Source organism: Panthera tigris, chromosome B2, assembly GCF_018350195.1.
Source record: "Panthera tigris isolate Pti1 chromosome B2, P.tigris_Pti1_mat1.1, whole genome shotgun sequence".
NCBI lineage: Eukaryota > Metazoa > Chordata > Mammalia > Carnivora > Felidae > Panthera > Panthera tigris.
The window spans coordinates 18,504,567-18,576,655 of record NC_056664.1 but is presented as its reverse complement, the minus strand read 5'-3'; positions in this window follow the sequence as shown (position 1 = coordinate 18,576,655).

Sequence of the window (72,089 nt, the reverse complement as noted above, 5' to 3'; positions counted from 1 at the left end):
ATCTTAAACTAATGTATATACCATATTAATATACATGTTAAAAATTGCATAGACTCAAGGCCAAGGAGTAAAGAATCGATTTCCTTACTTCTGTCTGTGCCTGCAGAAAGGGGTAAGGAAGCCAGATTTAGGAGACTGTTCTGAGCATCTTGAAGCTGCTATTCTAGAGCAGCTGTGTCCTTTACACAAGGGAAGCTTTCCCCTTGTATCCTAATTGGGCATGAAATCTGACTCACCAGCACAAGTTATATTGGAGCCGGCCAACAGAGCAGCTGCCTGTGAACCCCTTGAATAACCCACATCCAGTGACTGAAATTGACGTGGGATGAAACATGGGCCCACGTTAACCTAGCAGATGCTCCACAGAACTCGAGTCACCTCGGCTCTCGCCACACACTGCAATGAATTGTCCTAATTTGTGTGTCCTCGTAGTTTCTCAAAGTGAAACGAGAGCCCAGGTATTTTTCTCCCGATAGTAGATTTCGTGACATCCTGTTGGCACAGTGAGTTATTCTTTTTATACACTAACTCATTGTGTTAGCGATGAGAGAGAATGTTCCTTAGTGAAGTTTGGTGACCCACTGAAAATCTGAAGATTGCCACCTTCCTAAACTACCTGTGGTTAGTGCCTACTTCTGTAGGAGTCCTTTCCAGGTCTGGGCAACCATTATATACTGAAGACAGAATACCACAGTGCTTAAAATCACAGGCCTTGGAATCAGTCTAGGATAGACGCGGGTCTAACAATTATCTCTGGGTGACCCTGGGTAAGTTACTTAACCTCTCTGATCTACGGTTGCATATTTTTTTATTCTCATTTTTTAGAGAGATAGAGAGATAGCAGGGGAGAGTGAGGGGCGCAGAGGAAGAATTTCTTTCTTAAAAATTAATTTATTTTGAGAGAGAGTGAGTGTGTGTGTGTGTGTGTGTGTGTTGGGCGTGCGCTTGCGCGCAAGTGGGGGAGGGGCAGGGAAAGAGGGAGACAGAAAATCCCAAGCAACCATTGCACTGTCAGCACTGAGCTCAATGCGAGAACTCATGAACCACGAGATCATGACCTGAGCCGAAGTCGGACGCTCAACCTACTGAGCCACCCAAGTGGATATTATTTTTAACACATGGCATTGCTGTGTGAGTTGATTAACCTAGTGGATAAAAAGTGCCTGCTATATTCAAAGAGCTCAATAATGTAAGGTATTAGATAGATAGCATTTTCACATTTAAACAGTCACACAGTCAAGACTGGTTTTAGGAATACAGTGGGACAAAATCAAGGGTGTCTCCCGCGTAAAACGATCTCAACGATGTCAACCTGCTGACACTAAGTTCTAAACTTAGCCGCTCCCTTTTTTCATTTTTTGAAAATATGTAAGTCCTTAAGAATTCATTCACACAAGATAAACCTCTCTTCTGTGGACCTCAAATTAAAAAATCAGCTCATTTGCATTGCAGAGACCTAACAAAAAGAAATTTCATTCCCAAACACATTACTTTGTTCCAGAGGAAAAGCTTGGACTTTAAGGAATGGGCTTCGACATATCTCATGATGTCTAATGAAAATTATTGATTTATATTCCCTTCTGATCACTAATTAGAGTTAATGCAACTTAATGACCCAGCTTCTCTCAAAACTACTTATCATGGTAGGGACACCCTAAGGAGCCACATATGCTCATTCTGGACACCATGGTAAGAAAGGGCACACTATTCAAGAGACTAAATATCCATGCCCCGAACACTAGAATCACTGAGGAAATAGGGAACTCTGGTGAGTTGATTACAGGAGGGCTATTTTATTTTTTTCAATTGTTGTTATACTGAAAATAACTTCTACCTTATTAAACACAGAGGATATGCACATATATCTTAGTGATGCTCCCTAAATCGTAGTGCTCCAAGGAACTTCAAAGAATACCCAGTCCAGGGGCTCCTGGGTGGCTCAGTCAGTTAAGCATCCGACTTCGACTCAGGTCATGATCCCATCGTTTGTGAGTTCGAGCCCCATGTGGGCCTCTGTGCTGACAGCTTGGAGCCTGGAGCCTGCTTTGGATTCTGTGTCTCCCCCTCTCCTTCTGCCCCTTGGCTGCCTGTGCGCTCTCTGTCTCTCTCTCTCTCTCTCTCTCTCTCTCTCTCTCAAAAATAAATAAACATTAATTTAAAAAAAAAGAATACCTACTCCAATCGCTCATTTATGGCCAAGAAGGCTGAAGCCCAACAATTGTAGGAGCTCACACAGCTGTGTCATAGCCGAGGAAACAGTCCGAATTCAAGTTTCCTCATGCTACCTATATCGTGTTCCTGCTTTGGTTTTTCTTTAAAGATCCCTAATTGTTGAAAAGCCTTTGGTTTCCGGTTAGGCATCTGGATTATGAACATGTGTTCAGGAGTTCAGGACAGATGTGACCAGGGACTGCGTTCAGTCTGAAATGCCCAGGTTATATACTAATTCTCTGACAGCCATTTGTTTACATTCTTGTTTGTCTCTTCCTCCTAAAAGTGAAGAGAACGGGAGACGGAGGGGGGAATCGGGTCCCATGGAGAGTCCAGGTAATAAACTTCTCCTTCTTTCTGGCTTTACTCTATGGTAATGCCCTGACGACCCGCACCAGTTAATACACTCCCAATGCCTTTCTTCCTTGCGCTTTCTGGGGACTATGTGTTGAGAAAACATTTTCTGCAAGCAGGTGTCTCCTACTCTTAACCACTTCCTCCTCAGAGGGGTTCCTTCCTACGCCAGGGCTCCGGGGGGGGGGGGGGGGTGCCATGAGAGTCTCAGGGGCAGAAGCCATGGTCTCCACGGCGTGCAGGGGTGCGGGCACCCCCTCGTTAGCAGAGCCCTTCTCTTCTCACCCACCGGCAGGGTTCTTTGCTTTCCTCAACATGCATTGCGTGCTCACCTTTGCCATTAGCACTTGGATCCCCACCTCCTCAACCCTATCGCCACTTCTTGGTCACGGGCTAGAATGAAAACTAAATTGTAACTGCTCTAGTCTTCACAACAGCGTGAAGGTCCTGCCTGGTTTGAAAACTACCCGCCTCGAAAGAGAGCCCAGAAAAAAGCAAGTGTCCACAGGTAAGAAAAGGAGAACACTATCAGCCTGCGTTACAGATGGGGACCATCAACGATGATCCCAAGGGGCAGAGAAAGTAATTCCTGGCCAACGGTTTGCACAGGAAGCACTCACACAGGCACAGACACCACATCACATACACTGACATGAGATCAGGTTGCTTGAAACCGGTTGCTTTTTACTCCATTACATAATCTTCCATGGCAGAGAACCCAGGGATTCCTTGTTATGAACGACATGATTTCCCAGGGATAAACAGTAAAGGCTTACTTCCAAAATTTAAGACAAGCATCTTGCCATTAAAACGCTATACTCGCAGACAAGGGCAACGACAAAACTTTCTTCCTGCAAAGCAGCTAACAAAAGCATTCAAGCCCGGGGCCATCGGTACGCATATTCCACTTTTCAAATGCCTGCCCTTGGGAAATTCTCCTGGTCCTGTTGAGTAACTTATCCATAAAATTCTTTTCCCTTTTCTAGTCATTCGTTAACACCGCTTCAGAAACGGACTGACAGCCCTCCTAAATTAAGTACTGTATACTTCAGGCTAATTTTCTGTGTTTTTTTTTATCACGATAGCAGGGGCCGTATCAGCCCCTATTATTTTGTCAGCTTTCTCATTTAGCCAAGCAGCTTCAATTTATTAGCAGTGAGGAGTGTGCATGAATCAATATGTTTCATTGGGCAATGTGTCATTTGTTAATCGGATATTGATGAGATTATTGACGCACAGCTAATTAATCTCAAACCCAGTGCTAGCCTTCATATGTTTCCTTAATTATGTCCTTCCTCCTGGCTTTAGTGCCCAGACGCGGGACTGGAGACAGTGAGTGAGGTAAGCTGTCAGGGGCTCTTTTCACACATTTACAATCCCGTGGCAGTGAAATTATTTTCTTAGTTGTAAATAGGTATCAGAGAGATATTTAATAACATTTGTCAGCAGATTGATATTGATTGGTGTGGACTCGCTTCAAATCCAGCAGCCACAGAATTTTGCCTCAGAAGGAGGCTATTAAAACGAGAAAATGCTTAATTAGTATACAACAATTTCATGAGTCAGTTGTCATCTGCCCTCTGGAATTTCAAAATTGCTCTTCTCTGGACATTGTTTCTATACCCTTGGTTCAATATTTCAGGGAATTTTGTTTTCTTTTTGTTTCCACGTTAACTCTTTGTGGCCACCTTTCTTAGCCACGGACAACATTCGCGTGAATAGAAAACTTGAGGGGGACTTGGGGCGCCTGGGTGGCTCCGTGGGTTAACCGTCCGACTCTTCGTTTCCGCTCAGGTCATCACCTCACGGTTTGTGAGTTCAAGCCCCGATTCGGGCTCTGTGCTGAGAGTGCAAAGCGTCCTTGGGATTCTCTCTCCCTCTCCCTCTCTCACTGCCCCTCCCTGCCTCTCTCCTTCCCTCTCTCTCTCTCTCAAAATAAATAGGTAAACTTAAAAAGAATTTTTTTAAAAAAAGAAAATTCAGAGGGACTCAAAACCCTAGTAGTTTTTTAAAATTAATTCAGCCATAATTAAGTAACACAGTTACAATTCTATCACCTGCACGTGCCTGCACTTGTCTATGAATCCCACTTTCTTCTCTGATTTAAGTCTTCCCACACTTCTGAGTCACAGTGGAAAGTACAAGCTCTAATCCTGTTCATTGGCTCTCTCACTCTTTTACATGTGACAACCAGTCTCCACCTTAATTTACCCATCTGCAAAATGGGGACCATAAACCTGACGAGTAATTCACAAGATTGTTGTCACGACACATAAAGTAAATACTTGTGAGAACACTTAAGATTTCGATGCTGTCATCCAATTACTCGGCATTACTTGTTTTGGTACAGGTATGTGTTTGCAACTCTTGTAAGAGTTCCAAAGCTGAATTCAAACCTGTTTGAGACATGCAATAGATATGTGATAATAATAAGGTCCCTTCGTTGCAGCAAAGATAGCAAGTTGGTATCAGGTGTCAGGGGTGGGACACGGGCCCCCTCTCCACCCATGGCTTTCTCACGTCTAACACAAGAGAAGGAAAAGCTCACCGCGAAGCTCCTTTAACAAATCAAACACGAGACATCCTTTCCTAGAAATGTGAATCTTAATAAAGAACTCCTATTGAAAGCAATGTTTTTAAATAATTTCAGTATCCTTGTAAGTAAAAGGGTCTTTAAACAATCAGTTTTGAATCGAGAGCTGGTACTCAACACAACGCACAGATTGTCTACTTAGTGCTCCCTCCTTGTGAGCATTAGATCAACAGTTTCCTCTTAACTGAAAGAAGGTTGTTGAGTCTAACGGGGAGTAATTTCAATATTATGTGATTTGACAAAAAGCGTTCATTTTCTCCACAGTGTAAGTATGTATGAGAACCCTGAGAGGATTGTTTTAAAAAAGGGCAAAAGATGAAGATTAAGAAATAGAAAAAAGAAAACAAGGGAGATGTGACCCAATGAGAACTAATTAGGAAGTTCCCCTTCTTATAGAATTACATGAAGCAGATCTTCCAAAATGTTAATGGTCACACTGATGGCACCAAATTTCATGAATAGCACAATAGACTTTATAGTGTAACGTTGGTTCAGAGTGCAACTCTAGAGTCTGCATGTGGAACTAAATGGCTACCGAAACTTGACTTATGTGCTCTCTCCAACCCAGAGCTCAGCATATAGTAGGTGTTCAATTAAGGTTTTTAAAAATCGATCATGCCTATCTGAACATATAGGGAAATATTATTGTTGATAAGAATGTAATGGTCAGCATATTAAAAGCAATTCCAGGACCTTCTTGTACTGTTGGTGGGAATGCAAGCTGCTGCAGCCACTGTGGAAAACAGTGTGGAGGTTCCTCAAAGAACTGAAAATAGAACTACCCTACAACCCAGGAAAAGCACTACTAGGAATTTATCCAAAGGATACAGGAGTGCTGGTTCGTAGGGGCACATGTACCCCAATGTTTACAGCAGCACTTTCAACGATAGCCAAATTATGGAAGGAGCCCAAATGTCCATCAACTGATGAATGGACAAAGAAGATGTGCATATATATATATATATATATATGCACACACACAATGGAATATATATATATATATATATGCACATAATGGAATACACACACACGCACACACACACACACACACTGGACCACTATTCAGTGATGAAAAAGAATGAAATCTTGCCATTTGCAACTACGTGTATGGAATTTGGAGGGTATTATGCTAAATGAAATAAGTCAGCCAGAAAATACAGATATCATATGGTTTGAAGTCATAAATGTAATTTGAGAAACTTAACAGAAGACCATAGGGGAAAGGAAGTAAAAATAAGTTATAGAGAGGGAGGCAAACCAATACAGACTCTCTTAAATACAGAGAACAAACTGGGCATTGAGGAGGGCACTTGTTGGGACGAGCACCGGGTGTTGCATGTAAATGATGAATCATGGGAATCTACTCCTGAAGCCAAGACTACACTGCACACACTGTATGTTAGCTAAGTTGACAATAAATTTTTTAAAAAATAAGAATAAATTTTAAAATGTTTTTCAAACAATAAAAAAAAAACAAAAGCAACTCAGGGATGACTTCAGGCAATTATTGTACTTTATCTCATTCATACAGATCAGGGTGAAGAGAGAGAAATCAGCAATGAAGTGTTCTGAATAGATGTTTAATATCCTTATATTCACTTGGTCTTCCCTGGCACAACACCAATCAGATGGTCTGCCTTTAAATGCTAGTGTTTCCTAAGCTTTTCAAATTTCCTCCCATGGTCTGTTTTTTTCCCCACCACACACTCCCCAAGAAGGACTTTACCCATAATTCTGGCGTCAAACACCATTCCTGTGGACACTCAAACCTGTATGTCTACACATAACTTGTCTGTGGAACTCCTGACCCATGGTTTCATCTTCCCCTAGAAAAATGTCTGCACAGATATTCTATACAGAAGCACCCCGAAATCCTTCTCACTCATCTTTAACTCCAATCAGTTTCCAATACCTGTCACTTCCACATGTTATCTGTCTCTCAAATCTTTGTACTTTCCTCTCTCCTTGGTCAGTTTCCTGCGTTATCCCCCATTACCTCCTGCCTACGCTACTGGCCACCCCCCTACACTCTCCACTAATCATGCCTCAACCCCCTGCCCAGTGTGGTCTCCCCAGATGGGCCAAATGTTACTCCTGCACTTAAAACACCCACATGGCTGCCTATTACCCTTAGGATAAAATCCAAATGTCTTAGCTCCTACGCCCTACATGATACTGTGATCAAGCTCATTTCTCATCTTTGAGCTCCAAATGCTTGATCCCTTGAAATCTAATCCACAGTTATGCCAAATGTCTTTCATTTTCTTCAGTTCCCTTAGCCTCCAACCATGCTGTTCTGCCCAGAATGCTCATCACCTTGACTCAAATACACCTCCTTGTCTTTGCTCTTGAGATCATTTACTGTGTGTTCAGTGATACCGTGTCCATAGCTTCAAATAGACTACGGTGAGAACATTTGCACCATAGAAATTAACAAATGCTACAAGTCAGAGCTTTTTCTTTTCTTGTGGACAGAAGGTGTTGCCCATTTAGTGCAGTGTACCACTGCTTTCACGGATAGTGATACCCAGCCAGACCAAATGGCCCCTGTTTACAGTCTACCCACGTCCCTTGCCTGCCCCTCCAATTAACTCTCCATAGCTTCTCCAAGCTATGATCTCCTCTGCTTAAAATCTTACAGTGTTGCTCCCCACCTATATATACAAGACCCCACTCCTTGGCATGGTTCATAAGGCCCTTCAATGACCCAGGCCTGCCTTTCAAGCTTCCTCTCCCACCCTTCCCTGCCACATATCTCAGGTTCTGGCTACTCTCTATCTCTTGCAATTGTGATTTTTTAAACCTCTGCCCATGTTATTCCTTCATCCTAGATTGTGCTCACCTACCTTGTATGCTTGGCAGACTCCTGGCCATCATTTTAGACTCCTCAGACATCAAGTCCTTATTGATGTGGCACTTGTCTTCTTCAGGCAGAATGACCATTTCTTTTCACATGTGCCCACCATCATTTCGTGAACACAGTAATCATAACACCTGTAGTATTACTGTATTTGTGGGTTTTCATGTGTCTTCTCCATTTCACTAAGTCCCTCGAGGGCAAAGACAATGTAGCTATCACCAAGACTAGTGAGTCGTCAAAGCAGACATCATCCAAGAACATTCCCATAAATTTAGAGGTGTATAGGTCTTGCCTTCTCCCCACAGCACATCTTTGTGAGATTAAGTCAGGTTTAAATTACCCACAGGAATCTCAAGGAGAAAATGAAGTACTAAAATGCAACCTCCATCCTGAGACATGCACACAAAAAGAAAAGTGTACTCCTACTTGCATTGGTCATTCACAATCAAAAATTTATAGACAATTGTATAGGAGCTGCAGATCGTTTGCTACAATTGTTATCTTTTTCTCTTGTGACACTGTGGTCTTCAACCCCAGTCAACAGCAGGGTAACCTCTAAACAAATGCAGATCCTTTCACAAAGACCCAATTCACTGTACAGAGGTACTCTTATGGCATCGCGTTAAGTTTCATTTTCTCCCTCTGCTGATCCTGCCCACTTTATGATTGGCAGATTCTGGTACTCTGAGCTCACTGTCATTCCTAGTACTTCCATTTTAATCTTTTTTTTACATGTATTTATTTTGAGAGAGAGTGTGGGAGAGGGGCAGAGAGAGAGAGAGAGAGAGAGAGAATCCCAAGCAGGCTCCATGTTTACAGGACAGAGCCTGACACAGGGCTCAATCCCATGAACCACAAGATCACGACCGGAACCAAAATCAAGAGTTGGCCTCTTAACCAACTAAACCACCCAAGTACCCCATTAATCAAGATGTATAATCAGCCTACTAATTCCCTCCACTAAAAAGAAAAAGAAAAAAGACTATCCCAAGTTTTCCATCTGTAGTTTCATTGGTCAGTTGGCAGAGAACATAAAACATTAAGAAAACATGTGTTCAAGGAATGTCATCTATTCATCAGGGTTCATCCTAACTCTAGCAAGGACAACAAAGGTTGTCTACCCACAATCTAAACAGAGTGAGAGACTGAACTCAGAGACAAACCAAGCATAGATCTCTTATTTCCAAGACTTTCCCAAACCCCAGTGCAATAATCTCTACAAATGATCTACAAACTCCCCTTCAGACTATTGATCATAGACCTAGAAGCAAGCCCTGTCAACCATTCTCGGCTAACACTACGCAGAAGACACACGGAAAACTGAATAGTTGAGAATTTATGGTAAATCGAGAAATGATAGGTGGTCAAGGTGAATCTATTACAAATCACAAATGACCTTTCCATTTACCGTGATAGAGATGAAATTATGGTCGTTTTCATATACTTACATTCAATCACTCAACTAAGTAGAGAGGGATAGAGTTTAAATAACGCAGTCAAGCACTGAACCAGGTCTAGATATACTCATCAAAGACAAAACTCACCAGTGATGCTTACGCATCTACGTCATTTCAGTGTTCAAACACGACCACAATATTAAAAAAGTTTTACAGGTTTGGTAGTCTACCTAAAAGCACTAATATGGTATAAAATAAAAAAGAGCAAGAACAGATGTATGGGTATATTAGGAATCTCGTTGGCACCTGTAATACATGGGTTAAGCTGATTAAGAATGGATTAGGTAATTTTTGCAGCCTGAATACCGTGTGAAAGACCCCTGGGATGTCTTCTTCATTGAAAAAGGAGGGATGATTTTTTCATGAAACCAACCCTAGACATCAATGTAAGTAAAGACGAATGAAGAACGGTTAAGATGTACTTAGATCAGTACTGTCTACCAGAAGCGAGATGTAAATCACAAATATAACTTTAAATTTTCTAGTGGCCACATTAAATAAAAGTATAAAGAAATAGGCCAAGTAATTTTAGTAAGACATTTCATCTCCCCAATATTTCCAAAGTATTACCATTGCAGCACAGAATAAATACTTAAAAATAACAAGCTGTTTAACATCCTTGTTTCGTACAAAAATCTTCAAAATCAGATATGTGATTTACACTTCTATCGCATCTTACTTTTCATAGATAATACTTGAACTGTATTTAGATTTCATAAAATTTACAATTGGGGTAGAGTCACATAATCCCTTTGTTCCAAACATACTTAACAATTTCCCAATAACTGAATCGACTACCAAAAAAAAGATCATTTTCCTATAGCACTCGAGTCTACGTTAACAAACGTGGTCTGGCTCAGCTCTTTTGGAAGGGCTTATCTAACTGAAATCAAAAGCACATTAATTTAAAATTATATCTGTCAAGTGAAGTAAACCCACCAGTTCTTGTGTCAACTTAGTATTACTAACATTGAATTCAAAAAGATACAAACTGAAAAGCAACTTTAGTCAATATCAACAAAGCATTCCTCAATTTTTTGTAGTTGCTTCAGCCAATTCATACAATGCTGTTGATTACAGCTAAGGTATTCTGCATATTGATTCTTTTGGAAGAAATGTATAAAATCATTATAATTGATCATAAAATAATTATTACTGATTTTGACATAAATTCTTGTACTTGCCTACCAAAGTCACAAATAAGCTTTCTTTTCTTTGGAAAGGAATCAAATTTGGTTCATTTTTAAAAATTATTTATTTATTTTAAGAGAGAGAGACAGAGCACAAGTGCACACACATGAGCAAGGGAAGGACAGAGAGAGGGAGAGAGGGAGAATCCCAAGCAGGCTCTGTGCTGGCAGTACAGAGCCCAACGCAGGGCTCTGTCCCATGAATTGTGAGATCACGACCTGCGCTGAAACCAAGAGTCAGACACTCAGCCAATGAGCCACCCGGGCACCCCAAATTTGGCTCATTTTTATGCTGTGCATTTTTGGTGAGAAAACATATACTGCATTGCTATTTTTGCTATTTTTGCTGAGTATTGAATACACCGAGTGTTCTTGATGTTGGAGCTAACAATGCAGGAAACATTTGTAAAACTCTTCTATGACTCTACCAGTAAGCATTGGAAGAACATAAAAATCATTAAATTTACTGTCTTCCATTTCTTTGGGCATTTCTACATACTAGAGTTAATTCATGACATTTGCATATCTACAGGGAATGTTTTTAATAACGATGTCCATGCAATTTTTTCATAGAATCTGTTTTGGAAAATCCTACACAAATATTTTCTTTTTTTTAATTTTTTTTTACATTTATTTATTTTTGATAGACAGAGACAGAGCACAAGTGGGGCAGGGGCAGAGAGAGAAGGAGACACAGAATCCGAAGCAGGCACCGGGCTCCGAGCTGTCAGCACAGAGCCCGACGCGGGGCTCAAACTCACAAACAACAAGATCATGACCTGAGCCGAAGTGGGACGCTTAACCGATTGAGCCACCCAGGTGCCCTGCACAAATATTTTCTATGTGTTATACAATGAAACAAAGAAATAAGAGAAACATCAATCTCTTGTTTTAAAATTCCAACAACACTTGTTTTTTGGTCTAACATTGCTAGAACACTCTCCATCATTATAAAAACGAAACTTTTTATATCTAAGTGAAAGTCTTTGACAGATGTAGCATTCAAAACTATCTGTATCATCAGTTGGATTTTCTTTAAGCCATGAATTGACAACATTTCTTCAGAAATTTGGAAGTCTTTGAGACAAATTACTCCCAAAGTATTGAAAGGGCAGCATCTCCTTCCTCACACCTCAGTGAAAGCTTAAAAATAGTACTTACAGATTTTTATTTAAATTTTGAACAAATTGGGGCGCCTGGGTGGCTCAGTCGGTTGAGCATCCGACTTCAGCTCAGGTCACGATCTCGCGGTCCATGAGTTCGAGCCCCGCGTCAGGCTCTGGGCTGATGGCTCAGAGCCTGGAGCCTGCTTCCAATTCTGTGTCCCCCTCTCTCTCTGCCCCTCCCCCGTTCATGCTCTGTCTCTCTCTGTCTCAAAAATAAATAAATGTTAAAAAAAAAATTTAAATTTTGAACAAATTGATCTCTAATATCGTTAACAAGGTCTTATACTTTACAGGCATTTATTTGATAGCTTAACTAAAGATCTTTTACTTTGTATAAGATATTGTTTAGCCTTACCCTCATCATTTTCTAACAAAATTTTTGTAACTAAAATAACACATTCTTTTATCATCTCTCCAGCTAAAAATGGAGAGTTTTCTCTGTGTGTGTGAGAATCCAAGCTGTTTTATAGCTTGCCAATTTTCCAAGCTCAAAGGGTGTTAAAAAACTAAAAATAGTTTTCTGGACATTTAATTTTGCTTTCAGGCACCTAATTTCATCAATTCTTTTTGACCATTGAGCAATTCCTCGTGTATTTCACCATGTATTTCACCATGTATTTCATTAGCAATTCACCATGTATTTCAGAAAACGGCCCTTTTACGTTGCCAACTTCATCATCTTAAAAATTTGCGCAGCAAACAAACCAGCATCTCCAATTTGCTCTGCTGCGGTAAACCGTATTTGCTGTTCCTGGTGAAATCCATGACATCTTCTTCTGACCTCTTTTTTCATCTGCTATTTCCATCTTCTCACATCTCCACTCAATTCTGCATCAGTGGTAGGCCATTGCTTTGAATCTCAAAACGCGCCCATACTTCAATTTTTAATGGTAACATACTTGGTTATGAGATAATTAAATAATAAGTATATCCATGTGATTACCAGTTATGATTTACATCATTATCACTGTAATTGGTGCTGTCTTCATAAAATATTCAAATAAATACAATGCAACATTACTTAGGTGACTAAGGGGAAAAAAATCAAATTGAATCCACCCATTGACATTGACTAGATTGATCACGCGGCTCTGAGTGATACTGAAACAACCCCTGTGCCCCAAATACTCGTTACGGTGCAATACTGAGATCTCACGCAGTTCAGCAGTTGAAGAGAAACGGAGTCCTGCCAAACAATAGCGTTGTGTTTAGCAGAGAGTATTCTAATCTGCTTCATTTTTTCAAAAATTAAGATTGGGGTGCCTGGGTGGCTCAGTCGGTTAAGCGTCTGACTTCGGCTCAGGTCATGATCTCGAGGTTTGTGAGTTCGAGCCCAGTGTTGGGCTCCGTGCTGACAGCTCAGAGTCTGGAGCCTGCTTCGGATTCTTTGTCTCCCTCTCTCTCTGCCCCTCCTCTACTCGCACTCTGTCTCTATCTCTCAAAAATAAATAAACAAATAAATAAATAAATAAATATTAAGCTTGGATGAATTAAAACTAAATACAATTTAAAATTTAGTTCCTCAGTCTCACTAGTTACATTTTAGGTGCAGGATACTCAAAGGTGGCCAGTGGTTGCCATCTTAGTGAGGGCATAGATGATTCACCGTGAGAAGGGGGAGGTGGGGGGGGAAGAAAGGAGGGAAGGGAAGTTCTTGTTTTAAACACTAGAAGAATTAGGCTAACACAAATTCCTTCACTCATATAATCATTTAGTGCAGATCTGGTGAAAGTTTAGAATATATGTGAATATCCTATTTCAAGCAACCACAATTTTTCCTTTATCATCAAGTTAAACATAATTGTCAACTGTTTTTGAATTACCTACATAACAGCAGGAGTCAACTAACATTGTAAATTCACATACTGAACACTGTCAATTTTTTCCACAATTGCATAGAAAGTGTAAGTTCTAAACTCTTACGAAAGGCACTAGATCTTAACATATTATCAGTCAAGGATCATTCTGAACGCCACCAATTGACCCAACGCTTCTGGAAGTTCCCCAGAAAGCCAAAGTACTATGTCCACAGTGCAAGTCATTATCTCTCCCTCCTCCCAAATCACCCTGTTCCTCCTTGTGGTTCTTTATAAGTAGTGTCCCGCCCACCAACGGATACATATAGGATTCTCAATAAATATTGAATGATTAAATACATGGATTAAATGAATGTAATTGCATTTGTAAGCTGAAGTTCTTAAGCATTTCTACAAATTGGTAAACTCGAATTTTATACAAAAGTTTTAAGTATAAATTTTTTTTAATGTTTATTTTTGAGAGAGAGAGCACAAGTGGGGGAGGGGCAGAGAGGGAGACACAGAATCCAAAGCAGGCTCCAGGCTCTGAGCTGCCGGCACAGAGCCCAACACGGGGCTCGAACTCACAAACCGCGAGATCATGACCTGAGCCGAAGTCGGACACTTAACCGACTGAGTCACCCAGGCACCCCCAAAGTTTTAAGTATATACAAAAGCTAAGCTGTCATTTTAAATTAATAATGGAGGGGAAGGGAAAAGACTACAAAAATAAATTCCATAGTAAGCCAAGAAATCTGATATCAACAATTGCTTAGCACACTGTAACGGCCAGCCAATCAGATAGGGTTCTCAAACCCCATTATCTTCGAATATATTGCTATGAAAATCAGATCCTCGCTTAGTTTGTACACATAATATTTTACAGCTTTGTTAAAGAATAAGTGAGAAGGCATCCTGATCTCTGTTTTTCAGATAATTTGCAGTGCTTGTTTAAATTTAGCTTAAAGTTCATAAAAAAAGAACTTGATATTATTTTATGGAATTGGTCACTTGATTCATACTGAGAACCTCTTCAATGTGATGCATATAAGATACAAGAAAAAGAAGAAAAGAAGATAGTTTCTTTTGGAAGTAGTGAAATGTCGCCCCCCCTTCTTATCTCCTTTCAAGGTAATTAATCAATGCAATCAGTGAAATCAGTATGGGTCAACCTCCATGAAGTGAACCCCAAGTTGCATTTTTTTGGACACATTCAAGTTTCAGTGTGCCTTTATTACATGCTCTCAAAACTCTTGCGAGGATAGGACAGAGAGAGTTAACCCCATCTGTCTAGGGAAAAATGAAGGCACAAGATTTCAGCTGACTGGCTTAAGATAGACAAGGATTTATAGAACCCAGGTCTCTCCCCAAACCTAGTACTCTTTCCCCAGGGGTCTCCCTTTATGGCAGAGTCTGCTATTGGTAGACTTCACGGCGACAAAAGAAGAACTTCTTTCCCAAAGTAAAGAACCTTGATAACAAAATGTAGACCTAGGGTGGGGGCGGTGGGGGGGGGGGGGACTGGAGTTTTTGAGTTGTCTAGAAAGAGAGTGTTAGAAGAGGGTGAAGAGCAGTTCTCAGAGAGAGAAAATCCAAAATTCTATCGCTGGTAGCACCTTAGAACCTTTAAGCATTTAACAAAGTCGTGAGGGGAAGAAAAACACGACGTGACCCAAATGAAACCGGTCTCACTTAATGAATTTGGACAAGGCATATTTCCTCAAAGCATTCCATTAACCATGTTTCGTCCCTCCGCTTATGTAAAAATATCATATTATATAAGCGCCTGTGTTTGGACATGTAGATAATTAAAATAGAGGTTTAGTGTCCATTTGGCTTTACAAAGTTATGACATTTCCTATACAAAGTCAGGGGCTTATTTCCTCCCTAATTCATTTGATAACTTGCACTGATGGTAATGTGAGTTGTGTGTTTTAAGATATTATTTGTTTAGCCTAGGGGTAATGTAAATTCTGAAATTTAAAAGCTACAACTCTAACGATCTGAATAATGACACGCTATCTTTATACGTGGCCAAGTTAATGCCGTGCATACTTTGTTTTCTCTATACTTTTGACTGGAGCATTAGCAACAACAACAACAACAACAACAACAACAACAAATTCCAAGGAAGAGACCTCCAGTGAACAATTTTCTATATGCAGTGTCTGCAACGGGCACCCCGCGAGCTGTCTCCCCTGCGTCTCCCTGAATCCATCCTGTATACCCACCACTGGAAAGTAGTTTTCTATTTTACATTTTCTTAATTCTAATTAAACAAATCTTAATCTTGACTTTAATGGTTGCAATCATGATACTTCATTATGTTAAATGTTAGTTGCAACATAAGAATAAATTGTAGAAACAGTTTAGCCGCAATGGCATGGAGTCTCACTGTCCATTACTCATTAACAAGATGTGGGTAGCAGCAATTAGAACATTTCCTCCTAATGTCCCCATTTATTGAGTCACAGCGGCAAGCCCCCTTTTCACAACACACACTGATTGACGAGAGCAGCTTTTATACTCATGGAAAACAGGCACTACAACCCGCTGTGTGTCTCCAACTCACATCGATGAAAGTGCACATTAGCTCTTAGCCTCACAGGCCGGAGTTCTTGAAGGTCAAAATAGCCATCAGCATCACTGTAGGGTATAGAAATCATTTCACAAACTGTGAACAAAAACAACACAACTTGCTTTGCAGTTTGATTATTGTTTATAGATACAGCAAGCCAGAATTAAAGCATAGCCTTGGGGCAGCATAATTATTTACAGCTGAAGACTCATATCATTATTAGCGTTCTCCTAATTGCTTGAAGTTATATCAATGTTAGTTGATTTAACACATTTTTTATAACATGCATGGAAATTGTTTCCTCTGCATATGGAGTGTCAGTTTAACTGGTAGATGGTTTCTTAATTTATCAAGGTTTTTTTTTTTTCTTCTTCTTCTTCTTCTAATTGTTCATTTTTCTTTGAGGGAAGATTTCCCCTTACCCGTAAGAGGGAAATAAGTCGAAGCTGAGTTTCAATTTATCTACTGTATCTTCATGCTACCAACACTACAATGGTTTTATTTCATTTTCATTAAAAATCGAATCCATAAAGCCACAACAACATCTTCAATTACGAAGTGACTCAAACTTTCCTCCGGGTGGTTTGTACTCATCCTTTTTTCCCCTGGGTACCTAACCTGAAATTTGGTTCAACATGAAGAGTGAAGCCATGTGGTTAATAGAAGTCTTTAATAATACGGAAGTCACGAAATTTTTCATACATGGTAAAAATCTCAAAATCTAGATCCATCGGTCAAGCTTTTACAGCATACGGAAGGAAACTAAAGCTAACTGTGTAGTGATAACATAGATTGAAACCTGCAGTAATAGTAGAAGGAGAAAAAGAAAAGAGAAACATTTAGGAATATGGTGGTAGGTGGAGTTGGGCATTTGTAGGGATTACAATGAATTCCTATTCTTTTTTTAGGGTGTTCTTGACCAGGATATGGTCCTTCTCTTTCGCTATTGTAAGTATATTTTCCACCTATAGGTGGCGACACTTGTACTGTCTCCTATCGAAGTGTCCCCTGATTGTGTCTAGGAACAAATGGACTACTACAAGATACAGACCACGGTGTCAAAGGCTCTCAAGGCTAGAAAAGATCTTAGCAACCAAGTGGTCAATTACTCCAACATCAAGCCAAGATTTGGCTAAATACCCCAAATCACATGGCCTGTTAGTGGCAGAGCTGGGAAGATAAAGAAGAAACGAGGCCCAGAAATAATAAACTGGGACACAGTATAAATATAAAATGATAACTCCTTAAGAACGACATTTGCCCAGTATCATATAGAGCCTTATTTTCAGCAACCAGAATAGTCCCATTAAGTGATATATGTTAAAGCCCAAATTCCAACTTGCATTTCGTTTTTTGTTTTTTTCTGGCTTCACAATTAACGGCCCTCCACAATATTATGATAAAAGAGCTCAGGTCTTTTATTTGAGAAAATGTAAATGTTTATGAAAATGGTTCCCAAAGGGAAATATCAATTTAATGGCTAATGTATGTTTTTACAACATTGATCACCACTTGCAAATATGAAACTCCTTGAGACTATCCGAGAAGATTGCTAATGGAGCTGACTGTTTGAAAGTATGTGAAAGCAAATACCAAAGACTTTGATTCTGGGTCATGACAGTTACCCAGAGATCTTATGACACTGAAGCTGTGGTTGTTAACCTGCTAAAAGTTACATTACTTAACACTTGTGATCTTATCTAAGAGACATATGGTAGAAATAGTTCCAAAGATTTCTCAGGACGATTTGGTTTTAGCCAAGGGAATATTATTTAACAATTCGCTGTATTTTATGGGCCTTTAGCAAAACCGTTGCGGTTGCCTGGACGGAACAGAAAAGTCTCAAATGGTATTTTAGATTAATCCAACTTAGATTTTCTCTAGAGCGACCCTAGTGGATTGCTTCTGGAGTCTGAAGTTGCCTCAGTCCCAACTGCCCCATAAACACGATACAGTGGACGTGGGAAGAAGGTGAGACGTGGCCAATGGTTTATAAAACCCATCATTGCTGATATGTGATGGTGGAACCATCTGAGATGTAGCAGAGATTTTCCTCCTACAGACAAAATTGAGCTCGAACGGGGAAGATCAGGTCAGGCATGGACAGGCCATTTTATATGGATTTTTAAAAAGTATATCTTGATACCTAATTTTACTTTTTTACATTGTCTCTTGGTTTATTTTGTCTATATTTAGGAAAATGTAAAATAATCAAAATTAATTCGATGAAGCAATAAATACAAGCACGAAGGCAAATGAAACAGCCTTTCAATGAGTACTCTCACTAGAATGCCACATTATTCTCTTCTCAGAGATGTCTCATTTTATAAAACACGAGTGCACTTGACACAGGGGGGAGAAAAAGTGTCTTTCAGTCCACTGCCTGGAATCAAATTCCTTAAGACTCATAAGATAAATATTTACTTTTTCAACTGTGTCGCAACAGCTCTCATCAAATAGGGGTGGCAATAAAGCACAGTCTGTAGCTCACGCTACCGTAAGAGATCTACCTCTTTTTCCTTCCCTTTTGCCTGTCCGTCCGTCTCTCCTAGTCTCAAGGGCTCCCTTTGGAAGGACCAGGGCCCCAGCACAGAGGGGTGAGGGAGGGGGAGTGCAGCAGGGTGGGAACAAGTCCCAGAATCTCATAGGTTACAACATATGCTGGGCAGATAACATCTGCAGATAATGACAGGGCAGGGGTGAAGGGTAGAAAGGCCAAGCCATGCAAGAGTGATGAAGCACGGGGGAGAAAAGGGGAAGCTGTTGCAAGAGTTCTGCAGCATGCGCTATTTCCCATTGAATCATCAATTTGCAGCCCCCTCATTTAACCTGTTCAGCGCAGAGCGGCATTGTGTCTCCAACAAGTGGAGATTGTTGAACTTTTTTTTTTTTTAACTTGCCGGGTGGAGGGGGGAAGGGGGGGGGGGACACTGATCGCAACGACATCGGATGTTTGAGCAATTTGATATGTGATGACTAACACGTCTACTACTTTTAACAGTTTTTGCTTTCCTCTCCCTAACTGGAGCTGCGTGGCACTGAAGTGAGAGAGCTAATACAGTAAATGGAAACTGCTGTCAGTAGGAACCAGATTAGTCAATCCTTATAGCAAAAGTGAATTTCAGATCACAGCTCAAGCATGACGACTCTGATCACAGCCTAGTGTTTATGTATACAGAGGAACAATGAAGTGGCCTGGCAATTACTGGAAATACATTCCTCAAGCTTTCAGACGATGCCAAGCTTAAAATTGTGGTCAACTCATGTGGGAGAAGCAAGATCAACTCGGAATTCATCGCGGCAATTGTAATTAAATCGCATATTTTGTCTCTCTCTCTCTCTCTCCGTGCTAAGTGCACGGCTATTTAAACCACTGTGAACATGTCAGACCATATGACTGGAATTCTCTTAGCTAGAATCTTTTCATTTCGTGTCGTAGAATCAAGCCACGAAGCGAAAACAATGGCATACTGTCCTGACTTTGCGTAAACCCACGACAATCTGTCCAGAGAAGTTATTTGTTGCTTACAACGTTTGTAAACCTACAGTTTATACAAGTAAGAGAGCAGGAGTCATAAACAAAAAAGGAAAAAAGTTAACTTCGTTAGTAACAATTGCCAGATGCAATTGTAAGATGCAAACAGCTACCTTTTCACCTAATAACTTTAAAACACTTAATGATTATGCCCGGTGCCCACACTGTTGTGAAAAATCACCACATGGCATTTTAATAACAATAACAAGCCTTAGGATGATCTGATCTGCCTGATTTCACATCCTACCAGTTGAGTAACCTTGACCAGGTCACTTAACCTCACTGCACCAGTTCCCTCAATGGAAAATGAGAGCGATGATTCCGTCAGCTTCACTGGGCCTTTGTGAGGATGAAATTTTAAAATGCAGGCAAAGAATTTAGGGGTGCCTGGGTGGCTCAGTTAGTTAAGCATCTGACTTCAGCTCAGGTAATGATCTCACAGTTGGTTAGTTCGAGCCACAAATCGGCCTCTGTGCTGATAGTTCGAAGCCTGGAGCCTGCTTCGAATTCTGTGCCTCCCTCTCTCCCTGCTCTTCCCCAGCTCATGCTCTCTCTCTCCTTCAAAAATAAATAAAAACATTAAAAAAGATTAAAACAAAATACTGTGGCTGCATCTTACAAGCATCACCTCGCTGAATTCTCCAACACAGCTCATCCTATGTTAAGACTGCAGCCATGTCAAAATGCGTCTCTGGCTATAAACCAAGAATAGAAGACAAGTCACGTGATTAAAATTAGTCAAGGTTAAATCACGAGACAATGATATTTTTCTCTTTTAAAAAATTACATCATTGTTGACAAAGGGGAATAAAGTTGTATATGCAATTCTTATTGCTAAACAGTGTTTACTATATGACTTTTATTCCCTGACAGACTTTTTAAAGAAGGGAAATAAATAGGTTTAGAGGTAAGAGCATAAGACAACAAATGGCATGGGCAGCACCTTAAGCAACCTCCCTGACAATAAAAAACAAAAACAAAAACCTCAAAACATTCTACCCGTTAAGACTTGATCTGGTTAAAAATATGCACATTTTCAGGAGCAAATACCCATTGGTGGATATTTCCTATTAGTCATTCACAGCGAGCGGAATCTGCTAGATTTACAGCTAGATTTAATCTGCTAGATTAACAGCGAGCTGAAATCAAAGGTAATCTGTTGATAGCATTTTTGATCAAAGAATAAAAAAGGAATTTGTAAGAGATCCCCAGGACTTGAAAGATAGTAAGCGTGTTTTAAAAAATTAAAAGTTGGGGCGCCTGAGTGGCTAAAGTGTCCAACTTCAGCTCAGGTCACGATCTCACGGTTTGTGAGTTCAAGCCCCGGGACAGGCTCTGTGCTGACAGCTCGGAGCCTGGAGCCTGCTTTGGATTTAGTGTCTGCCCCTCCCCTCCACTCACACTCTCTCTCTCTCAAAAAAAAATAAATAAATAAACTTTTTTTTTTTTTTTTTAAGTGACAGGGGCGTCAGTTAAGCATCCAATTCTTGATTTCAGCTCAGGTCATGATCTTCCTCAGGACTTCGAGTCCCGCATCAGTCTCTGTGCTGACAGTGCAGAGCCTGCTTGAGATTCTGTGTCTCCTCTCTCTCTGCCCTTCCCTTGCTTGCACTCTCTCTCTCTCAAAATAAATAAATAAACGTTTTTTTATAAAGTAAGGAATTTTGGACAGCCAGCAGTTTCTGTGAGTGCCATGCTGTTTGAATGCATCATTACAGACACATGTACCTCTTACCACAAAAAAATAGAAATAATTAAATGCTTCTATTCTTATGTGACCCTGCAATAGTCATCCTCCAATTATTAACACTTCTTCATATCACACGCTTTTCGTGGATTTCCCTAAAAATATTTCCTCAAGAGTGCTGAGGATCTCCTTTATCAGGGAGTATTAAGGGGGATTAGAAAGACTATCAGTAACATGGTCCCTGACCCCAGGGTCAGACATACTTAGGTGTTCCAGAAGTTCTGCAGATGAATCATAGTAAAGTCTAACGTAACACGTTCTAATCTCTTATCCTGCCATATAACCTTGAATACGCAGTATTCCTGTTTTGTGTTATCATCAAACTCAGTCAAGGCTAATTAATCGTTTTCCACTTGTTACACTTTAAAGCTTCCTGAGTTATCGGTGGCTGATCTTTCTAAACTGCTGTCCACATTTAAAGAAAAGCAAAAGATTTTTACAAGAGCTACGGAGATTTCCGATTATGGGAAATCTCCGTAAGTAATGTTCCCGAAGTAATGAACTCTACCCCTGAGAAATATGAATAGATTCTTATTAACAAATACACACCAGTGGAAATTAACACTGGAGAGGGACACTCACAAACCCGGCCCAAAGGAGGCTGCTTATGTGTTTAATCGTGAGAGTGAAAGATAAAGGTCGCCTCTCTGAACCGATGTGGTTTTTTTTTACTTGGGCATTTCCTGTCAGTGCATTTGATTTCCAAAAGTTTCCTCCCCCTCCCCTCTGATATACATAGAGATTTAGCTGTCTGCAGTAATAAATATCATCTCTGTCATCCACGGCTATCAATAGTCATAGAAATTTCTGTTTTCATCTCATGTGGTTGTGATGAGCTTTCATATTTAGCTCCAAGCACACACTTCTCTTTTAAGCTAGATTCAAATGCTGTAAGACAATAATAACCATTAACTATTACTTTAACAGTATCTGAGACATAGCGATTAGCCCTCTAGCTTACTAGCGATCAAAAAGTGCATCATCCAAGACAATGCTTTTCATCTTCCTTCCATATCCCACCACTGTGCTCAGCTCCGCCGAATGTATAGATCGTGTCACCCGAGTGCCACCTGTCCAGCCACAAAGCTGCGATGTTTGGGGTTCACCACCGTCTCGCACGGGGACAGCCTGTACCTCGTGCATGATTTTTTTAAATTCTCAGCCCTTTTATATCCATCGGTCCTTCGCTGTTGTCTGTACTTTGTAGCGAACTGGCACTCATCCCAGGAGGAGCGGCTGAATTTCCACCTGCCACTTTCTCTGGGCGTCTCTTCTGGGTCTGCTGACTACCCCCCGGGGGTGGGGGGTGGGTACCTCTGTGCCCGGAGCCCACTGCCAGCTTCGATATCAGCCCGTCCCGCAGAGTTAAGGGGACAGGACCTCGCTCCGTCTGGTCCCATATCTCTAGCACAGTAACTGCCTCTCGGTAAATGTGAATTTTTCATTGAGTTACTCAATGACTCAATGAAAGGGAAAAAAAACCTCGACCTGCGAACTAGATCTCCGGCATCCCCCCCAAAATCACGGCGGAAGCGGCTTTCAGGGCCAGCCGGTGTGCGTGATTCCAATACCGGAAGCATGGGCTTAGTACTTGTGCCCGAAGGAGTCGGTGTGCCCGAAAACTGGATTTGGGGTAGAGCGGAGTCTCGTGCGGGTGACAAGCAGCACGCGTCACGTGGTGCCACTTGCAGAACACGCTCACCAACGTGGTGTGCGTTCTCTGCGTCTCTTATTCCGTCGAAGCATTTGATCACATCGCCATATCCCCTTGCAAGCTTTTCCCAAGCTGCACTTAGCACCTGGCGCCGTCCACAGGCCCCACTTAGTCCTAAATTCTCTTGCTGCCATCATTCAAACAGCTTCTGAAGCCTGATTTCCTCCACGAAGCTTCTGACTAATTGGAAAAGAGGTAGCAATTTCCCCTGAGGAACAGCCCCCCCCCACCACCCCCTGCGCAGGACTTTCTGCCAAAGGCCTGATTTCCTCTGGACTCTGACTCACTGAAAACTTGTGCTGCACACAGAGCTTTCTGTCTGAAAAGCTAAATTCAGAGAATACAGAGGACTTTGAACAGTCCCTTCCTCCCGCACCCCCACCCCAGCCCCCAGACCGCTAGGGCCTTCAGAGCTGCTTGCTTTAAGTGAAAAAGACACGCTAAACATTTCAAACTGCAAATTCTTCCTTTGGTTTAGGTTCACCTAGAGTCAATGGTTCGATAACAGAGACAGTTTTTAAACTTTTTTCAACGTTTATTTGTTTTTGAGAAACAGAGTGAGACAGAGCACGAGCGGGGGAGGGGCAGAGAGAGAAAGAGAGAGAGAGAGAGAGAGACTGAATCCGAAGCAGGCTCCGAGCTCTGAGCTGTCAGCGCAGAGCCCGATTCGGAGCTCGAACCCACAAACCGTGAGATCATGACCTGAGCCGAAGTTGGACGCTTAACTGGCCGAGCCACCCAGGCGCCCCAACAGACAGTTTTTAAAATGAAATACTTTTGGAGCATCTGGGTGACTCAGTTGGTTAAGTGTCTGACTCTTGATTTTGGCTCAGGTCATGATCTCACCGTTCGTGAGTTCGAGCCTGAGGTGGGGCTCTTCTCTGATGGTGCAGAGCCCTCTTAGGATTCTCCTACTCTCCCCCTCTCTCGGCCCCTTCCCTGCTCATGCTGTCTCTCTCTGTCTCTCAAAATAAATAAACTTTAAAAACAAATGAAGTACTTTTGATTATCTCGCCTGATATTACTTCGATAAGGCACGACTGATAGCTGACACTCTTCTTGGCCACATCGTCTAATGCTGTTAATTCATAAGGAACGAGAAGGTCTAGGACATGAGACGTTAGTCTTACACTAAAATGTGAAGTTCCATTGTCTCGTGAATGTGCACTTCTGACTCACACTGTAAAAGTGAGGAGACTATGACAGCTAATCCAGATCAAAAATGTCCCATTTGATTGCACAGTAGATCCCAGACAGAAAGCCGATAGCTCTCTCCAGCTTTTAGACTTTCAACTTGGGCACAACATCTCACCTCAAAGAAGTATATTAGGAGTAAATGTGTGAGGAAGAATTTGCATAGGTCGTGTAATGTTTCCTTCGTTTCCTTTGATTTGTGAAGCTGGAATCACTCAGCATCAAAACAGCCATCAAGACGCTAAAGTTGGAGGGCATTTTGTCTGTTCAAAATACAACTGGATCCATAAAAAGACTGACATCGTGGATTTCAATGTCTTTTCAACACCTTTCCCGAGGACACACCTTTTTTTTTTTAACAAGATGCCATTATTCTGCACATCTACAAATCCAAGCCACTGACATGCATTGATACTCTGTATGAACGCTTCTTTGATCCTCTGCAAAATGTTATAGTAACCGAAAAGCAAAAGCAAAAATGAACGGAGGGAAGCCCTGAGGAGCACTGTTTTATAAATCAGGATTTCCATGCAATTTATAGACGAGTCCCACTGAATACCATGTTAGAAAATGAATGCGTATCAACAGAAGTACCATAACTCATGATGTTTATGTATAAAACTTGCCACAGAAATCATTTATCTACCTGTAACATATTGATATCTCCTACCTACTTGGACGCATTGAGGCACAGACTCCTTTCGATTAAGGTACCCCTTGATCATATGCTGCATGCCATTTTTACTGTTGTATTTCAGGCCACCAGATGAGTACAATGAAGTCTATTAGTACACGGAAAACAAGTTCTACAACTTCTAGAAGAATCAAAGCATCAGGCAACGAGCAGTTACTGGCATTTGACATCACTCGATTCTAAAAATTAAGTGTCTATCCTTCATTAACTGCTTGGTTAGATTTAGTGGGTTTTCTCTGTGTCTTGTGTCAGCCATGATAACTTTGAAAATATATATCTGCTTTATTGAGATATATTTCACATACGGTACAAATCGCCCATGTTAAACTGTACTATTCAGTAGATTTTAGAGTATCCACAGACTTGCACACAGCCAGGATGGCATTTCATTTGGCTATTTTTAGAGATTGGTAAAGTTGGTGTAGGGATAAATTGAAATTTTAGGGAATTCATTTAAACCATGTTAAGGTTTAACTATATGTGGCAACCTTTTTGCTCCTCTTTTCCTGGTTGACGAAAACCATATTATGAAGTGAAAAAGAATTAGCACATCCGGTTATATGAATAATTGCTAACGTTTAAAGAGCATAGACTCTTTGGCATGAGCAATGTTAAGTGTTTTGCATGCATTATCTCATTGCATCATCGGGACAACCCTATGAGGTAAATACTATTATTATCCCCATTTTAGAGATAAGACAACCAAGACTTAGGGTGGTCACGTTGCTTGTCCAAGGCGAGGTAGAAGGAGGTGGAAACCGAACTCCTCACGTTTGTATTATCTTAACCTACCGAGCCCATACCTCTTTCTCCACATTCTGCTGCCTTTACTGTTGCCAATTAAGAATCTCCACAAAGCACAATGATAAGCTTGCTCATCCAATGCACCACGGAATGATTTAATACATCAGAAGCAAAGACGTGCATTGTGGTGTTTATGAGTACAAGCCCTGGTATCTGGCTTCAAAAAGTATGGTTTTACCAGTTACTAGCTTTGTGACTTTCAGACAAGTTACCCACTACTAAGTTACTCCGTGTCTTCGTTTCCTCGTTTGTAAAATGGAATATTAGTATTAATATTAGACTAATATAGTTAGAGATCAGCACATCAGAGGTGCTCCACACATCATTTACCTTTTACCTAGTTGACAAAAGCCTACCTTGTTCGCAGAAGAAAGGATAACATGTCCAGATGAAATCGTATCATCTGGTTTTGCCAAAGAATGTGATAACTTCTGGGAACCAGGACCCAGCTACTCTTTCTCTATTTGAAATATGACGCAAGCTGGGGTGCCTGGGTGGCTCAGTCGGTTAAGCGTCCAACTTGGGCTCAGGTCATGATCACACGGTTCGCAAGTTCGAGCTCTGCATCGGGCTCTTCCCTGTCAGCACAAAACTTGCTTCAGATGCCCTGTCCCTCTCTCTCTCTCTCTCTCTCTCTCTCTGCCCCTCCCCCACTTTCTCTCTTTCTCTCTCTCTCTCTCCCTCTCTCTCTCTCTCTCTCAAAAATATATAAAAACACTAAAAAAATTTTTTAAAAATTAAAAATTAAAAATATACGATGCAAGCTGTAGAAACATTAAAATTATTCTAGCAATGTTCCAAGGGCAGTTGTAATGAGTAATATTTTGAATTCTAAAGCAGTGGCTCCTCTTATCCTTCTGGAGGTTAAGGCTCCGTTAAGGCTCTGATGAAAGCTGTTATGAACTTCTTTCAGAAAAATTCAAATGTGCACACACAGGTAAGTTTTTGCATATAATTGCAGGGGTCGAGAGATCCCAGAGGCTCATGCCCCGCAAAAGAGCCCCTGCCTCTGAGGGAAATGATTGAAATCCACGTTCTGTGCCTTTGCCAACCAAGGGGAAGATCTTGAAAAAGCTTTACAGCATCTCCAAATTAAATATTCTTCCTTTCCCCTTAAAATAAAAGGATTTGAGCAACTGATCTCTAAAATTCCTTTTAAGTCTAATTCCGTAATTCTAACTTCTGAATGACATAACAACTTCAGTTAACCAACCAATTTCGATAATTTATTATTCTTCTCCCTGGGTTTCTTAATTAATATTGATCTCGCTTTACTTAGTGCTGCCAATTCTGGAGGAAATGGAAAATTACCTTAATCTTTATAGGCATCTTCGAGATTTTGAATTTCTAATTTGCTGCCCAATTTCATCCAAGTTTGTATAAGTGAAATTAACATATTTATGTACTCTATCAGTTATTTGGTTATTGATACACAAATCATGATCTGAGCCATCTACAAGTAGATTATATGGATAGTAATTCAATTCTTCCTGAAAAACCCTCATTACTTTGAGGGTGCTGGTCATCTAGAACCCCAAACATCAGTTATCAGCCCAGTACTTGACTATTAATATACTTTGTGGATCACTAAGCGTTAAATGTAGTTATTCTAATAATAATAATACTCTCTAGGGGCGCCTGGGTGGCGCAGTCGGTTAAGCGTCCGACTTCAGCCAGGTCACGATCTCGCGGTCTGTGAGTTCGAGCCCCGCGTAGGGCTCTGGGCTGATGGCTCAGAGCCTGGAGCCTGCTTCCGATTCTGTGTCTCCCTCTCTCTCTGCCCCACCCCCGTTCATGCTCTGTCTCTCTCTGTCCCAAAAATCAATAAAAAACGTTGAAAAAAAAATTTAAAAAAAAAATAAAATAAAAATAAAAAAAATAATACTCTCTACATTTTTAGAATCCTGTGTGTCCACAAATTCCCGTCATGTACATCAGCTCAATTATCATGACCACTGTTTTTCTTTTTCTTTTGGAATAAATTTGGATTTTCAGAAAAGTCACCGAGATAGCACAGAGAGTCCCCATAGACCCTTCACCCGGCTCCCTGTAGAGGTTAATATCTTTTGAAGAGTATGGATTAGGCAGTTTATAGAATGACCCTTAATTTGTGTTCAATGTCAAGACTAGGGTTATGGTTTGGTGGGGAAGAACACCAGAGCGAAGTGCCCGACTCATGACATAATCTCACTGGGTATATACTATTGACGTTACTTATCATTGGTAATGTTGGCCTTAATCACTTGGTTAAGCTCATATTTGCCGCTTTTCTGCACAATACGGGTACAAATTTCCCTTTTCCTTATGCTTCACTGGAAGCAAGTCATTAAATACAGTCCATCTCCAAAGGGAGAAAAATTAAGCTCTAACTCCTGGAGAAGGGGTGTATCTTCATTCGGTATTTGGAACTTTTGCAGACAACCACTTTTAAAAGCACATACAAGGGGTACGTGCGTGGCTCAGGTGGTTGAGCGAGCAACTCTTGATATCGGCTCGGGTCACGATCTCACGGTTCATGAGACTGAGCACCACATCAGGCTCTGTGCTGTCAGTGCAGAATGGGCTTCTCTCTCTCTCTCTCTCTCTCTCTCTGCCCTTCTCTCTCTCTAAATAAATAAGTAAAACTTTAAAGTTAATTAACAAATTAATTACTTAAAATATAAATGGCATACAACGGTTTCCCTTTGTTTAGCTGAGGACTGGGCTCACACTGACCAACCACACAGCTAGTAGAGCTAGCTTGCAGAACCAGCTTTTCTAATTCCAAGCCCGTCCATTTTTCCATGACACCATAGCATCTCTATGTAAGCAAAGGTTTGTCCCGTGTTTTAGTGGGAGTCCAGCAATACGCACTTAAGCTCTATTTTGTTTTGTTTTGCAACGTACATACCTCTTAGTTGATATCACTTGAGTGCAGCCAAAAAAGTCAATGTGGTTTCCAAAATCTGCTGCCGTGTGAATGGTGTGATCCGGGAGATCCTGGTTTCGTCTGGATCCACTCTCTTTTCATTCTAAGTACTAGTCAGTCTGCTGTGTTCGCAAATAGATCTTTTTCCACTCCACGGCTATTCAATTAATCAAAATAGGCACTTCCTCTTCCTATAACGTTAGTAAAAGGCAAAGTCAACAATTCTAGACCCAGCCTCAGATAAAATCAAGATTTGTTGTCCTCAGACTCAGTTGGCAACCTACTAAATTAAATATCCATCGAAACGGACTTCCAGAACTCCGCAGAGTGATCTGGATTATCTAAGCAATCCAGACAAACGTATGGATCAAGGTCCTTACCTGCCCAGCGTCAGCAACATTCTACACGTCGCTTTGGTTGCAGACATCAGGCTTCACAGAGCTGTCAGCTGGTAATGATTTTCAGTCCCAGCAAAGGGAAGCCAAATTGTAACAGGTGACACAAAGGGGAAAGATTCTGTATCGGATTACTAATTCCCAAGAGCTACCCCAGGTCACTGGACTTCCCACGTGTGAAGTTCAGGAATTTAGAGACATTTTAAAATTAGCATTTCTTCTGGCGCAATTACTTGTCTTATCAGTCATTCAAGTTTAATAAGCACACCTCGGCTTGCAGTGATTCACTAAACCCGTGGGAGAGTTAATCCAGAGTGACAGGGTCCCCGCCCACCGGGCACTCACATTCTAACACAAAGACAACAGACCCACACCGAAATGGGAGACATTCCATCCGAACAAGAAAGGGAGGGTTTGTTTTATGTTGGTTGTGTTTGGGGGTTCTTAGCTTTTGTTGTCTACTTTTGAGATGTGTGTGTGTGTGTGTGTGTGTGTGTGTGTGAAGAATGAGAAGCAAATCACAAACACTAAGGGTTTAAGGAACCAGGGGAAGGAAGCAGAGTTTGCTGGTTATTAATTTAAGGTTCCAATATTACATGTAATACACTCTCTCAGGTGTCGCTGTGCCTCACAGCAGAAATACGGAGATTTGCAGAAATGGAAGCATCAAATACCCAAATTGCTATGGACTGACCCTGTATACAGCTCCTCACAATCCCCATCCTCTGTCTTTTCTGCCCTTCCGTTCCCTGACCCCTTGTCCTGCAAATGTCTTTAGTCTGCCTTCATGTGAGGAGTCACATTCCCTAAAGAGGTGGCAATTCGGGTGTGGTGCTTCTACTGGTAAAGTTTCCTTACGGGAGCTATTAGCATGGAGTCAGTGACTTATCTCTACGGGATATTTTCTCTCCACCTTAATTCTCTAATCTGTCAAATGCGGATAATGCTTATAAGTTGGTCCTGAGAATTAAAAAAGAAATAAATTTATATCTAAAAGCATTTTGTAAACTGTGCAACCTTATTCACATGTAAGAAAACACTAAGGGATCTTTTATTTAAGAATATATGTAGTTTCTGGGGCACCTGGGTGGCTCACTCGGTTGGGCGGCCGACTTCGGCTCAGGTCACGATCTCGAGGTCTGTGAGTTCGAACCCTGCGTCGGGCTCTGTGCTGACGGTTCAGAGCCTGGAGCCTGCTTCGGATTCTGTGTCTCCCTCTCTCTCTGGCCCTCCCCCGTTTGCGCTCTATCTCTCTCTGTCTTTCAAAAATAAATAAATGTTAAAAAAAAAAAGTTTAAAAAATAATATATGTAGTTTCCAATCAAATGGCAATCATCATTTTCAGGAATCACCTCTCTTCAGGAATTATCTCAATTTCAGGCCATTCTCACGAATTAAACTACTGACGTATTGTCAGAGATCTTTAAAATTGACTACGTTAAAATAAAAATTAACGATGTATTATCTGTAGTAAATAAAATGAAAGGCTTGCTAAATTGGAAAACACATGGGTTTATGTCCTCGTTTTTTAAATTGTGACTAAATATACATAATATAAAATTCGCCACTTTAACCATGTTTTGAGCATACAGTTCCGTGGTTTTAAACATAGTCACACTGTGGTGCAACCACCATCACCATCCATCTCCAGCACGTTTTCATCTTCCTCAACCAAAACTCTGTATCCATTAAAAAATAACTCCCCATTTCTCAAACCCCCAGCCTCTGGCAGCCCCTTTTCCACTTTCTATCTCCATGAATTTGACTCTTCTAGGGATTTCGCGTAAGTGAAATCATACAGTACTCGTCATTTTGTGCCTGGCTTCTTTCACTTACCGTATGTCCTCAAGGCTTATCCATGTTGTAGCATGAAACACGGAGGGTTTTCAGTGAGAGATTCCAAAGGTTGAGTTCCATCTCAACCCGTTGCTAGCTAAGTGAAAAAATCATAGGTGATTTAAGCAAAAATAAAATTGTCAAGGAAATAATTTGGTCAAAACAATGAAATGAATCAGTAAGAATACGTGAACACACACACACACACACACACACACACACACACATATATACACTTACCAGCAAAGCTGACTTGATGTAAACAAAGTGTTTCACTCTGGAGAAGCAGCAAAAATTTTCTATCTGGTACCATTCACTGTTTAGAATGTTTTTATGCTTTTTTTTTGTTTGTTTGTCAAACAAACATGTATGTATCTATATAAGAATGTATGTACACATACATATAACAACGTCAAACTCAAAGGCCAGAAATAAATTTGTATCCTAATCCTAGCTTTTTACATGCATAGCTCAACTTTGATCGAGTTCCTCTTATAAATTGTAAAACGGTTACAAGTTCTTAGCAATCGGGGAGAATCCAAAAATGAATAGAGAATCAGGGACAAGAGATAAATTACACTTGTTAAAAATTAATTCGGAAAAGGGCATAAAAATTCATGAAAGAAAACACCTCAACGAGAAGAACCCCTTCTGAGTCCTCCACTGTGTATATTTGGGATTTAACATTCTTTGGGAAATAGCATAAAACATTTAACAAAAAAAAAAAAAATTAAGGATGGAATGAATACATCCAGGGAAGCCAACAGCGAAATGCATACTTAAAAGTGTATTCGTTAAAAGCAAAAACACTAGGGGGCCCTGGGTGGCTCAGTCACTGATTAAGCGTCAGAGTTCGGCTCAGGTCATGATCTCATGGTTTGTGAGATTGAGCCCTGCGTCAGGCTCTGTACTGACAGCTCGGAGCCTAGAGCCCGACTCCGATTCTGTGTCTCCCTCCCTCTCTCTCCCCCTTCCCCACTCTCATTCTGTCTCTCTCTCAAAAACAAATAAACATTTTAAAAAATTAAAGAGAAAAAAGCAAATGCACTAAGGACAAGTACTCACCACAGATACACTTACAAATTCTTGTTGCTGTAGAGTGGCAGACTGTTTCTTCCTAGAAGTCGGGAAGGAGCTAAAGTCCACGCAGATTAATACACGAGCACGAGCATGACTGGCTGCTTTCTGCCTAACAGGGTTTGGCTCCCATTTCCGGCCATTGTGAGATCACCCCATTTGCGACAAGCAGACTTTCCTCGTCAAGTTCAGCCAACAGTGATTCCAGGACTTTGAAGGTAGAACAAAACGGTCCTTTCCCTTCATCTGCTGGGAGGAAACACTCCAAGATAATTGCGTGAGAATCATCTTTTTTTTTTTTTTTACTCAAACCAATCATTTATACTAAAGCTGAGGTCTCAATCCTGTCTGTATGGGAGGCTCCTGGGTGTGGAGTTTCTTAAAAATACTGATGTCCGGGTCCCAGCCCCGGAGATTCTAGTTGATGGCCTGGGTGATGCTAACACATCAGTACTTTTAAAAGCTTCCTCAGTGATTTTAAATGCACCCGGGTATGGGGCGTCTGGGTGACTCTGTTGGTTAAGCATCCAACTTCAGCTCAGGTCGTGATCTCGTAGTTTGTGAGTTCAAGCCCTTGTATGGGGCTTTCTGGTCTCAGTATGGAGCCTCCTTGACATCTTCTGCCTCCCTCTCCCTTTGCCCCTTGCCTGTTCTCTCTCTCTCTCAAAAATAAACAAAAACATTTGAAAAAATTTTAAATGTATCCAGGTTTGGGAATCACGGCACTGAAGCTCCCCATACCCATATCTTTTCGTTTTGTTGTTTTCTTTCACGTTGCTGCTTGTCTCCTTGTGTCTCTCACCAAGTACCCCAATATCCCAATGAATTATAACTGGTGCTTTCTGTGTGGCGGCTGTCCCCAAGAATGTCATACCAATTCCCCTCACTGATCTTCAAACTAGACCCTCCAGATACCCCCGGCCCCTCTCTAGTCACCAACATGGCTTTGATCCCACCAGGTCAATGGTTGGCTCCTCAAGAGTCCTCAAATCTGCTGCGGTCACTTGTGCTATACTTACCATGAGACGATCGGATTTACGTATTTATTGAACTAAATATGAGTGCACAAAGAGAAAGTGCTTTCAAAGAGAACTGAGATGAGTACTTTGTTCAAATCAAGGCAAGTCATTAGGGGGAAGAAAAACTGTCAAAATAGATACAGATGAAAAGATTGTGAAGATGGGAGAAAACAACAAAAATCAGAAAAAATAAATAAAATCTAGATAATCTCTGTACTTAGCACATTCCACTTTAAAGAAATATAAGCTGGAAATCATAAGTGAAGCATTAAGGGGGTAATTTATTAAAAAGAGAGAAAGAGAGGGCACCTGGGTGGCACAGTCTGTTGAGCGTCCGACTTTGGCTCAGATCATGATCTCACGGTTCATAAGTTCGAGCCCCACACCGGGCTCTCTGCGGTCAGCACAGAGCCCACTTCAGATCCTCTGTCCCCCCTCTCTGTGCCCCTCCCCCATTTGTACTCTCCCCCAAATAAATGTTTTTTAAAAAGAGAGAAAGAGGAAGACAAAGGAAAAGAAGGAACCGCAATCATGATCAATAAAGAAATTAGCATCTCTACCTCAGCTGACTCCCTGAAAGGAACACATTCAGATGCTGTTGTCTATCTCCAGAAAAAAAAAACAAAACAGACTTACCTTGACGTGTGCGATAATGATGTTGAATAAATCAGGAACAGCAACAAAAACCACTCTGTCTCCTCCTCCACTTCCTTTTCCTCCTTCTGTGCCATAAATGATGCTCTGAAAACTGACAGAAGTAAGAAACGTGACACATGAGTGAACTTACCTGTCAGGTACGACTGCTGAATAATAAAGGCGTGAAAATCTGCTTTCGAAAACACTTGCAGTCAACGCTGTTCCAAGGCTTACCGGTGACGGGAGGAAAAAAACATCAGTGCCAAACTCTGCATTTTCTGACTTTTAGTCAAGTAGTTGGAAAAAAAAAGACATTTCCAAGGAAGTGAGTGGGGTGGGAGAACATCGAGGGGAAGAAGAACATTTGAAGGGGCAGATGAGAGAAGTCTCTGTATCAAGCGAGTTTACCCTTTGTGGGTTTTGCTTACAAAACAAAGCAGCACGCGCTAGGGTGCTCCCAGGGCACAGGTCCTGCAATTCACTAACTGAAAGGGCACCTCTTGCGGCGCCTGGGTGGGTCAGTCGGTGAAGCCTCCGACTTTGGCTCAGGTCATGACCTCACAGTTCATGAGTTCGAGCCCCGGATCAGGCTGTCTGCTGCCCGCCCCTCCCCGACTCACTCGCACACATGCACGTGCGCGCGCTCGCTCTCTCTCTCTCCAAAAAATAAAAATGAACGTTAAAAAATTTTTAAAAAGAAACTAAAAGGGTACCTCTTGGAGGTGCTGGTGAATTCCATAAACAAAAGCCCTGAACTTAACACAGACAGCATGCACTGCCCAGAGCTGGGGCAACAAACATGAAATAATAGCCCAGTAGAAAAGAAAAAGACAAATGTTGGGCGTGTGGGACAAAGGTTTCATTCTGTGTTCATCTTAGCAGGTGGAGGTATGTGGCCCTTACAGTGATTTCTTTCAATCAGATTTTAATGCAAAGCCGGATATTTATTTGACAGAGTAAAGTCCTTAAAAAACCCTCATTTGATGCTTCAGATTGATTTGTCATTATATCCTAAGTCATTGCCTTTGTATTAGACATAACAACATGTTAACATTGTATGGAGAGAAGGCCTGTTTCTACAAGCAAATTCTTCATGGAACTCAGAGTAGCAGGCAGGAACTTTTACCCACACTCAACCACACACACACACACACACACACTCTCAAACACACACACACACACACACACACACACACTCAAACACACGCGCGCACACACACACACACAAAACTGTTACATCCTTAAAACTTGTGAAAGCTTTACAAGAAAAGTCAACAGGGCTAGTCTTTTGGATATTTTTTCCCCTCTGCCTGGAATTTCACCATGGGCTCTGAAAAATCTTGTGAATTGTAACGTATTCATATCTCCATCCGTACATCATCACAACATAATGTTGCCAACCTGATTCTGCACTCTGAAAAGGTCACCAGTCTTTGGAAAATAGGAAAACCACAAGAATGTATCCCGAATAGCGTTTTTCGCCTTTCACTTGTATAGCAAAGGATCCTCAATACTAAGCACGATGAAATGTATTAGCCTTTATTAAGGACCTACCGTTTTCAGTAGAATAACAAAACATAGGTTCACTGGCACCTCCGTTTTGTCAGTACCCTTCCCCTCGCCCTAAGTGCAAAGCCCCGGGTCAAGGGAGGTGAAGCATGGAAAGGTGTGCAGTGATCTCTAATTTCCGGCAGGCCTTTGCTTGTCTCCTTTCCCCCACCCGCCCCCTCAATTTCAAAGCATCACGAATCCATTTTGTAATTAAAGGTCCCCCCATGTGGAACAGGGGGACAGAGTAAGGAAGACAGAATGCACTAATGCTGAACCCTCGCAGAAGGACAGGTAAGCACTTAGCTTAAATCTTTCCAGCCCTAACTCTCGTCCTTCCCTTGCCCCTGCCTTTAAAAGGGGATCTGTGGATTCCCGCTCACTTGCTCAATGTACTTCCTGTCGTCGGCAGCAGGCCCGGGGGATGTGTTAAGTTTGCCGATATTAAAGGCTAAAGATATTTAGGGTGTCCCATTTTGTCTGAGAATGGCAAAAGGCGTGGCACATATTGTCAAGCATCCCGTCTGAAATATGAAGCAAGCATCGCCAGCCGTGTCTTCTTGAAGAATAAATGGAGGGAAGGAGTGTCGAAACAACATGTTCAACATCCGCTGGCAAACCAGCAGAAGGGTTTGAAACAGCAACCACATCTCCCCATGCCTAGTCACGCCACTTACTTATTTTTCCACCTTTGGAAATTGTCCTTTACCAACCTGCTTCAGGGGACACATTCAGTTAAAATTACAATAAAATGAAACACTCTCGAAACAGCAATAAAAACTCACTAATTTATTTAAAGCAGTACTTCTTAAATACTTGGTGTTGGTTTGCTACAGAAGGCAACGGGTGTTTTTTGTTTGTTTGTTGTTTTGTTTTTGTTTTTGTTTTTGTTTTATGGTTCCCCCTGGAAGTGTGCAGTGCACGTCCTGAGCAGCTGTATGAAGCAGCCTGGTTGATGATACTTGATGCATTGGCTAGTCTTTTTTTTTTTTTTTTTTTTTTGAGAGAAAGAGAGAGAGAGAGAGAGAGAGAGAGAGAGAGAAGGGGGGGAGGGGCAGAGAGAGAGGGAAAGAGGGGGAATCCCAAGCAGGCTCCACACTGTCAGCGCAAAGCCCAACAGGGGGCTCTAACTCACCAACTATGAGATCATGACCTGAGTCAAAACCAAGAGTTGGACAGTGAACCCATCTGAGCCACCCAGGCGCCCCGATGCATTAACTCGTCTCAACTAGAGTATCGTGTCTCAAAACCTGAACTGTCAGAATGACAATGTTTCATGCCGTTGACTCTGTGAGTCCCTGCTTGTGGTATCGATCACTGTGTTCTGTTGGTTGAAAGCTTCCTGCTGAAATTTTTAAGTGCTGTGGGGGAAGGGCTCTGGGTGACAGGTAGTGACAATGGATTTGTATTTCACAAAATATTTCTTCAGTTTTAGGCATGTTGAAATCTCTAGTCATTCAACTGGTCCTTAAAAATGGATTTTGATTTCTTTCCTGAGGGAAAAAATAATATTTATGATCAAGATTTGTCTACTGTTGAGAAAATGTAAACTTTATGGAAATATCGTATTTGGAGAAGTGGATTATTGATTTAGTCACTATAAATAGTTATATTTCAACTTCATTACATGCCAAAGACAAACAAAAGGAAGACTTTCCTAGCTGCTTCCAATTATGACAATAGAAGAATTGAGGTTTAGAACAAATGTTTGTGTAGCTTATTATTATAAAGTAATTCCAACTTAAATATTTTGGTTTCTCTCTTCTGTATTCCCCCAAATGCCTGACATAGCACTTTATTCTAATTACCACTCATAGAAAATTAAAGACTAAAATTAGATGGGAAAATTATACATTTTAGTAACAAATCAAAGCCCAATAAAAAATATCTTAAATCTCAAAGGATTATTTACCTTTACAATATATTTGAAAGGAATGTCCAGCTTCAAAAATTACTTATTTTTAGAGAGAGACAGAGAACACAGGAGCCGGGGAGAGGGGCAGAGGGAAAGAGAGAGAATCTTCAGTAAGTTCCACATTCAGTGAGGAGCCTGATGCGAGGCTCAGTCCCACGACCCTGGGATCATGACCTGAGCCGAGATCAAGAGTCAGATGCTCAACGGACTGAGCCACCCAGGTGTCTCAAAGATTAAAAATTTTTGTAGAGCATTCTTTAACCATCCCAAAGTTCAAGCAGATGTTTGAAAATAGCATTGAGTTCAGTTCTAGAAATGATACAGAACAAATAGACTTCTCCAAAGTGAGTTTTCATGTTAGCTGGGCAAACTTAAGGTAAAAACGAAGGCCTATGAACAAGGGGAAAGAAAGTTTTTGTCATTCTGATTGGTTTTTTTTTTGTTTTGTTTTGTTTTTTTTTTTTTGGAGAACCAAGGGTAATGGAAAAAGCATCACTCTAGATCTTGGTTCTATATCTGCTTCTACCTGGCTATTACTTAATGTTCCCAAACTCCAGTTTCTTTCATAGTAAACAGAAGGGTTTGCACTCACTTAAGGTCTCTCAAGTTGCTACTGGAGGGTGAAATGAAGACAGAATGTCGTAATTTGTTTGCATAGGGATAGTAGGATTATTTCCAACTGTAGCCTCCCGAGATCCTAAAATTCTTCCTTGCCCAAACAGTGTTTTCTGCTGTCCCCATTTTTTTTGTTTTTATTTTTTTTTTTTACTGTTTATTTATTTTTGAGACAGAGAGAGAGCATGAATGGGGGAGGGTCAGAGAGAGAGGGAGACACAGAATCTGAAACAGGCTCCAGGCTCTGAGCTGTCAGCACAGAGCCCGATGCGGGGCTTGAACTCACGGACTGCGAGATCATGACCTGAGCCAAAGTTGGTCGCCCAACCGACTGAGCCACCCAGGCGCCCCTCCGCTGTCCCCATTTAAGCCTCACTTTATCTCTGCCAATATCCCTGGCAGACTGGCACCTAAAAAAACAGACGTCTCCTGACTTGCGCTACCATAAAAAAAAAAATTAGTAAACTCACCGACAGAGTAAAATATTCCTAATACAATGCAAAGTGAAAGAGTTCCAGGTAAGACCTAACTGGTATGAGTGGAGGGGAAAAAATGTAATGTTAATGTGATTTATAGGTTTTTTACATTTTTCTTTATGCTTTCCTGTCTAATTTTCTGGGTAAAATGTGTTAATTTATGATAAAATACGTAATAACTTTGATGGAGTAGCTTTTTATCACTGGATCAAGTAAGAAACAAATTAGATGCACATTCATCCAAGCTTCAAACTTGCAAGATAAAACTAACATAAAAGTTAAAACCTAACATGATTAACAAGGGCTTTCAAGAATTAGTTCTGTGATGTCCAGTATGCATCTTACCATAGAACGCACACACGCACACACACACACACACACAGACCTATCCACTGTCCCACATCAGCTAAGAAGCCACCTAAGCTTCTTGGGGCACCTGGATGGCTCAGTCGGTTCAGTGTCTGACTCTTGATTTCGGCTACTGTCATGATCTCACACTTCATGGGTTCAAGCCCCACGTCAGGCAGTGTGCTGACAGTGCAAAGCCTGCTTTGTATTCTCTCTCTCCCTCTCTCTTTGCCCCTCCCTTGCTTGCACTCTCTCTTTTTCTCAAAAGAAATATTTTAAAAATATTTTTTTAAATTTTTTTAAATGTTTATTTATTTATGACAGAGAGAGAGAGAGACAGAGCATGAGCAGGGGAGGGGCAGAGAGAGAGGGAGACATAGAATCCGAAGCAGGGTCCAGGCTCTGAGCTGTCAGCACAGAGACTGATGCAGGGCTCGAACCCACAAACAGAGAGATCATGGCCGGAGCTGAAGTCAGACACTCAACCAACTGAGCCACCCAGGCGCCCCTAAAAGTATTTTTAAAAACGAAGCCACCTAAGCTTTTAGACATGATCTCCAGGAATGTTCTGCCTCTTTGTTCTTAAAGTGTTCTCATTCACCTTGCTTTGATGTCTAGCCATGCTTATTCTCAACCTAGGCATTATTTCCTCTAGCAGCCTTTGCTGGCACCCACCCCATCATAGTGAGTTATATGTTCTCCTCTGTATCCCAATAATTCACCATACTTATTCCTGATGTAGCAATCCCCACACTATCTCATACAATTCTGTCCTCTACACCGTATGCTGAGGCCCTTGAAGGCAGGTATTTCGTTCAGAGTCGTACCCAAAGGAAATAGCAAATGCCTGGCCCATAGTGGGTACTCCGTAAGTACTTGTAGAAAGAATGAGTTCATGCAAACTCTCTTCACAAGTGACTGTTTAAGTCATTTGGAACCCATCTATTCCCTCACATCCCGAAATTTTTCTGTCTACAGGGTAACTATCGTCGGTAATGGGGTTGTGATTCTCCAAAGGAAGAAACCATATTCATTCCTTTGGAGTGGAATCTTGTGTCATGACCAGCTTTTCTAAGGGGCGTGGAGGGCAGAGAAAGAGAAAGAACAGCAAACCGAAAAACCTAGAAAGGAAGAAATTGAGCACGCCTCCTTGATTTATGTGTTGTGTGTGCATTCATTTGCTTATTCATTTCTCATGTGTTTATTTATCCTCCCCAAGCTTCAAGCAGGCAGGAGCCATATCTGTCCCTTCACCTGGACCAAGTACAGTGCCTGGAGAAAACATAATGGTCAGATAATATTTGTGATTGACAATGGCTTCTTTGTCATTGATGCTAACTCAGGAACTAAAGAACAACATTAGAAGGGGCCTGTGAATAAAGCAACCAGTTTTCTACATTTGATAAGCTCATAAAGAAACACAAAATCAGGAAAATATGATTAGAATAATTCCAAATATCGTTCATTCTGCTCAATGAAATTTTTGTAGTTGAAGCTACACTTGATTTTTAGAAAAATAAGTGATTTTTAATGTTATGTTACAAAATCTAACTCCCTAACTTGGATGGAAAGAAAGTCAAATTGGCAAAACAGCAAATCTTTTTTATTAAATTTGTTTTACATTTATTTATTTTTGAGAGACAGAGCACGTGTGAGGGAGGGGCAGAGATAGAAGGAGACAAAGAATCCAAAGCAGGCTCCAGGCTCTGAGCTATCAGCACGGAGCCCGACACAGGGTTCGAACTCACACTGTGAGATCATGACCTGAGCCAAAGTTGGACACTTAACCAACTGAGCCACCCAGGTGCCTCAAAACAGCAAATCTTAAATCTTGGAATATCAAATTCATGAGATACCAAGTAAACTATTGGAAGTATATGCATATGTGTGTATAGAAGCCTGCATGTTGACATAAATATGATTCTTTTATGTCTTTATTTTCTTAGTTCTTCATTGTATGGATGGCATATTTTATTGACTGCTCCCTATTTCAAATTTGAAAGATTCCTAATTGATTGTCATTGTATAAATAAAATGAGAGAGTATAAGTACAGATTTCAAAATGTATGTTTTCCTAAATATTACAGCGCCCTAGGTATTCTTGCTAAATATCTGGATCACATTTCAAAACTATGGGTATATCTTAAATATTGCCTGAGACTCTCCTCCATAGTCACACGATCCTTCGGGGACTCTGGCATTTCAGCACTAACAAAAATACGTTTTATGTAATGCAATTTCCAATCTGAAACACAACTTATGGGATAGTTTCTGGAAAGAAAATTACCACTTTGGTTCCTGTTGTGACTTTTGAAGCCAGCTCTTAAGACACCTGCAAGGCAGAAGAAAATCTTAAAGCTGGCCACAGGTGCAGAAATAACAATTTGTAGAATGTGGACCATGAGCTTCTGAAGTACAAAGCCTCAAACCCAGCCATCATGAGATAAACAAGTCCAGATCTATGAAACGGCCACAAAAATTTGACCATAAGCACAGCTGCTGTTAAAAATTAGGCTCAGCACTTAACATTTGTTTTAACTCATTTTTTTCCCTCCAAAAAAGAATATGTAGGTGAGTGAGAATCCAGATCCTCTGAAATTCTAATTCACATTGGATTCATGAATGATTCCTTTCGTTATTATACACAAAAAAGGCAGAAACCATATTCATCCCCTTGGAGTGGAGTCTTGTTTCATTATCAGCTTTTCTAAGTGGGGGTGGGGGGGGTGGGGGGGTGGGGGGGTGGGGAGAGAAAGAACAACAGCAAACTGAAAAACATAGAAAGGAAGAAATTGAGCACATCACCTTGATTTATGTAATGTGTGTGCATTCATTTGTCTCTTGTTTTATTCCAGAGTCTATAGGTCATTAAATTGCAGAAAATTACCATGTGAATGATGACTTCACCAAATATTACATAGAAAATTTCTGTACTTATCAATCAGCTGATGTCTCACCCTCATTTAAAAATAAAAGGACAATTTGGGAAAGATGACAAAAGAGGAATCACCAGGAATCTATCTACCCAACTAACTCACAACTAGTGGCACAATCTGTCTGATGTAACTATTTGGGAACTCTCAAGTCTGTTCAAAGACTTGTAATTTCCAAGAAAGCCTTCAGTAGTAAATTGTGCTTCTTTTTGGTCAATGCAAGCTCTTAGCACAGTAGCAGCTTCCCACATCCTGCCCTCTAGCCCAGGCAGGCAGCCCTGCATGTGTTCCTAGAGCAGCTTCGACCTAGTACTGGAAGTTCCAGACAAAGCAGTTAGACAAGAAAAAGAAATAAAAAGCTTATAAATTGGAACTGAAGAAATAAAAGTATCTTTGTTTGCAGATGATATGATCTTATATGTAGCAAATCCTAAAGATTCCACACGCAAAAAGAAGAAATTCAGCAAAGCAGTAGGATATAAAATCAACACACAAAAGTGAGTGGCATTTTTATACACTAATCATAAGTATCTGAAAAGGAAATTTAAAATGCATTTCCACTTACAATAGCATCAAATACAATACTTAAGAATTAACCAAGGAAGTGAAAAACTTGTACAATGGAAACTACAAAACACTGCTTAAAAAATGAAAGAAGACTTAAGTAAATGGAAATATATTTCCTATTCATGGCCTGGGATGGCTTAATGTTATTACGATGTCAATACAAGTCAAAGGATCTGCAAAGTCAATGCAATCCCTGTCAAAATCCCAACTTTTATTGCAGAAATTGAAAAATCTATCTTAAATTCATATGGAATCTCAAGAGGTTCCAATTAGCCAAAACAATCTTGAGATTAAAAAAATTGGACAACTCGCACTTCTTGATTTCCAAACTAACTACAAAGCTACGGTAATCAAAATGACTTAGTACTTACATAGACCAATAGAATAGAGATCCCAGAAATAAATTCTCACATATATGGTCAAAAATTTTTGACAGGGGGGCCAAGACCATTCAGTGGCAGAAAGACAGTCTTTTCAATAAATGGTGCTGGGAAAACTGGATATCCACATGGAAAAGAATGAAGTTGGACGCTTACTTAACTCCCTTTACAAAAACAAACACAAAACAGATCAAAGATCTAAATGCGAGAGGTAAATACACAAAACCCTTGAAGAAAACTCAGAGTAAAATTTTTTACAACATTGGATTTGTCAATAATTTAGCAAATATGAAATTAATAAGCCATTGACAGGTGAATGAATAAACAAATGAAATGTTGTTTAAGCATACTATGGAATATTATCCAGCTTTTAAAAGGAAGGAAATTCTGTTACGTGCCACAATGTGATTGAACCTTAAGACATTTTGCTAAGTGAAATAAGACATTCACAAAATTACAGTACTGTATAATTCCACTTATGTGAGGTACCCAGAGTAGTCAAATTCATAGACCCAGAAGGCAGAATGGTTGCTCCAGGGACCAGGGGGAAGGAGGAATGAGGAACTCTTATAAAGTTCCAGTTTTGCAAGATGAAGAGTTCCGGAAATGGACGGTGATGATGGTGGCACAATATGAATGCACTTAACAGCACTGAGCTGTATATTTTCAAATGGTTGCAATGGTAAATTTTATGTGACATGTTTTCTACCATAGTTTTTTTTTTTTCAATTTCAAAACAAAAGGTGAAAGTAAACAGATTTCATCTCACAGAAAGCTCAACCCTTCTATCGGATGACAATTGCCCACCCCAAGGACTTTGTAAATTGGAAAACACTTCATAGGTACAGATTTTTATTGGTAGCGGTGGTGGTGGTGTTACTACCGTCACTGTTATTAATATTGTCATTAATCTAGGAGAACATGCCCTTTCAGAGTGGTAGAATAAAAAAAGGCTAAGGAACTCGACAGATCTGTGTTGGAACTCTGATTCGCACACTTACGAAATGTGCGACTCGAACACTGTACTTTTGTTATCTGAGCTTCAATTTCCTCTCATGAGAAACAATTACTATCATACTTCTCTTACAAGGATTAGATTAGGGAGGATTAGATTAGGAAGGATTAGAAATATGTTCGGTGAAGTGCCTGGCACAACATCCAAACATTGATGCGTGACAGATGTTCGATAAATTGTAATTGTCATTATTTTACTCTCACTAGTGTAGGTAAATTATTGCAAGTAGAAAATAATATAATCCACATTAACCCACTGCACGGTATCCAGTCTGCACTCAAAAAAAACCTCAGTGCATCGTCTCCATCATTATCACCACCATCACCATCATAATACTAAGATGCACCTTTTTTTTTTCCTTCCATCTTTCTGTCCTTTCACTCTCTTTTCTTCCAGTCTAGGAGCAACTACAACCGATGATCCTCAACAAGCTGTTTTTGAGGAAAGTTTATCATTTATCTTTTTTCCAGAGAAACTTATTTTCCACTTTAGCAGAAAGTATTTCGTCTCAAATCAATAAGCCAAAATATAGAGCTTGAAGTATTCACTTTCAATGCATTATGGCTTAATTCTCTTCAAATATTTGAGAATCCATGAAAAAGAAAAATTTAAATTCTCTTGTGTTTTGAGATCAGAAAATATGGGTTTTCTGTAGTTTGTCTTAAATAATCAATATTTGTCAACATTTCTGTTCTCTCCAGAGGGTAGTAATTAGAACTGAGTAGTAAATTATCATTAATGTACATAAATGTAAGTGTCATATGTATCTTGTAAAACAAACATCTGGTGAAATTCCTGAGTGAATCTATACATTATACAAGGGAAAGCATTTTTCAATGTTTCCTAAAAGCCTAAATAACTTTTATTTCCTCCCTAAAATTGGGGACTTTCTAAGCAACATTATTCTTAGTTTATAATCTTCATATTTTTCCATGGCTCCACATTGTCCCATCCTTCCTTCCCTCCATATGTCTGAAACAGAGTCATTTAAAACAGCAAGCTTATGTTAATTACCAGAGACAAGTGTTAATGGATTTTAATTTTGCTTTATTAGAATTTATGCAAATTTCACTGTGCTTGGGATTCCAAATAACATCCTTACAGTCACAACTTTTCTTTTTTTCTGCTGTTGACGTTACTTTGTAGACGGGGACGGGGGGAAGTTTTAATTAATATTTGGTGGCAGGAACTGTTGTTAGCAGTATTCTTATAACAAGAAATAGGTGTCACAAAATTATCCTTAACACTGTGTGAGTTTCATAATTTGTTAATTAGTACTGATGTCTGTCTTCCCTCTAAAGAGTCAAACATTCAACTATACTCTATAAGCTGGCTCATTTTTTGTTGTCTTAATGACTCTGTTTATTTGTTTTTATCTTGATCAAAATGTGTGCGTTGTTATACACTCAATAATATTCTTTTTCTTCCATCCAGTGGAGCTTATGCCATGAGTTTATTAGAAAGCTAACTTTAACTGTTTTACTAACTTCACAAATGCTCTGCAAAATGAAGAAGAATGGGAGAATTTTAGATATATTCCTGGCTCCAAAATTATAATTTCCATATTATCCAGGAGATATAAACACAATGTTGAGGGGCGCCTGGGTGGCTCAGTCAGTTAAGTATCCGACTCTTGATTTTATTCAGACCATGATCTCATGGTTCATAGGTTCAAGCCCCAAGTTGGCTGTCAGCCCAGAGCCTGCTTGAGATTGTCTCTCCCTCTCAGCCCCTCCCCCATTTGTGTTCTCTCTCTCTGTCTCTTTCTCCTTCATTCTCTCAAAATAAATAAACATTAAAAAACAAACACAATGTTGAGCTTTCTAATATTCAAAATTATTCAAAAATTCTTTCTATTTGCATAGTTTTTTTTTCCACAGGCCTTTCACAGAAATCCTAAGTTTTACATTCTCATAATAACACAAATATGAAGTAAGGACTATTATCTCCACTCTTCAGGTTTGGAAACTGAGGTACTAGCTAGCACCCAAGCTCCTACACCTCGTACCCGATCAGGCTCGGATTGGAACAATCTGACATGGCTGAGAGCAGAAGATTCTTTCTTTTGTACCACAGGTGCCTAAAACAATGAAGTTCGGGACTGCAGTAAATAGGACCTTGCATGAAGTAACTTCTCAAGTACCTGCATGTGACGGTTGTAAAAATATTTCCATAAATTCTATGATACTTCTTCCCTTGAGAGGTGGGGTTGGAGTCCCCTCTCCCGGAGAGTGGGCGGGGTTTCGTTAGTTGCCTCTAACAAATAGGACACGCAGAAATGAAAACCCATCAGTTCTGAAATTAGGTTATGAAAAGACTGTGGCTCTTTCTTTGGTCACTAACTCTGGGAGAAACTAACTGCCTTTCCCTAAGGACACCCAGGAAAACTTGTGGAGAGACTCTTGAGAGGAACTGAGGCCAAGAGCTGGGTGAGTGAACGTTTTCAGGAGATGTAGTCAAACATCAGATTGCACAGCCTCGGTTTATATCCTGCCTACACCTCATGAGAGACCCTGAGCCAGGAGGACCCCACTAAGCTACTCCTGAATTCTTGAGCCTCTGAAACTATGAGATAATAAATGATTGCTGCAAGCCGCTAAGTTTTGGGGTAATTCATTGTACAGCAATAGACAACTAATCTATGTGCTTGTCAAAGCCTTTGATTCTTAGAAATAGGGCAAATAAATTAAGGTCCCATAATTGGGGCCTTGCTCAACACACAGAGAAGCAGGACATTTTTCAAGCTCAGAAGGCGAAGAGAACACTGGATTATGGCTTCCCGGGGCGCCCCATGGCTGGCGGTACTTGTGGTGATGAGCCAAGCCTCGGAATCAGGACCTCCTGGGTTAAACCTCCAGCTCTGATGTTTGCTGTGTAACATCTGCAGATGATTTTGCATGTTTGTGCCTCAGTTTCCTCATGTGTAAAATGCAAATATGAAAGAATTTCACAACATTCTTGTGAGGATTAAAAGTGATACCATATACCAAAAGGTCAACAAATGCCAGTGCCTACAATTAGCAGGGGTAGCAGTAGAACCGTAGGAGAACACGGACAGAATAGAACGAGGATTTGTGAGAATAACACTTGGAGTGCTGTTGGGTTCTGGAACCCACCGTATGTTAAAGTTGCAGGACCCGGAGGAGCCTGGAGAGTCACAGAAGTTTCCGTGGACCCTAGGATCCGTAGGACCCGGAGATAACCTAGCGGCCAGGAAAGGCACTCGGTAGAGCCTCTGGAGTTGCTCATCCCACAAAGCGTGAGTTCAGAGTTCAGTAGTGATTCCAATGGTATCCTGAGAAGGATGGAAATTAGGATTGTGTGGGGTTTGCACAAAAGCATGTGAGATCCACCAGGTGGTAAGAAATCAGGGATATGTTGGGTCAATGACCGAGTACAAGAGCTGGCTGAGGTCCGTTTGCAGTGTGGCAACATTTGGAATGGTGGCTTATTTCTTGAGACAGAGGGCAAAGTCCCTAGGATACAGAAAAAACGGAGCCTTTCACTCAACTTTCAGGAATGGGTTTTCCAAGGAGGGGACATGGTACGTCATTTCCCCTTGCCCATGTGATCTGTCTCAGACGTCTACCATTTGTGCTCCATTAAGGACTCCCTTCCTCCCCAGACTCCTCTCTAAACTGACAGTGCACGATCTTAAAAAGCAGGATTTGGAACCGGCCACAGTGACCACCATTATAATTAATGCCAGACGTCTTCAAAGACCCTCTTTCACCTACAAATGAAACTAATTACTCGTCTTTGTCGCTGGGAGTCCCTTACCGTGTTATGCAGGAGCAGCAAAGGCTGGGTCATCCCTCGCAGTTTATTCTCCAAAGAGTTTGCAATAAATCTGTTTTGAATTCTACAGCCCGCCCTTCCCCCACTACCTAAAAGAAATATTCAGGAAATAGGACCTAGTAAAATGATTTATAGCAGCCCACAGTCTGGTGGGGCACATGCGGGTACTGAGGCAATGAATTCCAGCCCCTCTCTTGGCCGTATCCAGGTGGGAGCAGAGTTAAAAACACCAGGTATGAACCGTGGCACTCCATCAAAACTCTTAAGGCAAAGAACTGGAAAGAGAAGGAACAGCGCTAACCTTTAAAATTTTTATTTATAGAACACCTAAGGAAATGAAAGGATTTAAAAGAATTTGAGGGCTGGAAGGGACCTTTGAGACCAGGTTCGCTCAGCATCATTGTGCAATGGTCTCCTTGCCGCCCGCCATCCTTCACTCCAAACAGCAACAGCGGAGGCTCCAAGGTCTTACTGGGTCTCTCCCTGCCAGACAGACCAGAGGCCAGTCCTTTTTCACTTCTACTCTCCTTCTCCTCCAACGACTTTAAATGTGACGAAATGCCGTTGGACGAGGCGAGTAACCCAAACCAGAATCGTCCTTCCTCAGACACAGTTCTACGGATCCTGCTACTCAGGCTTTTCAGTTCTGAGGATCAAAATCAGGACCATCCATGTCACTTGGACCTTTCCCTTTCCCTTTACTTGATGCCTGAAGGGTTCGTTTGATGTGAAAATCTGTAAAGACAAAAAAAAAAAAAAAAAAGGTATGTTAAGAAAAACCACAGACTCTTCCTTGACAGGCTGTGTGTGGCTGTGACTCTAACCAGTTTCTTCCATCCCAGCCAAGGTATGGATGAAGCCTTTAAAAAGGAGTGTCAGGGAAATATCTCTGATTGGTTCTAATTCCTCCTCCTCTCTCACCAATTTCCTGTTTATCTCCTGACTCACTTCTATTTCCAAACTCTCCTTGGGCGTTTCTGAAATCTCCCTTGCATCAGAAGTGAAACACTATTCTCAAATAAGTTTCTTAGGTTGCAGTCGTTCACACACCCATTTTTTTTTAAGGTTTATTTATTTGTTTTGAGAGAGAGCATACGTGCATGAGTAGGGGAGAAGCAGAGGGAGGCGGAGGGAGAGAGAATCCCAAGCAGGCTCCACACTGTCAGGGCAGAGCCCAACATGGGGCTCTATCCCAAGAACTGAGAGATCGTGACCTGAGCTGAAATCAAGAGTCAGACGCGCCCAACCAACGGCCACTCAGGCACCCCAATGCTTTCATTTTTTAAAATACACAGACCCAGGTACCTACCTGAAATTCTGCTATCTCCGATCTTATTTCCTAGCTGCATAATGAACACCGTTGTTTGTGAATGTGTCTGCAAGTGCCTGCAGGCTAATGTCTTCTGGGTTGCTTGCACTAAGACGGGTCTTTAAACACTTCCCTTGCTTTCAGGGAGAGAAAAGAAAAACATCTGAGTTGAATACTGCCCACTCAAAAGTCACTCTCTCTCCCGCAGAAAGCGTTTTTGTTTGTGCCCTTTTGTTCACAGTTAAAACTCTACCGGCCGCCTGCAACCAGGCAATATTAGCTTTCTCGTTGATATCATCGTCTGACCAGTCTTTGCCGTGTTCTCTGTGTTCGTTCATAAAAGAATGGCAAAGATTGGCTTTGAACGCCATACTCCTCCAGAACCCCTAAGAGCAAAAATAGAACCGAACAGAAATGGAGCAAAACGAGGAACAAGCAAAAGTGAAAAGAAGAAAAATGGGAACCTACCTAAGGATGGGGCTCCTTCCTGACTTGCTGGATAGCCATCTGTCCCCATCTGCTGGAACCAAGGCCATGGTCAGCAGGATACAGAATAAGACATAGACCAAATGAGTGCGGGGTGCGAGAGAGAGGCAAATGGTTTACTGGAAAGACGTCAGCATTTATTTTTACAGGGATCAGGAATTGCAGAGGAATAGGGCTAACCGCTAAGATTATGTTACCTTTCATCCTATTTTTATTAGCATCTTCTACCACAGTGGTTCTAAAGTTTAAGGGTGTATAAGAGTCACCTGGGGAGCTAGTTAAATATTGGATTTCAAAGTCTCCCCCAGAAATGCCGATGGAACACATCTTCAGTGAAGCTCAGGGATCTGGATTTTTTTTTTTTTTTAGGTGATGATTCTGATCCAGGTAATCTTATGACTATAGCTTGAAAAGTATGTTCTACAGTAAAACGACCCATTACTGGAAAGGAAGAGAGGAAATGAGAAGGGGAGTACGGAATGATAGAAAAAGTACATATTTCTCTCTCTCCACCCCCTGTTCCCGGCACAGAGCTTCTAACATCCTGGTAATTTCCTAACTGATAAGAACAGTAGGAACCTCTTCTGTTCTAATTTCTAATACTTGGTCTTTGACCCCATCCCTGATACAGGGTTCCTAAATCCCTTGGAATTCTCTAGGTAATGGGAGTGTCTTTTGTTCTAATGAGGCAGCTCTTGCTGGGGTCTTGGTCAGGATGGGGAACCAGTCACTAGAAAGATCAAGCCATGATTAGAAGCTTGGAAATTTCCACCCCTCCCCTCATCCTCCGGAAGGAGAGAGGGACTGGAGACTGAGTTAATGATCGATCAAGCCTACCTGATGAAGGCTCCATAAAAATTCCAAAAGTATGGGGTTCAGAAAGCTTCCGGGTTGGTACAGGTGCTGAGAGAGATATGCCTAGAGAAAACATGGAAGCCGTGAGACCCTTCCTTTAGTCCTTTGTCCTATGTGTCTCTTTAGCTGTTCTTCTGACTCCTTCATTATATCCTAATAAACCAGTAAACATATTTCCCTGAGTTCTGTGAGAAACTCCTACAAATTATTGAGCCCAAAGAGGGGATTCTGGGAACACTGATTGACAGCCAGTGAGTCAGAAATACAGGTGACCGCCTGGGACCTGGGATGGGCATCCGAGGCCATCAGTCTTGTGGGACTGAGCCCTTCACCACCTGCAGGATCTGACACTATCTCCAGGCAGATAGTGTCATAACTGAATGGAATTATGGGACACCCAGCTGGTGTCACAGAGAATTGCTTGATGTATGGAGAACCCAAACAGCTGATATCAAACGTACTGAAAGACTAAGAGAAACACATAGGACGGGTACGTTTTTCCCAGACACGGAGAAAGAGAGAGATGAAAGTAAAATGTTACGTATTAAGAGATTTTTTTTTTCCTCTTCCCTCCCCCCCCAATCTGAACTCCTTAAAACCATACGTAAGAACCTAAAATGTGACAAAAACTCAGGTAAACGTAATCCGCCTCTTATGTACATTAAAAATCAATTTTCATAGAATCTGTGCAGATCATTTCACTTCCAAAGAATGAAAAAGATCAAGCAGTGCATGTTTTATGAAGTATTCCTTTCTTACGCTGTGCACAATTCTAGTTTTAAAAGAGGGCAAATACATTTCCCCACTCCCCCAAATAAAAACAAATGCCATGCCATCAAGTACTTCCTTTTACCTTTTTCAAGAAACCATTCACAGCCCCATACATTTAGCACATTCAGGCTTTGATCTCCAATTTCAACTAACCAGTAGGGTAATAGTTACATTTGAGGTCACAGTGAGGTCTTGACCTCCCTTATAGCTTTTTTCTTCAAGGAAACTTCCATTCTCGTCATCAGCTTTCAAATAAGCCACTAGTTGCCCAGGTTTTAATACTGAACATCAGAGCAAATAAATGTGAGCCTGAGTGAGTGCTAGCAGAATTCACTAAAATATTATTTTCCCACTTGGCTTCTCATCAGAATGTGCATAATGTCAACATGGCTAAATTCTTGAGCAGCAACAGTAAGCCTTTGTATGCAAGTTTTTTTATGTGTCCACAAGTCAATTGGTCATCTGGCATTGTATTGCAAATCTCTATTTCTTTAAAAGTGCCATTATTTCCCTTCTAGAAAGAGCAGAGCACCCATTTGTCCTGAGGTGAAAACTAACGTTACAATCAAAGCCTGCAGTATGATATCGAAAGATGGAATTCTACATTGGAACATTGGAAAAACTCTCATTCAAAAATGTTTTCTACATTCAAATGCTCTTTTTTTTTTTTTTTTTCCGAAAGCTAGGGTGAGAATTGGCACATGCAAATTTTGCTGCCTGACTTCCCCATGTCTGATTACAGCTGGTGGAGAGTTCATAAAAGAGCAAAGCTAACTGTCAAAGCCCATTAGCAGCTGCAAAGGGGGAGACGAAAGAATAATACCACCATTATTATTATAGTTGTTCATTGGGGTGAATTGAGTCCTACTTTTTTCCTACCTGAGCAGGGGCGAGAATGTGTCATCTCCAAACAGTGCATTTATATCCCAATGCTGTGTTTTTGTCCATCTTGGCATCCGGTATGGTTTTAAGACATTATCTTCAGCAAAAATGAGCAAAATGAATGCCAAGTTAAAATGTTTTTGAAGCTGTTCGTTGCCGATAGCATTCCAAGACTAAATCCACCTCAGTTAAATAACTGAAATAAAAACTATCATTCTGAAAATCAGACTTGTGTTTGAGTATGATTGGGTGATGCTGACCTGAATAATATTGAGGGAATAAAATTACGAGGGAAAAATATAAGGGCCTCAACTTCACAGTCAAGTCTGGGAGACAGATGTTACTCCAAATGTGTATCTGTTAATGGTACAGGGTCAAGTGAGAATAGTGTAGGAGACTGCAATGCACCGTAAACTAGGTTACAGGGTCAGGGAAGACTTAGCTAAGGAAGTGATATTGAGTTGGGCTTGAAAGGGGGAGTAGGAGTCAGCCAACAAAGGGTTAACTGGGGAGCATGACAGTGGAAGCACTGGGGACAGTACGGTTGAGGGCAAAGTATCTGTGATGGCAAAAACCAGGAGGAGTATGACGTGTCCGAGAGAAAGTTCGTGAGGCTGGAACACACACAGCTGAGGGGAAATGACCCAAAGCAAGTCCAGGTCAGGCCAGCAGGGAAGTCAGGGAGTGTCACTGAAAGTTTTAGGTTAGTGTCTGTGTGTGTATGCCCATGTGGACACTCTCCCATTGTACTTAGGACATGATTATATTTGCGCTTCAATTCAATCACGCTGGCTGGGACGTGGAGAAAGAACAGAGGACACGTGTGGCCTGAATAAAAAGGCAATGACTCGGTCCACATCAGAGGTAATGGAAAATGTCCCTGAGATAAAAAGGACTCGACAATGACACTCCGGCACAGAACGGCATGGATGGCCCACAGGGACAGTGGACAAGGACCGGGTTGTCAGGGAGAGAAGATAGGCTACGTCTTTGGTTTTGAACCTGTTGAGTTCGAGCTGCCTTTGAGACAACCATGTAGAGATAAGAACGGATGGCTGACTAATACAGATTAAGAGCCCTCAGGGTAGACCAAGGCTAAAGTTATTTGAGCAGTGAGATGAGTTCTAAAGCATATATAAGATTGTAATATACAGAGACTGAGGGACATTCCAGAAAGAAATGTGTAATCACACGAAAGCAGGAACATATAGAGTCTGCTCTTTCATTAACCACTAATGTAAAGTATTTTTTATAACATAATTTAATCAAGACTTTAAAAACATTAGGCCCTAAAAGCCATTAATCCATTATTCTCTTTCCATAGTCCAGTGGAATGTTAATTTTAGAGTAGACTCACATAATAGATGAAATAACAGCCTTATAAAGGCTGAGTTCCTACGTTCTATGAAATTTACAACCTTTCTTTTCCTATAATCACAATTTATCCAAAAATTTCTAGCATTTCCTTCAGAATTACGCTTCTCTTTTAAAGGCAAAAATGCCTTTTAAGCTTCTCAACTATTTCCATAATTTGTTAAACTATTGGGTAGATTTTTGGCTCCCCCCCCCACTCCCATTCAGTGTACAGAACACATTTGATCGGATATAACCCACTATTGATAATAGTTTACAAATGAGTTCATTCTTTATTCAAGCTCTTAATTAAGGTCTGTCTCATTGATTGTCTGTGAATATGCTTTCTTGAGGGGAAAAGAAATGTTGAGCGACAGTAAGCTCGCAGGGACTCGCAGGGGGAAACACGGAAGCTAATCTTATCTGCATCAGAGACCACGTGTATCAGATAAGTGTCGTTTCTCCTAGGTGTGGTCATGGAAGAAACTGAGAAAACTACTCCTCTAAAAAACACCAAAGCTTTGAACTCCCACGTAGGGTGTATGAACGATAATACACACATTTCCCTTTCTATGCAGGTCAGAAAAAAAAATATTTTACATGTCTTATTTCCTAAGTCCCTACGAGAGGAGATTGATCTATAATTTTTCGGATACAGAAAAAGCATAAACTTTGAAAGCGGCACTTTGTGTTTCTTCTGTTTTTACTGAGGACAAACTCAAAGTACAAGTAGAATTGCCTGCTGCAAACTCCTTGCAGAACAATTCAAATATCTAATTTAATTGCTTAATCTAATGTGACATGAAAGGGAATGCCATCAACACAGATTCATTTAACTGAGCACACAGTGAAATTATACTCAAGAAACTGGCCAGTGGTTTCAGAACCTAGTACGCTGATTATGCCCATAACATATTTAACGTCATGAGGTTATCAAACACAGTAAGTACTGCCATGGATTATAAAAAAAAAGGTTTTTTTTTTAACATGTTAAAAAGATTTTTCAGGGTTTCCAGAGGGTTTCCTTGTTGACATAAAGTTTATGTTGGAAAAATAGACTCTTCAAAGATTGCATATATTTGAATACAGCTGGTAAACTATAACATTTCTCACACAAGACCAGGAATGCTATTTCTTTATTTCAATATGTATATCATTCTAAAGTGATTAGTTAGTATTATAAACTTACTATTTGATAAATTTTCTCATGGTTAGAAACATGAAAGTGTGCCAATATTCTAGAACAGGGTCCATACCATCATCAAAATTCGTGAATTTTTTTGAGATCCTTTCATGTTCGGGTTCTACTCTAGATCCAGGGAATCAGGAGATTTTAAAAAATAAACAGTCCCGGTTACCAAGGGCCAAAAAGCTAATGGAAGAGAAAGATATATAAACAAAAGGAGTAATTACATTATAGAAGCAGAATGGTCGGACTGGAAAAGTGATCAGGGGTGACTTTATAGTGATGTAAATTTTGTATATAAGTTTAAAAACCAAATAATAATTTGGCAGATAAACAATTTGAGGAAAGGCAGTGCAGGGAAAGGACACAGTATTTCCCCAATAAGGACAGAGGGACCGAAAAGACCTCATATCTTTATGGAGTGGTAGGTAATTATGCACACTGCAATTCAGGAAGAATCTAATGGGCATTTTACCAGAAAAGTGGATTTACAAGTCAATTGCAAGAACATGGACTAAAAGATGAGGCGCCCGGGTGGTTTAGTCGGTTAAGCGTCTGACTCTTGGTTTTGTCTCAGGCTGTGATCTCACAGTTCACGGGTTTGAATCCTGTTCTGCACAGACAGTGCAGAGCCTGCTTGGGATTCTCTCTCTCTCCCTCTCTCTGCACCTCCCCTGCTTGCTCGCACTCTCTCTCAAAAAATAACTAAATAAACATTTTAAAGGGCCATGATTTTAGTCACATCTGCAAAGCCCCTTTAAAAAAAAAAGAAGAAGAAGGCCTTATACTAAAAGATGGCAAGCCAGTGAAGAATTTGCATGGAGAAGTGACAGCATTTTATTTGGGTTTTATTTTTTTAATCTTTTAAAAGTTTGTTTATTTATTTATTATAAGAGAGAGGGAGAGAAGGAGAGAGAGAGAGAGAGAGAGAGAGAGAGAGAGAGAATCCCAAGCAGGCTCCAAGGGGCTTGAACTCATGAACTGTGAGATCATGACCTGAGCTGAAATCAAGAGTCAGATACTTAACCAACTAAGCCCCCCAGGAGCCTATCATCTGGGTTTTAAAAGATGACCACAGTGCAAGGAGAAGAATGAAGTCTATGAATTAATAAAAATGTCAATTCTTCCTAACAATTTGGTTTTTAATGAAATTGAATTCAAATGCCAATAAGGTTGTTGTTTTGTTTTGGTGGAGGAAACACGACAGTCGTCTTCAAATTCATCTTACATCGTTAAGCTAATTGTTTTACATTAAATATCTCATTTGATCCTGCAATCTTAAGAAGTAAATATTGGGGTGCCTGGGTGGCTCAGTCAATTAAGCATTCCACTCTTGATTTTGGCTCAGGTCATGATCTCACGGCTCATGGGATTGAGCCTCGCGTCAGGCTCCGTACTGACAGCACAGGGCCTGCTTGGGATTCTCTCTCTCCTCTCTCTCTGCTCCTCCTTCACTCATGCTCTCTCTTTCTTTACATAATAAATATGTTTTTAAAACAGAAGTAAATATAATTATGCCTATTTATGACATAAGAATTCTGAAATTGGAAAAGTTAAATAACCAAAATCACTCTGATCTCATAGCTTATGTTCTAAAAAATATGACATATGACTTTTTTTGTGGCAATATTTATATTAGAAACTTTTAAATAATCTAAATGTGAAGCTATAGGAGAAGCAATACATAAATTATGATATGGAGAATCTACAAATGATATTATATAATCATAAAAATATATTTGGAAGCATATCAAGGACATAGAGACTTGCTTATAATATAATGATCAATGGACGAGAAAAGCATGGGGAAGTTAGAGTTATATTATTATCTAATTAAAAGGAAAAGGAGGAAGGAGAAAGAAAAGGGTGATGATGAGACAGTATGAAGAAAAAGGAGTAGGGATTGGGGCATACAAAGAGGGAAAGACACAGGAATATTTTAAAATTTATCAGTAGTGTTTATTTTGAAGTTGTGTAGTCACAGGTCATTTTTATTTTATTCTTTCCACTCATTTAGTTTTTATATTTTCTGTAAGATGTATGTACCTCTATCATTAAAAGACAAAGGAATACATTCTTTCTAAATAATTGATTCTAATGGTTTCAATGGAATTAGGTAGCTGAACTCAGATATTATTGGAGACAAAGGATTAACATTTGCCAGTTACCTATCCTGTAAGGTAGGTACTTTTATTCAGAAAATGAATCCGAGTTTCAGAGAGGTGAAGTAACTCATCCAAGGTCAATCAACAAGTGAATGGAAGAGCTAGGATCAGAACCAGGGTCAATGCGTCTCCAGCATATTCTTTAATTCTTGTTTCTTTTATTGAGGTGAAATGCATAGAACATAAAAGTAACTATTTTATGGGAATGCAAGCTGGTGCAGCCACTCTGGAAAACGGTATGGAAGTTCCTCAAAAAACTAAAAGTAGAACTACCCTACAACCCAGCCATTGCACTACTAGGCATTTATCCAAGGGATACAGGTGTGCTGTTTCAAAGGGACACATGCACCCCCATGTTTATAGCAGCACTATCGACAATAGCCAAAGTACGGAAAGAGCCCAAATGTCCATTGATGGATGAATGGATAAAGAAGATGTGGTCTATATATATACAATGGAGTATTACTCGGCAATCAAAAAGAATGAAATCTTGCCATTTGCAACCACGTGGATGGAACTGGAGGGTATTATGCTGAGTGAAATTAGTCAATCAGAGAAAGACAAAAGTCATATGACTTCACTCATAGGAGGACTTTAAGAGACAAAACAGATGAACATAAGGGAAGGGAAACAAAAATAATATACAAACAGGGAGGGGGACAAAACAGAAGAGACTCATAAATATGGAGAACAAACTGAGGGTTGCCAGAGGGGTTGTGGGAGGGGGGATGGGCTAAATGGGTCAGAGGCACTAAGGAATCTACTCCTGAAATCATGGTTGCACAAGATGCTAACTAATTTGGATGTAAATTGAAAAAAATAAAAAATAAACCAAGTTACTATTTTAAAGTGAAGAATCTATTTAGTGAAGTAAAGTGAAAACTATTTTAGTAGCATAGTATATTTACGATATTGTACACCTACTACCACTACCTAGTTCTAAAACATTTTCATCACTCCAAAAAGACCTATATGTATTTAACAGCTGCTTTCCTTTTCTGCCCCCTGCTAGCCTCTGGCAACCACCAATCTACCTTCCGTCTCTATGGACTTGCCTATTCTGGATGTTTCACATAAATAGAATCATACAATATGTGACCTTTTATATCTGGTTTCTTTTCTTTTGAGATTCATCTATGTTGTACCATGTATCAGTACTTTATTCCCTTTTATGGCTGAATAATGTTCCATTGTATAGATATACCACAATTTGTTTATCCATTCATCCTTTGATGAACTGTTTCCAGCTACTGGGAATAATGCTGCTATGAATGACCATTCTTTTAAAGACCTCTAAGAGCTCTTGATTGCTGAAAGCCTACTTTATGCATGGAATTTTGTATGTAGAAGTACAAGAACCAAGTCTCAAAATAGAGTAAAATCACAAGTTATTGGCCCCCAAATAATCTGAGCTATCAAATAAGTTAATTTCTTTAAGGTAAAAGTCACTGAGCAGGTGAAAAGATCTGGGTATCTAAATTTTAAACAAATATCTATAAAATGCAGAGAAATTGTATGATTGATCATTTTTTTATGGGGTAAATTTGAAAAGACTTGACTTTGAGTGCTGAGCAGGTAACTGTAGAATTCTGTGAATTTGGATGTGACCAAGAGGGCCACGACCTTTTCCTTCACCCCCAGCCCCTTCTCCCACATGAGAGGACTCTATTTGGCTTCACATATTCCTAGGCACAAAATTCTTCCCAGTTTAATTCTTCTTCCGTTTAATGTCACACAAAGTATTAAGTGAATGTTAATAAAATGTTCTCAAATTATAAGGAGGGGTCACAATAAATAACCAGCATCCTTTTCTCTACCAGAATTCTGCCTCCTCCCCCACTCCCAAATCCGGACCAGCTCCCACATCTCCTATTCTAATAAATAACAGTGTTACCACTACCAGCATTCTTTTTTCTCAGAAACGTAGGTGACAGACACACTCAAGACCGGTCTCGGTTTTTAACCCAAATGTCTGACTACACAGTCATTACAGTCACTAAAGTGATTGTCCCTAAGAGGAATTCTGATGAATCAGATTTCTTTGCCTTACACTGAAACACAGGGTACAATAGAGGATGACTTCTCACTCACAGCGTAAACCACGGAGGAGATGGATGATAAAAAGCAATAAAGACAATTGAAAAGAACCAGAGTGGGAACCAATGAGCACCAGAAGCAAGAATTGGACTAGCACAGAAGAGCTCCTATAATGAGCAGACCTAACAAGGAAGAAGAAAGAAGAGGGGGGAATCAGGAGTGACAGTAACTGAGTCTTTTTGTTTACCCAGGAAGGCATGAATTTTTGCATTATGGGAAGATAAGAGGAAGAACATAATTGTTTTTGCATTATGAGAAGATAAGAGGAAGAACATAATTGTTATGCTGGATTTATTAAACCAGAACTCACTTTCTGATAGAGACAACATGGAAAACTTAGTGTAAGGTCAAAATCTTCTTCCTTGGAATAATCCCAATGGTGAGCAATGAAACCCACAATACCTTTATTTCTCTCATGTTGAAATTTAGTAAAGACTTCTGGGTAACAAAATGGGTGAATAACTGAGATAAAAAGAGAAATTGGAGATTAAATGTTTTTGTTATAATTAGTTAACACCGAAGCACCTAAAGAGCACATACAAGTTTGTAAAAGAAATATTAAGACCACAATAGGAAATTACCAAACACCTTAACTACTTGAAGGACAATTTATAAATAAAGAAACATAAAAAGAAAGGCCTAACCTGAGAGTTTAATAAATACAAATTAGGAGCGCCTGGACGGCTCAGTGGGATGAGCATCCAACTCTTGTTTTCAACCCAGGTCATGATCCCAGGGTCTTGGGATCGAGCCCTATGTTGGGCTCCTTACTGAGCATAGACCTTGCTTAAGATTCCCTCTTCTCCCTCTGCCCCTCTCACCCCCTCTTTCACTCAAAATAAAATAAAATAAAATAAAATATGAAATGAAATGAAATACAAATTAGCCCAACACCAAAATATGTTATATCAAATAAATAAGCAAAATTTTATTTTGTTTTCATGTTCATCACTAGAGTAGACTAGAATAGAAATTGTAATATTTATGCATCATTGATAACAGTGCAACCCAGCATGGATTGGGAATTCAATATGGAAACATGGCTCAAGCACTGGAAAAGTGTTTCTACTCTTGGATATAGTAATTCCACAGCTGAAAATGTTGCCTAAACCAACACATGGGGAAAAACTACATACAAAAAAATGTTTAGTCCAGAATTATTTACAAATACTTGGAAATAATTCAGTAGATGAGTAGTTCAACAAATCAGAGTACACTTAGGAAATATAAGACATTAAAAAGATAATTTTGAAGGCTTGTAGTAAGACAATACTTGTTCTGAGTTTATATATTTTGTTAAACTCAGAACAAGTATTGTTCTGTATATATATATATATATGTATATTTGTATATGTATATTTGTATATATGTATTTGTATACATATACATATATATACATATACATATGTATACATATATATACACATATATATGTATATATGTATATATGTATATATATATACAGAACAATATATATATATATTTATATATAATATAATATAATATATATTATATATAATACATATAATATATATTATATAATATATAAATTATATATATTATATATAAATATGTATAATAAGTAATTATAAATATATATACACATATATAATATATGTAGAAATTATGTACACTTAAGGATATGCCTGGGGAGAAAAACCTCAGACTCCTACTGACTAAACTTGTTTGGGCATTAAGGTTAAGATTTTTTTTTGTCTTTTCTTTGTGTAGAAATCCATTCATGTGGCTATGATATTTGTGTAACAAATGTGACTACATAAATTCCATTTTAATAATAATACACATTTGCAAGTATAAAGTTAAATTTACACATATAAAGTTGTTGTTTTCAGCCACACAAAACTTGTGCTATCTATTGCTGTTGATGGGGCATTGCTTTGCTCAGTATTAATTCCATGGTCCTCAAACACTTGAAGATTCTACCATGTAATTTAAAAAGAGATTTGGTGGGGCACCGAGGTGTCTCAGTCAGTTAAGCATCCGACTTCAGCTAATGTCATGACCTCATGGTTCAAGTTCATGAGTTCGAGCCCCGCATTGGGTTCTGCACTGACAGTGCAGAGCCTGCTTAGGATTCTCTCTCCCTCTCTCTTACTCTCCCCCACTTGCACACATGCTCGCGTGCTCTCTCTCTCTCTCTCAAAAATAAAGAAATAAACTTAAAAAATAAATAAAAAAGGATTTTGTGAAAATCATTCTCAAAACTGATCTTGGAGATCACTTTGTTTTCTATTTTCTAGAAAAGTAGCCATGATTCTTAACTGCCCTTATTAGTTTCTTATTCTCAAGAATATTTATTTTTATTTTTTCCCTTTTTTTAATGTAAATTTTTGTTAGTTAATGTACAGTGCAATATTGGTTTTAGGAGTAGAATTCAGTGGTTCATCACTCACACACAATGCCCAGTGCTCATCACAAGTGCCCTCCTTCGTACCCGAAGGTACCCAAACGCTCAGTTTGTTTTCTATCATTAGGAGTCTCTTGTGGTTTGTTTCCTCTCTCTTCTCTTCCCACCCTCTTCCCATATGTTAATCTGTTTTGTTTCTTAAATTCCACATATGAGTGAAATCATATGGTATTTGTCTTTCTCTAATTGACTTATTTTGCTTATCATAATACACCCTAGCTATAACCACATCATTGCAAAGGGCAAGATTTCATTCTTTTTGATGGCTAGATAATATTCCATTTTTTATATATACCACCTCGTCTTTATCCATTCACCAGTTGAAGGATACTTGGGCTCACTCCATAGTGTCACTGTTGTACATAATGCTGCTATCAACATTGGGGTGAACGTAGTCCTTCAAATCTGTATTTTTGTATCCTTTGGGTAAATACCTAACAGTACAATTGCTGGATCATAGGGTAGTTATACTTTTAGTTTTTTGAAGATCCTCCATTTTATTCTCCATAGTGGCTGCACCAGTTTGCATTCCCACCAACAGTGCAAGAGGTTTTCCCTTTCTCTGCGTCCTACCAATACTTAGTTCCTTGTGTTGTAAATTTTAGCCATTCTAACAGGTATGGGGTGGTATCTCATCATGGTTTTGATTTGTATTTCTCTGATGATGAGTGATGTTGAGCAATTTTTCATGTGTCTGTTGGCCATCTGGAGGTCTTCTTTGGAAAAGTGTCTATTCATGTCTTCTGCCCATTTCTTAACTGGGTTATTTGTTTTTTGGGTATTGAGTTTGATAAGTTCTTTACAGATTTTGGATACTAACTCTTTATCAGATATGTTGTTTACAAATATCTTCTCCTATTCTGTAAGCTGCCTTTTAGTTTTACTGATTGTTTCCTTCTCTGTACAGAAGATTTTTATCTTGATGAAGTCCCAATAGTTCTTGTTTGCTTTTGTTTCCCTCGCCTTTGGCAATGTGTCTAGTCAGAAGTTGCTCCGGTCAAGGTCAAAGAGGTTGCTGCCTGTGTTCTCCTCTAGGATTTTGATGGTTTCCCATCTCAAATTTAGGTCTTTCATCCTTTTTTTTAATCTTTCATCCATTTTGAATTTATTTTTGTGTATAAGAAAGTGGTCCAGTTTCATTTTTCTGCATGTCGTTGTCCAGTTTTTCCAACACCATTTGTTGAAGACTGTTTTTTTCTCGGTTGGATATTCTTTCCTGCTGTTTTGACGATAGTTGACCATATAGTTGTGGGTCCATTTCTAGGTTTTCTATTCTGTTCCGTTGATCTTTGTGTGAGTGTGTGTGTGTATGTGTGTGCGCGCGTGTGCCAGTACCATACTGTCTCAATGATTACAGCTTTGCAATATAGCTTGAAATCCGGAATCGTGATACCTCCAGTTTTGCTTTTCTGTTTCAGGGTTGCTTTGGCTATTCTTTTGCACCTCCATACAAATTTTAGGATTGTTTGTTCTAGCTCTGTGAAAAAAATGCTGGTGGTATTTTGATAGAGATAAGCATTTTCATTTTTAAATCTATCGAAATAGATGCTAAACTTTTACTAGAAAAAGAAAGTGTAGTTGAGAAAATAAACTAATATCAAGAATTTAATGCACTCTAAAAATTTTTAGTAATTGGATGTGTGAATTAATAGATAAATGGGAAAGAAAACAATTAGAATATGACATCTTTGATATTAAACACTTTAAAAATACAAAGTACCGGCAGTGTAGGTTAGTTTTATTGGTATGCTACTGGGCACCCAGGAAGCTAAATGAATCCATGCACACTTCCAAAGGACAGAAGTAGACCGAAACTATCACATAAGTCCATGCAAAGAATGAGGCAATGATCTAATAATCTGGGGCTCTTTAGTTCAATTTTCATATTTCTCAAACACTGATCGGTGGAATACTAATGATCCTCACTGTGTACATGAACATCCTTAAAAAGTGATGTGGTTAGAAGCTAAATACAATGAAAAATATTTCATGTTACAACACTCTTTACCATAGATTTATTTTAACTCAACAATTTCTGAGACTGTCAGAAATTCTTACTGATTTCTGACCGATCTCTTACTGTCTATGGGACACTAGGAATATCAATCTGTTAATATCTCCTGGGACACTAGGAACACAATTTGGGAAAGGATTCCTTCAATACAACTGGCATATCCTTGTTTGATTGTAGGAGTCTTTGCGTGAACCACAACTATTGGAAGAATTTGTTTCCTTCACCCAAAAGAAAAAGTACCTGTTTTTTTCTATTAACTTCAAATACCCACATCCCTATGAAAGCCAACACATAACATTTTTTAAAAAAATAATTGAATCACATAACTCCAGATAAATTTGGGAAAGACGTAATAGATGCACCGTCACATATGTTGTGTGTTACATGAAAAACATATTTTGCATCAGTGGTTATTGTTCCCTATGAGAAAAATGTGTGTAAGAAGTCCCATGATGACTGAAGAAAATGATGGTAGGATTGTACATTACTCTGTTCTTGGCTAGGGTTTGCTACTCTCTCTTGGAGGTTTAAGGGTTTGTTTTGAGGAGAAGGAAGGTAGCAAGTGAAGTTGTGTTTCTTCCAAAACAAAGTGTTTAAAAACAGCAACAAGAACTACCTGTTGTCCAGCCTACAAGGATAAGAGTTATCATGTTGGTTTTAAGTGGCCGTGTTAGCCATGGGTAGGAAGAATTTGGATCCTCATCAGTGACCTCTGCAGTCAATGACGGAGCTAGATAGACCAAGGAGGACAATGGTGGAAGAACAATAAGCACGATCATCTGTTTATCAACCCCCATTGGGGTATCCACATATCTTGCCATTGCTTTGAGCAGCCTGGGGACTCACTGGAGCTCTCTTTCTCATATGTAGTTATCCTTAAAGGTGACAACCACGCTAACATAATAGCCAATGCATAACAAGAACAAGAATGCTTTTTCTCTCTACACCACTAGATTCAGAACAGTTTTTCAAAACCATTAGACTCCAAGTCCATAGGCTTGTGCAATGGAGAGTTGGCTTCCAAGGAAATTACCTTTATGGCAAAACTACCATTTATTTAGGGTTTGCAATGTGCCAGGCTGTGTTGATTGTTTTGCATGGATGGTTTCATTTTATATTCACAGCAACCTTATGACATAGACAATTTTATTCTCGACATCTTAAAGATGAGAAAACTACAAAACAGAGATGGTTAGTAACTTGCCCCAGAGCACATAGCTTGTACTCATGGCTGGTCTAGACTAAAACAGAAGTTGTAATATTTATGCATCACTGATGACAACACGTGATTTTGGAAAGCAATAGGGAAACATGTCTCACGGACTCTATCTACTCTTTAGTAATTCCTCTGCTAAAAATGTTGACATCTGGGCTTCGCTGACCCTAGAGGGACTGCTCCTCGCAAGATGAGCCAATTCCTAGAAAGAGTAAACTGGCCAATGAGTGCACCTCTCAAGTACAATCCAACCAATCCAGAGCCCATATCCCCAGCCACTTCTTTTGTCATGCTCTCACTTGCCGGATCACTATCCACCTGCCCGGGGATCCATAGGGTCAAGTACCAGTTAGGGAGGACCCTTATGCCCCCAGAGCCTGCTGAAATTATTCAGATTAGACAATCCTAAACTTGCTTATTCTGCCTTTTCTGTTCCTTCCCATTGAAACCGCAATAAAACCTCTTCCACAAATTTCTCCCTCTCCCTCTGCCACCTCAAACTCCTGGTGCTTCCTTGTGTGGCCCTCCAAGGTATGGTGTGCCCCTTCTCTTCAGATCTAAGAGTGTAACAAGCAATGTCTTCAAATGGCAGTTGTCTCCTGATCTGTTGGTCTCAACATATTCGAATAGTAATGAAACCTGTTTTAAAACATGCTGTGATGTCAATATCTGTAGTCTTTCTGTCGATCATAGAGATTCCTATTGTCATCATGTGTATACAAAGCCTGCTCTGGCCAGGTAGGTAAAAGCCTCCTATATCTGTCAAGAACTTTTAAACATAGGAATAAAAATGTCACCAGTGCCTTCAATAACCGTACATCAGCCTCACATGTCATTGTATTGATCTGTTAAAATGCAAAGGAATTTAAAGTTCTAGAAATAGTTACCCCAGTTTCTATAGCCAGATCTGATTAATAAGGAAATTAATACTGTTAAGATAAGAAGCCTATTGGTATACTTTTAACGCATAATGACTAGCTTTATGGCTTAAGAAATTGCTTGTCTTGGTAAATTGCTACATCAGTCTGCATTACACATTTGAAGTGTACATCTGAAAGGTATGATTTCGAGACTTACTTCTTGTTAGAAGTAGCATGAATGTAATTACCGTCAATCCCAACATCTGGAATTAACAGGATAAAAACTCAACACTTTTGAAATTACCATGTTTTTAGATTATTTATTTTAAATGGCTAAATTGATTTCTTCTTTTCAAAAAAATGGTAGGGGAAAAAATTTCTCCCAGGCTAAGACCCGATGAGCGGAGTTTTCGCCTAGAGCAAATTTTTACAGCTCAGTTATAAACCCCTGAAATAGGAGTTCATAATGGAAACAGCTGCTCAACCTTAACTATTGCGGGTGCCACTATAATAAAAACGGCAGGAGTTCACATTAACATTGGCTTCCCTTTACACTCTTTCCTGTTACCCATCCATTAACCAAACTACACTACCTAATGGAGGTAAAGGCTACAGCTTTTACTCCCAACAAAAATAACAAGATAGGCAACTTACAGGTGGTAAATAACATATTCCTCCAAACATGAAAGTGTACAAATATCCCCTGGAGGCTAATCTCCAATCTAAGGAATAGCATCCCACTCCAATGATTTCAAATTAGGAATAATATCCCAGCCCACAAAACACTAAACAATGACACCTATTCCCTGTTTATTTTTTTTTTTGAAATGTATTACATTTCAATACTTATAAAGACAATATAATTTCTAAAAAAAAAACTCTCCTTTATAATAGTGCTATCTTTTTAATCCATGCGTAATACACTGACAGGTAGATGATTTCCTGAAATGAGAAACAATATTTGAATTAAAGTCACTAAATATTTCATCCATCGATACTACCACAGTGTGATTCAGACTAAAACGTAAAGGAGTTTCACTTGAGTGCCATTTTTGAAATCTTTGAGAAACAAAAAGAAACCGGTTGAGGCTTAGATTAGGTCACTGTCTTTTTCTTTTCAAGGAGCTACGAAGTGGAGGGTAGGATAAGCCACAATTTTTGTGTGATGTAACTGCACTGTTGCCTTACAAAGGAGAAAGCAGAGAGAAGGCATCACATTCATTAATTTTTTTCTATCAGAAGACAGTTGCCTTAGAGAGCTTTAAAGTTTGAAGACTTTATTCTGAAGTTTGGAAGTCACATAAGGCGAATCTACTATGGTTGCGTAGAATTCGCAGGCGGCACCTTGTGCTGACGGAAAGGAGTGACCCTTTCAGAGTTCTGGTAGATTCTAAAAGCCAGGCCAACTCACCATCCAGTGAGTGAATGCCCACCTCCCTGGGTGAATATGATGCTGTGGAACTTGCCTGATAAATATCTCTTTTATAATAATATCCTTTTAGAATCTTTAGTCCCCATCACTTGGTCTTGAGTTCCATTCAGTACATGACAATGTGACAATAGCAAAGTCCCACCACATAAGACCCAGTCTGTTTCCGCATGAAGGTAAGTTTGTTGTGACCCCACTTAAAGCCTATGGCTGACCTATTTTCTATTTGAAAAATCAATCAAAGACGTCACTGCATAAAATGTAAACATTTAAATGACTGTTATTCTTTTTTCTTAAGTGGGTGCTGGGCGTGGAGCCCAACACCAGGCTTGAACTCACAACCCTGAGATCAAGACCTGAGCTGAGATCAAGAGTCAGACACTTAACTGACTGAGCCACCCAGATGCCTTTAAATGTGTGTTATTTGAACATAATCACCCTCTGAACCATTTTCAAGACTAAGCTGAGATCTCGGTCATGAAACAGGTAGGAGGAATGAAGAAGACTGAAATCCCACAATCTCCATGAAGCCATCTTGACAAACTGGAAATGGCGTATTGATTTCTACCCAACATAACTCTGTCTGAGCACGCAACATGCCTGCCTCTTCCCTCGCTGCAAAAAAAAAAAAAAAAAAATACAGTGGTGCCATTGTCTCTAATGCAAATGTCTTAGATATTGGCATGGTTTCTGAACTGGGCCATTGTTTATAGTGTCAACCATATATCCTATGATCTTTTCTTTTTTTCCACATTGATTTTGAAAAGTAAGTTAGCAACTACCACTCTTTGATTCATTTGTGAGATACAGTCCAGAATATGTCCAGGTGAATAGTTTAAGTAAATAATTTTAATAAATATTGTGATTTTAAAGATAGCCACAATTAGCAAGTAAAGATTTCTTGTATATTATAGGTATATATTTTCTTTCTAATACATATATATACACACATATATATGTGTATATCTAATACATATATATACACACATATATATGTGTATATATACATATATACACATATATACATATATACATATATATACATATATATACACATATATATGTGTATATATATACATATATATACATATATACATATATACATATATATACATATATACATATATATACATATATACATATATACATATATATACATATATGTATACATATATATACACATATACATACATATATATATATATAAAATCTGTATAGCTTTGGGAAGCTCTTAGAAGTAATGTACAAAATATTTTCTGGAAAATGTACAATTCACATGTATATGATATTGCATGTACAATTTCAGAAAAGTTAAAAGACCTCTTTGCCTACCTATGAAGTTCCTAGATACACAAAAACCCTAAGTTAAGACCCTTGATTTCAGGGACTACAGTAAGTATAATTATTTTTCCCAAGATTCTTCTGGAATACATATGAAAAATGAGATTCATAATAAGAAATTTAGATTCCATTCTTAGATCTCCTTCTGTATGACTTTAAAAAATACCTTATTTATTCTTCTTGACCAGTCTTCTACTTTGGACCATGATGAGACCAGGGTCACTGGGGGCTCATCCTTGAACATTTTTTCAACAAATAAGTTTACAAAGCAGGGAAACTAGTGGAAAGGCATCCTACTTCCTAGATACACAAACATACCTGCAAACACATATGTTTTTGTAAAGCAAAGGATACTTGCTTTGGAAAGCTTTAAAATTTGAGAGGCTTGTCCTAAGACCTTATAAATTGTACTCAGGCATATTTTGTGTGATCTCTTAGAGGGTATTATGGCAACCGGCCTTCTTGTGCTTACCAAAGGACTGTCCATTACAGGGTTTTACTTGACCTTGGAAAATATAGAGGACCCCACTTATACATTTTATTAAATTGTATTACACAGCACCATAGGAGTGGTTCTAAAGGTGTCGCTCCTAGACCAGCAGCCAGCAGCGATATGAGGAACTTGTCAGCCAGGCAAATCCTCAGCCCTACCCCACGACCTGCAGAAACTCTGGGGATGCGCCCCCCCCCCCCAGGCAAGCCCTCCATGGGACTCTGGTTGGGAATCACTGTGCTACCGAAACTCGCCTTCCACAGGAAGCTGTATTTTAACAGTAACCTGAGCCCACACGGACACCCGAGTCCCAGAAGTGATAACACAAGTCTCCTCAGCTCTCCAAGGCTGACAAATCATTTCCCTTAACTACACCCCACTTTCCACATCAACACTTGCTCAGAACTCTCTGTTCACCTCATGATATAAAAGACTAAGTTTCAAAAGATCAAACAGACTAAAATCTGGGCATCTGAGGGAGATGTGGATTTCTTGCCGGCATAAGCCCCCCTCAAAGTGTGTCTTTCTATTGCTTGGATGAGAAAAGAAAATCCAGTTTAATAAGCAAATGTGCCTGTTTTCTTTTAAAAATAGATACGTATGTGTTTGCTTAATTTGGGGCTTAGGCTCTTCAGATCATAAAAGTCCAAATGAATTTCACTAGCAATTTCCCTGGAGAACCACTGATGATAATTATTATTGAGAAAAAAAAAATCAACACTTTAAATTACAGTTACAAATCATATATATATATATTTTTTTACTTTTAATTTTCACCATATTGTACAAATACATCTAATTATTCTCACGCCACATAGTATGCTATAAAGTGCCTTAGGGGACTGATTGGTTTATCAATTCAATTAGAAAGTTGGTTGTTTTGATTAACGTCAACTATTATCTATTATAATGAGTATCATAATGCCATCTAATTAAGACAAAGAAAGTGCTTAAAAATTTCTAAACCTATTGCTGGCATGGGTAAAAATAAAAACAACAAAAGGCTGTCTGGTTTCATTCACTATAGAAACAGCCCAACAAATCTCTCTCTCTGGAACCACTACGGTTCTAGAACTCTGTAACAATGAGTACACCTGCTGATCTTCAGGAGGCATCAGGAAAGGGTGCTTCATGTCTGTGGGCTCTGTCCAAGGAGGCAGGGAAACGGAGCTAGTCAGGGGATACGGTAGTATTTAGTATTTACCCCTGGCTTTCAAGCAGGAAGAAAATGAAGGGCAACCTTCCTTTTCCATGACAAGCGCCCTAAAACTAATACTTCCAGGGATACCTCAATGCTTCTCAAAGGCCTTTTCTGCCTAAAGGACATGGCAGATCTCACTTGCCAGCAGTGGGTGACTTGGGTTGGGACACAGTAGGACGGGGCAGGACAGCAGGGTCATCTGCCCAGCCCCCATGACCAGTGTGGTCCCCCGGAAGCCCCGGAATGCTGGGTACTCTGAAAGAACATCCAGATGCCTGGGCTATGCCTTTGAGCAATCATTTAATTAACAGCTATGTACCTCTGTTGTCTCAATATGGGGACAGTCTCAGAATTATTATAAGAGGAAACTGATGATCTTTTTGGAGGGCTATCGAAGAGTAAAAAGATCTTAGCCTGCTCAGGCTACCGTAACACAACACCACAGATGGGGTAGCCAAAAAACAGCAGACATTTATTTCTCACGGTTCTGAAAAGCCAAAAATTCCAAGATCAAGGTGTCGGCTGATTCGGGTCCCGGTGAGGGCTCTCTGCCTGGCTAGCATTCAGCTGCCTTCTCACTGTGACCTCACAAATAGGGAAGAGAAGAGAGTTCTGGTGTCTCTTCCTCTTCCTGTGAGGGCACCAACCTTACAGGATCAGGACCCCACCCTTAGGACTTCACTTAACCTTAATTACCTCCTTATTCCAAAAACGGCCACATTAGGGGTCAGGGGTTTAACATATGAATTTGGGGGGGGAACGATTCAGTTCACAGCAAGAATTACACTGATGGCAATTTTTTTTTTAATTCTATAGGATCAATTCAGAGATAGCACCAGGCTCATATTGTTTCTTTTTTCTTTTTTTCAGCTATAGCAAAATTAGATTCTTTCAAGTGTCTTACTTGGGAGGAGGAGAAGGGGCAGAAAAATAAGTTAAATTTTATGAGAATTTACTGCTTATGGAGTACCAGGTATTCTGAATTTGGACACGGCAAACTTTTTTTTTTAATTTTTTTAACGTTTATTTTATTTTTGAGAGAAAGAGACAGGGTGTGAGCAGGGGAGGGACACAGGAAGAGGGAGACAAAGAATCTGAAGCAGGCTCTAGGCTCTGAGCCATCAGCACAGAGCCCAAAGCAGGGCTAGAACCCATGAAACTCGAGCTCAGGACCTGAGCTGAAGTGGGAGGCTTAACCAACTGAGCCACCCAAGCGCCATGGACAAGGCAAATTTGCATGGGGGATAGCACTGAATACTTACATAATTGAGACATTTCTTTGGGTTGTGCCTGAGTGTCCTGAATTCTCCCTGCAATTCTCAGTGTGTTTCTGCTTCACTGACTTCCCTTCTGGCCTGTGAATGTTAAGATTATCATTTTATGATGTGTCCAAACAAAGGGAGATACTTGGGTCAAAATATTAGATTCTCCACACTCTCTTAATCCATTTGCAAAGAATTGTTATCTGTAAGTCAGATATTTTCAGTAACTTGTATCATTAGTCCTGTGTACTTTTGCATTTTTTAATTCAGTTTTTTTTTTTTTAATCATGGTAACTGTACTCTTTAATTTCCATCACTTGTTTCACCTCCCCTTTGGTAAGGACCAGTTTGTTCTCTATATTTTTTTTTTACTTTTTTTTTTTAACATTTACTTATTTTTTTGAGAGAGACAGAGCATGAATGGGGGAGGGGCAGAGAGAGAGGGAGACACAGAATCCGAAGTAGGCTCCGAGCTGTCAGCACAGAGCCCGACCCGCGGCTCGAACCCACAAACTGTGAGATCATGACCTGAGCCAAAGTCAGACGCTTAACCAACAGAGCCACCCAGGTGCCCCGTGTGTTCTCTATATTTAAGAGTCTGTTTCTTGGCCTCTCTCTCTCTCTCTTTCTCTCTCTGTCTCTCTGTCTCTCTTTTTTCTTTGCTTGTTTGTTTTGTTTCTTAAATTCCACATGGTGTTTGTCTTTCTCTGACTGACTTATTTTGCTTAGCATTATACTCTCCAGCTCCATCCGTGTTGTCGGGAATGGCAAGATTTCATTCTTTTTTAAGCCTCCCGGTCATCTATCGATGAGCGCTTGGATTGCTTTCATAGTTGCTTTCATAGTTGGATTGCTTTCCAACTATGAAATAAATAAATAAAGGCTGCAATAAACATAGGAGTGTGCGTATCTCTTTGAATTAGGGTTTTTGTACCCTTTGGGTAAAGACCCAGTAGTGCTATTGCTGGGTCATAAGGTATATCTATTTTTAAGTTTTTGAGGAACCTCCACACTGTTTTCCAGAGTGGCTGCCCCAGTTTGCATTCCCACCAACAGTGCAAGAGGGTTCCCGTTTCTCCACATCCTCGCCAACACTTGTTTCTTCCTTTCTGCATTTTCAATGGATTTATTTTTGTCGATGATGCCGATCTCACACACACACACTTGCTTGTATCTAGAACTATGGCAGCATCTCTGAACTCGAGCATGACCAAGTTTTAAAAGATTGAGAGATTTTGGGGCGCCTGGGTGGCTCAGTCGGTTGAGCGGCCGACTTCGGCTCAGGTCACGATCTCACAGTCCGTGAGTTCGAGCCCCACGTCGGGCTCTGTGCTGACCGCTCAGAGCCTGGAGCCTGTTTCAGATTCTGTGTCTCCCTCTCT